This window comes from Cynocephalus volans, chromosome 10, assembly GCF_027409185.1.
Source record: "Cynocephalus volans isolate mCynVol1 chromosome 10, mCynVol1.pri, whole genome shotgun sequence".
In the NCBI taxonomy this organism is placed as follows: Eukaryota; Metazoa; Chordata; class Mammalia; order Dermoptera; family Cynocephalidae; genus Cynocephalus; species Cynocephalus volans.
In genome coordinates this window covers 51,588,379-51,657,534 of record NC_084469.1, presented here as the reverse complement: position 1 = coordinate 51,657,534, position 69,156 = coordinate 51,588,379, and the positions used below count along the sequence as shown (strand labels likewise).

General features: G+C 50.6%; 3 protein-coding genes across 8 annotated transcripts in view; 1 reads left to right on the top strand and 2 right to left on the bottom strand.

Moving 5' to 3' along the window:
* The window catches only part of PRKD2 (protein kinase D2), a 32,272-nt gene extending 703 nt beyond the window's left edge, over positions 1–31,569 (bottom strand). The window contains exons 1-18 of one of the 2 annotated variants that reach the window (XM_063110503.1): positions 31,479–31,569; positions 30,618–31,023; positions 28,425–28,563; positions 24,319–24,450; positions 20,566–20,720; positions 20,250–20,472; positions 18,171–18,248; positions 17,932–18,085; positions 14,954–15,071; positions 14,665–14,742; positions 13,118–13,376; positions 11,496–11,548; positions 11,304–11,376; positions 9,129–9,235; positions 8,184–8,345; positions 4,741–4,839; positions 511–778; positions 15–100 (exon numbers count right to left, since the gene is read on the bottom strand). In XM_063110503.1, coding sequence (XP_062966573.1) covers positions 15–100; positions 511–778; positions 4,741–4,839; positions 8,184–8,345; positions 9,129–9,235; positions 11,304–11,376; positions 11,496–11,548; positions 13,118–13,376; positions 14,665–14,742; positions 14,954–15,071; positions 17,932–18,085; positions 18,171–18,248; positions 20,250–20,472; positions 20,566–20,720; positions 24,319–24,450; positions 28,425–28,563; positions 30,618–30,857 — 2,424 coding nt within the window. In that variant the 5' untranslated portion in view covers positions 30,858–31,023; positions 31,479–31,569. Of the gene's footprint in view, positions 1–14; positions 101–510; positions 779–4,740; positions 4,840–8,183; positions 8,346–9,128; positions 9,236–11,303; positions 11,377–11,495; positions 11,549–13,117; positions 13,377–14,664; positions 14,743–14,953; positions 15,072–17,931; positions 18,086–18,170; positions 18,249–20,249; positions 20,473–20,565; positions 20,721–24,318; positions 24,451–28,424; positions 28,564–30,617; positions 31,024–31,422; positions 31,452–31,478 lie in introns of those variants that run through there. The other variant, XM_063110504.1, reaches the window with a different exon arrangement.
* A 2,428-nt stretch (positions 31,570–33,997) lies between these two features.
* Positions 33,998–61,089, bottom strand: STRN4 (striatin 4). Of its 3 annotated transcripts, XR_010024654.1 has the most exons (18): positions 60,790–61,089; positions 52,921–53,024; positions 52,367–52,440; positions 51,030–51,108; positions 48,684–48,881; positions 46,349–46,490; positions 43,025–43,184; positions 42,303–42,416; positions 41,849–41,964; positions 39,959–40,134; positions 39,809–39,856; positions 39,323–39,444; positions 37,969–38,139; positions 37,632–37,805; positions 37,057–37,155; positions 36,824–36,910; positions 35,071–35,295; positions 33,998–34,845 (listed from the first exon to the last, which is right to left on the bottom strand). XR_010024654.1 is itself a non-coding variant. In XM_063112093.1 (17 exons), the coding sequence occupies exons 1-17, from the start codon at positions 61,069–61,071 to the stop codon at positions 35,126–35,128; spliced, it is 2,316 nt and encodes a 771-aa protein (XP_062968163.1). In that variant the 5' UTR covers positions 61,072–61,089; the 3' UTR covers positions 33,998–35,125. The 3 variants fall into 3 exon arrangements, 2 of the variants coding, with proteins under 2 accessions (XP_062968163.1, XP_062968164.1); XM_063112093.1 differs by having other exon boundaries at positions 33,998–35,295; XM_063112094.1 differs by having other exon boundaries at positions 33,998–35,295; positions 37,665–37,805.
* Positions 60,697–68,757, top strand: FKRP (fukutin related protein). 3 transcript variants are annotated; one of them, XM_063112099.1, is made up of 3 exons: positions 60,697–60,742; positions 62,308–62,369; positions 67,137–68,757. In XM_063112099.1, the coding sequence occupies exon 3, from the start codon at positions 67,176–67,178 to the stop codon at positions 68,661–68,663; it is 1,488 nt and encodes a 495-aa protein (XP_062968169.1). In that variant the 5' UTR covers positions 60,697–60,742; positions 62,308–62,369; positions 67,137–67,175; the 3' UTR covers positions 68,664–68,757. The 3 variants fall into 3 exon arrangements, with proteins under 3 accessions (XP_062968169.1, XP_062968170.1, XP_062968168.1); XM_063112100.1 differs by lacking the exon at positions 60,697–60,742 and adding an exon at positions 61,317–61,498; XM_063112098.1 differs by lacking the exon at positions 60,697–60,742 and adding an exon at positions 61,317–61,618.
* The last annotated feature ends 399 nt before the right edge of the window (positions 68,758–69,156 follow it).

The following is a 69,156-nucleotide window of genomic DNA, read 5'->3' as shown; positions in this document are numbered from 1 at the left end:
GCCCCCTGCATCACCTGTAACCAGGGGTGGCTGAGAGACTTGTCCACACTGTAGCGCTTGCGCATCTTCACCTGCAGCAGGTTGTTGATGAGGTCGATGGCTGCACGGGAAGGAGGCAGTTCAAGCCCTGCGGGGTGAGGGGCGGCCCCTCCTCCAACAGGCCACCCCAGCCTCCCTGCCTGTCTTCTTCTGCCCTAGCCCAGGTGGCTCAGAAGCCTCCCCTGTGCCAAACTTATTTAACAAATTTAATGAGGAAATCCACCCATTTCCTCATTAAATGATAAATTTGCCGGCTCCTTTGCGGGCACACTAGCTCCTATGTCTCTTCACCAATTCTCTACCTCAGTTTTCCCATTCCTATGTCACCTTCACAATTTTTGTCACATGCAGGGGTACATATACCTGTACTATACTTCATTTATATTTTTCTTCAAGCTAATGCATTTAGCCAGGCTCCAGGCCTCTCAGGAACCTCACTGCCCAACCACGTGGTAAGTGAGTCCTATGTACCTCCTGCCGAGATGTGGCTCCAGGGGCTGGCCGGGTACATGAAGGCAGCGTTCTGGATTTGGTCGTTGATGTCCTCGTCCTCGTTGAATGGGAACGTGCCGCTGAGGCTGACATACATGATCACGCCTACTGACCACATGTCCAGCGAGCGGTTGTAGCCCTGGTTGAGCAGCACCTCGGGCGCCAGGTAGGCCGGCGTGCCCACCACCGAGCGGCGGAACGACTTCTCACCGATGATGCGCGCAAAGCCGAAGTCACACAGCTTCACCTGAGGAAGGCAAGGGCTGAAGGGCCTGAGCCGGTGGTGACGAAGCTGCACCTGCCCCGGTACCCCCTCCCCCCCAACCCTGGTATTCCAGAGAAAACCAAGTGCTGGTTTGAATCAAGGCTCTGACGCTGGGCAAGTGATTTCCCCTCTCTGTGCCTCAGCTTCCTCGTCTATCCAAGCAGGAGGAGCATAACAGTGCCTATCTCAAAGGGCTGTCATGAGGATTACATGAGTTAATCCATCCTAAAGCTCACAGGACAATGCCCCACATACAGTGAGCACTAAATAAATGCTACCTCGGGCCAACTTGTGGCTCACTTGGGAGAGCGTGGTGCTGACAACACCAAGTCAAGGGTTAAGATCCCCTTACTGGCCATCTTTAAAAAATAATAAAATAAAATAAATGCTACCGGTTGCTACACCTCTCCCAGCCGGAACAGGTCTCTTAACCTCCTTGTGCTTCTGTTTCCTATTTTGCACAATGGAGACCTTAACAGTCCCTAGGCTTTCCTAGGGATTAAATGCGACCAGGTGTAAAGTGCTGACCACAGTATCCAGCAGACAGTAACAGGGTCATGCCTACCCTTCCCTTGTTAATGGCAGCAGTCTAAGGTCATGGCCAGGCTTTGGAGCCAGCCAGACCTGGGTTCAAGGTCCTACTCTACTGCCTACCAGTCCGAACCTTGGTTGCCACCACCTCTGTTCACGTATTTTCTCTTCTCTGCTCTAAAACCCTTCCTTGGCTCACTGTTTCTCTTAGAATCAAGCCCCGAATCCTTGAAGCCTAACGCCTCTGTCACCTTCAAAACCAGCCACATCGAGATTCAGCCCAGCCCCTGAGCTGAATCTCAGTGTAACAACCACACCCACCTTTCCTAAGGTCCTTTGCCTTTTCTCCAGTCCTTACTGACCGTTTCCTTTCCTGAGATCCACCCTTTTCTACAGCTCTTTCGATGAAATATCACTTGGCAATAAGCAGAAATGAAGTACTAGGCTGGCCATTTAGCTCAGTTGGTTAGAGTGCTGCCTTATAACACCAAGGTACATGGGTTCGGATCCCATACCAGCCAGCCACCAAAAAATAACAAATAATGGAGTACCAATATGTGTTCCAACATGGAGGAACCTTGATAACATTATGTTAAGTGAAAGAAGCCAGACACAAAGGACCACATATTGTATTATTGTATGATTCCATTTATATAAAATGTCCAGAATAGGCAAATCTATAGAGACAGAAAGGAGACTGGGTGGGGAAGGCGGATGGCAATGGTGGGACTGGTGGATACTGGCTAAGGAGTACAAGGTTTCTTAAAGGAGTGACTAAAAATGTTCTCAAATTGACTGTGGTGATGAGTGCGCAACTCTGTGAAAATACTAAAAGCCACTGAACTGTATACCTTAAATGGAAGAATTGTATAATATGTGAATTATATCTCAATAAATCTGTTAAAAAACCAAAGTACAGCTCCTCCAAACACAGCCCCTTTGCACAAGCTGTTCCCTCTGTCTAGAATACTTGTTCTCCCCCAAAACGGCTACTCTTTCTTCAGAGAGGTTTTCCCTGACTCTCCAACTAGAGCATACATCTTCTGCTTATGTGAGCCCATAGAATTGTGTTACAGACTCATGACAGATATAATGGCATTTGTATGTCAAGTTGATCGTGTACTCTTCCTTTATGATCTGCACTGTCCAGTACGGTGGACACTGGCTACATGTGGCTGTGAGTGCTTGAAATGTGGCAAGGGATCCTGAGAAACTGATTTTTAATTTTAATTAATCTACATTTAAAAACTGATCCTCAATTCAGTTGCTGGAAAACTTTTAAATATGTTTGGAACAACTTGGGTACGTCAATCTATTTTTTCAACTGTTAATTTTACAAAGTCTAGATACAAATCAAGTATTTCTGCTAAAAATTTAGCATCTGAATAGCGATGTGCTATAAAAATCTGGTGTATAAAAAAATACACCAGATTTTAATGACTTAATATGAAAAGTAGAATATTTTATTTTTTCATTTTTTCTTTTTAAGCAACTACATCATATGATAATAGAATATTTCATTAATAATTTTTATGTCAAGTACATGTTGAGTAAAGTGTTAATGTTGGGATAAACTAAATTAATAAAATTAATTCACTTGTTTCTTTGTACTTTTCTTAATGCGGCATCCAGAAAATGTAAACTTATGTATTTGGCCTATATTATATTTCTAATGGATACCAGTGCTTTATTTATTTATTTATTTTTAATTGGGGGGGGGGGGCTGGCTGGGATGAGGATCCAAATCCATGACCTTGGGGTTTGATGGAGTTTGGATGTGTTGTCCCCTCCAAAACTCATATGGAAATTTGTTCCCAATGTGGCAGTGTTGGAAACTGATTGAGTCATGGGGGCAGATCCCTTATGAATGGATTAATGCTCTCCCTGGAGGAGGGGGGAGTAATGAGTGAGTTCTCGCTCTATTAGTTTCTGTAAGAGCTTGTTGTTCATAGGACCCTGGCACAGGTCCTCTCTCTCTCTCTCTCTCTCTCTCTCTTACTTCCTCTCGCCATGTGATCTGCTGGTACCCGCCGGCTCCCTGATAATTTTCGCCATGAGTAGAAGCAGCCTGAGGCCCGTGCCAGATGCAGCTGTCCCAGAATTGTAAGCCAAATAAACCTCTCTTCTTTATAAATTACCCAGTCTCAGGTAATTCTGTTATAGCAACACAAAATGGACTAAAACAGGGTTATAAGGACCACTGCTTTCAATCAGGTTTCTCTACTGGCCAGCCGCCAAAAAATAAATAAATAAATTGGGGGTTTCTCAAGCTTGGCACTATTGACATTTAGGGCCAGATGATTGTTGTGGGGGACCATCCTGTGCACTGAAGGATGTTTAGTAGCATCCCTTCATGCCAGTAGCAACCCCCTCCCAACCCCTGCCACAGTTGTGACAACCAAAAATGTTTCCAACATTGTCAAATGTCCCTTGGGAGGCAACCCCACCCCCACCCCAACCCCGCAGCTGAATACCATTGCTTGGCACATAAGAGGTATACAATAGGCATAATTTTTAGTTGACTAAAATGAGCCTCTGTCTTTTAAAATGAAATGAATAAAATGATATGCAAAACACAGATAATAAAGCAAAAACTTCACAGGCATGTGGAAGGGTTAAATGAGAATCTGTAACTAAAGGTTCTTAAACACAGTAGGCGCTCAATAATCCTAACTGTTATAAACATCACCCTGCCCAACTTCACTCCCCCCATAAGGGGGTTCTCACCTCCTAGCAAGAGGATTGTGCAAACTGTTTCCCTAACAGGCCACAGAGAAAATAAACTGTTATTCCTCAATATTTGTTCTCTGCTTCTCCCTTAGTAATAAAAACCCTGAATTGAACAGGCCACATGGCCACCCAAAAATAAGGACTACATTTCCCAGCCTCCCTTGCAACCAGCCCTCACCATGTGATCATGTTTTGGCCAATAGGATGTGAGAAGTGATACAGCCTCAGGGAAGGAAAGGATTGTGTCCATTCCTTCTACCTCTTTTTTTCCCTCCATTCCACTGGCTAGAAAGCAGACATGGTAGGGGGTTGTTGCGGATCATGAAGGAAGACCTGTCAACACCACAGAGACCAGAACAACAAGACAGCAGGAGGCTTGGTTCCCAACACTGTGGAACTGCTTTTTCAGCTCCAGAATGCTTATGCCAGACTCTGCATGAGTAAGAAAAAAACCCTATCTTTTTTTTTCTTCAGTACAGGGATCAAACCCTGCACCTTGGTGTTATCAGCACCATGCTCTAACCAACCGAGCTAATCAGCCAGCCCACAAGCCCCTATCTTATTGAAGCCATTGTTATCCTGGGTTTCTGTGTCTGCAGCTGAACCTATATCTTGATTAATACAATACCCTCCCACTACCAATGTTGGCTGACTTCCTCAAATCAGGAAGAGGCATAACAGACCTGAGGAAATGGGTCAGCTGATGCCAGCAACACATTTTCCGGTTTCAGGTCACAGTGGACAATGTTCTTGAAGTGGAGGTGTCTCAAAGCCACCAGGATCTGAAGGGAAGAAATGGGGCCGGTAAGAAAGGTAGAGAGGTACCTGCCTCAGATTCTACCTTCAGTAGCCAGCCCTCCAAACCCTCCATGCCTTTATCTGCACCTCCCCAGGGTTAGGGGAGGCATTGGAGCATCAAAGAATATCAGAACCCCAGAACCACTTACACCTGAGAGATAAGAGTGGGACACAGACTTCTAAAAAGGTTGGGCTAGAGTGGAGGGGCTAGGAAGATCCTGAGACCCTCTGGCCTATAGTAAACTCCTGAAGAACTATTAATAGAGCAGGGGCTTTCAAGAAGGTTCTGTTTGTGATTCCATTTTTTTAAAAGTATTTTTTCATCCTTAAAAAATCTGTAATAAAAAACAATACAAACCACAAACAATATAAATTTGACATGGGTTTTATACCAAATGTAATTCTCTTAAGAGATGGGGGAGATTCTGGAGCCAGTCTGCCCAGGTGGAAAACCAGGCTCCACACTTACTAACTTGTGGCCTTGGGCAAGTCACTTCACCTCTCAAGTTCTCAGTTTTCTCTGTAAAATGGGGGTAATAACGGTACCCACCTCACAGGTTGCTGTGAAGTTTAAATGGGTCAGTGCTTGTCAAGTGCTTAGGGTAGTGTCTGGCACAGAACAAACACTATATGTTAGCTATTATTATCATTATTATCGGTTATTATTTTTGTGATGGCTTATTGGTAAATATATTTATGTGTGAGTCTGAAATAGCTTTTCCTGCTGTATCTGTTCATTCAAGTATTCTATGTTGGCAAGGTGAGCTGATTTTTTTTTTTTTTAAATCAAAAAACTTACCATTTGTAAACATTCATCTATGGGAACCATGATTTTCCCTGATTCTGTGTAACCCAAACAAAATACCAAATACACTGGAAGCACAGAGTGATGTAAGCATGCAATTGTAATCTGTTTCTCAGAATTTGAATATTTGTGTTTATCCTCTCTGTTTTCACTGGATGACTTTCTAGTAAGGAAATACTATTTGAAAGCCACTGCTATAGTCCAACCTCCTCATTTTATAGACTGGGAGACAGAGATGGAAATATGTATGTGTATATGTCGTCTCCAGATATTCTGTTAGTTGACTTTTCTCCCAGTTAATGTGGTGAAGAAAGAAGGCAGATTGGAAGCTAGACAGATCCAGGTTCAAATCTTGGACAGACAGTTCCCCAGCTGTGTGACCTGGGCTGAGACTGGTAACTCTCTGAACCTTGGTTTCCTCATCTATAAAATGGGAGTTAGAATGATACCTACCTCAGAGGGTGGTGGTGAGCCCTAAATTAGTTCATGAGATAAAGGGCTTAGCACAGGACTTGGGGCTGGGGCAGGCAAGAACCCAGAAAGCAGAAATCTGCAGAGAGAGAGAGAGAGGAGAGAGCAGGCAAAAAGAGAGGAAAAGATGGAAGGTCAAAAGAGGAGCTGCCTCAGTTGCTGAAAGCAGCCAGTTGCCCCTCTCCACTTAAAATCTAGATGAGCCTATCTCAGTGTGTTTCTGTCCCCACCCCACAAGCCAGCCTAACCAACACAGGCACACTGCTTGGGAGCATGACAGTGCTGGGCCAGGGCAAAAGAGGTGCACCACAGAGAACTTTGCAACCAACAGAGAAGATGTCCCACAATTAGGTGAGGTACCAGCCAGATGGGAAGGCCTTTCTAGGAAGGATGTGAAACCCAGAAACCACAAAAGGGAACATTTAACATTGTAAAAATTAAAACTCTTCATGGCAAATAAGAGCCATAAACAAAATGAAGAGGCAAATAAATACTGGGATAAAAGAATTGGACAACGTTAAATGACAAGGGTCTAATGTCCCTCCTATACAAAGAGTTCTTATAATTCAAAAAGAAAAAGACAGAATAATCCAATTAGACGGGCAAAGGGTACATAAAATAAAGGCCAATAAACATGAAAATATGCTCCACTTCACCCATAATTTTTGAACTGCCAAATAAAGCCAAGCAAAGTATAATTTTTCTACCTATATGAAAGGTAATTATTTTTATCCAGTGTTGGTAAGGAGTGAGAAAATAGGCAACCTCACTCTGTTGGGAGCAAAGATTGAAAGGTATTTTAGAGAATAACTGTACCAAAAAAAAAAAGAATAACTGAACATCTTTTAAAAAATTTAAAGCACATTTCTCTGGACTTGAAATCTACTATTTGAAACGTGTTCTATAGAAATTCTCCCACCAGAGCCCAATGGTATTTGCAAATGGATGTTCACAGGATATTGTTGGTAATGGTGGAAAAGTGAAAACAACCTACATGTTCAGCGACTAAGGTATTTGGTGATACACATCATGTAATACAATTTAACCACTATTAGAGTGAAAAACTTTAAAGGCAGAACAACACACATATATATGACATGAGACCAAGTAAAATACACACACATAGAAAATCTGTTTGAATATAACACAAATTAGTTTGACAATACTAGTTAAAAGCTCAGATCCTAGGTTAAGATCCCACCAGCTGTGTGACCCTGGGCAAGTTACTTGATGTCTCTGAGCCTTGTTTCCTCAACTGTAAAAGGGAAGCGATAATAATACACCTATTACATAGGTTGCTATAAAGATTAAACGAATTAAAAGAGTAAGTGCTCAATAAATGTTAGTGACCACATTATTTACACCGTCATTATCAGCCTCTCCCATCCCAGCCCTGCCCACTCTGGGTGATCACTGTGGCTGTTTTGGTACTGCTGTGCCCAGCACTGCCCAGCACGGGACTGAACACAGAGCAGGGACTCAGGGAGTGTCTGTTGAATAATACAATAAATGAAAGAATCAATGAGAGAGAAAAAAGGCTTCTTTCCCCTTTCTTCTAGATTAGTAAAGTCAGGCACAGGGGGACTGACCCATCACTTATTTTTTTCTATAATAATAATAGCTGTTATTATTACTACTACTGTATTATTTTTCTAGTTAATTATTCTATTATTACTCTATTCTCTTGTTATTTATTACTTGTTACTTTTTAATAAGTATTGTCCTTTTTCTTTCTTTCTTTTTTTTTTTTTTTTTTTTGTCATTTTTGTGACCGGCCACACCGTGCTCAGCCAGTGAGCGCACCAGCGGCCATCCTTATATAGGATCCAAACCCGCGGCGGGAGCACTGCTGCGCTCCCAGCGCTGCACTCTCCCGAGTGCGCCATGGGGTCGGCCCATTGTCCTTTTTCTTTTACTGCTATTATTACTACTCTATGATTATGTTTCTATTATCTATTATGACTCACACCAGTATCTTCCTTAGCCTCCCCTTGGGAGAACAGGAGGAGCCAGGGAGGGTAGGGCAGCAGCGGGCAGCATGGGCTGGCGCACCTGAGTGATGAGGAACTTGGTGAGGCGTTCAGGCAGCCGGCCCTTCTCGCTGGAGAGGATCATTTCTAACATATCCCCGTGTAGCTTTTCCATCACCACAAACACTTTTTCAGGAGTCTCGAACATGCACTCCAGGTTCACAATCCCAGGATGCCGCAGACTCTGGGGGGTGGGAAGGGGTCAGGACCCAGGTTGCCCATGAACTCAGACTCCAGGGGTCAGCCATGGGAGCAGGAAGACGATAGACAAGGAGAGAAGGATATCCCTAGGGGGTGGCATTGGGAGAGGGAAGGGGGCTTCCCACAGACCAAGACAGAATGAGCCCCCCGGCCCTCCATCCCTCTCCAGTGTCCAGAAAAAGCTTTACATCATGAAATTCTAGAAAGGGCCCAGGGTTGCAGGAGGGAGGGAGGGAGAGGGAGCTTGAGGAAATAGAAGGGAGCTTCGTATATCTTTATCTTTTAAATCCACACCCTCCTCCCTCTTATCCCAATCCTGTCCTGGCCTAAACCCATCTGTCCTGCCCAGATGCCCACCCAGCCTCCTCCCTGGGCTCCAGGCTCCAGCCACATCCCTTTCCACTCCCTCTAGATGGCAGCCAAGGGATTTTTCTAAAGTACACACCTCATTCTGTCCCTTCCTTGCTCAAAATCCTCCTATGGCCCCCCACAGGGTAAAACCCCACCCTCCTCCCTGGCCTCACCTCCCACCATCTCCTTCCTGGAAGACCTCACGTTCCCTCTCTCCTCCAGGCCTTCCCACAGGCTGGCTCCTCTGCTCAGAACACCTTTGGCCCCCTTCAGTCTCAACATGCACGTTCCCTCCTCCAGGAAGCCTTCCCTGACCACCCCCAGACAGGGTCAGTTGCCTCCTGAAAGGCGCAAACAGGAAGAGAAGGCCCTTCTTGGATGGGGACAGAGCTGGACCACAGACCCTGGTGGTCACCTGCAGAATGGCCACTTCATTCCGGAGCTGGCTCTCCTGCTTGGTGGGGAAGCGCAGTTTGTCTATGACCTTCACTGCCACATCCCGGCCCGTCTTCCGGTGCTTTCCTAGGCAGGGAATAGTATAGGTGGAGGATGAGGGAGCAGGACCTTCCAGTTCCTCCAGGAAGAGCCCCACTCCTGCTGCCCACCGCACCCCCATGGATGCACAGTCAGGGTTGTTGGACAAAGGTGACTAAGGCCATCATGGTGGCTCTGAGGGGTCCACAAGATATGGCACCATCCAGGGCTGAGACAGTCACCTCAAGGAACAGGGGCAGCCGGTGCAACAAGATGAGCTCATGGTGCACGCTATGCGCCACGAGTCCCTGCGCCACATTTTCCTCATTGAGGAGCTACTGCTCTTTGCCAAGCCTTGCTGTGGACCCACAGGCACTGACACATTTACCTATAGGTGCTCCTTCAAGATGGCAGACTTTAGCATCACTGAGTGCTCCGGGGATAGCAATTGGCACTTTGAGATCTGGTTCCACCCCCACAAAGCCAGGGACACCTTTGTGCTGCAGGACTCCAGCTTGGCCACCAAGCAGGCCTGGACAGTTGACATCTCCTGCCTGCTCTGGAGGCAGGCAGTCCACAACAAGGAGATGCACATGGCTGAGACGGTGTCCACAGGTGTGGGGAATGCGGCCTTCTGGGAGATTGCCCCAGAGAAGACACCAACAACCACACCATCAACTGCGTCCTAACGTGCCAACAAGTTCACTCTTAGGCCTCCATTGCTGTGGCCCCGTTTGACTATGACAGCCTCTACCTGCGGGCCTCAAGCTCCCTTCCCAGAGACGCTGCCTCTTGCTCTCTTCTGCGGTCCTTCAAACTGCACCTGTACATATCCCCGGCTCTTCTGGACCTCCACCAGCCCCTGTATCCCCCACATTCCTGGAGGAAGCAGCGCTGGAGGCTGATGCAGAAGCAGGGCAGCCAGCCCTCTTTGACTCCTGAGAACTCAGAGGTCTCGTCCCAGTGACCAGTGGCCAGTGGCACCAGTGGCTCTGACAGCAGCTGTGTCAGGGCAGGCCCTGGGCAGGGGCCTTGAGGACTTGTCCTATGTCTGAGTCCAGGCTAGAAGGCGAGGAGTGGATCCAGCAGCCTGTAGCTCCAAGGAACATCATCTCTCTGGATCTGCTGTGACCAGGTGTGGCTTGCACTTGAGCCACCTCCAGCCCACATGTGCAGCCCTGTTGACTAGCTTTCTGATGTCTGTGGCCATTGGACAGACCGGCATGGGCCTTTCTAGGGAAGTCTGGCTGCAGAGCCTAAATGAGTTCCTGATCACAGGTTCCTAGCTCCATGTTCCCTTCTCCTGTCCCCTCTCCAGCTCCCACCCCGGTTGTGGGTTAGGGATAGGCTAGAGCAGAGGGTGGGTGTTTCCATGCTCTAGGCTGGTGTCCACAGGGCCCCACTTACTCTCACTCTCCACCATGTGGTTCCAGGCAGTGACTGGGCTGCCCCTGCCCCCAGGAGGGACACACGCAGGTTATCCAGCAGCTGCTTCCCAATCCCTGCCTTAAAGCTGAGCTCTCCAAACATAGGGGCCAGCCAACCCCTACTGGGCCCTTCCTCTTGCCTGCCTTGGCTCCCCAGGCCCAGTCCCTTCTTTCCCAGGCCAGTTTGGTTATTTTGACCTGATGCCTTTTGAATAGCTTTCAATTAGTCATCCAAAGTCATCTATCTCACTGGTTCTTAGGCTTTTGGCATCTCAGAGAAGGAATCTAGGCCTCTGACTCATGATTCACTCTTATTTGTTTATAATTTAAAAAAATAGACTAATAAGTAAAAAAACATAAGATATGGGGGGATCTGGGAGTAAAGGTGGAATGAAGGAAGGTAAAAGAGTTCTGAGGAAGGGAATCGATAACATAAAAAACTAGGTTTATAACCAATCAGAATTTAGAATCTAGTTCTGCGGCCGATCAGAGTGCAGAGTTTACCCTCCCTATTAAAAACAGGAAGAAAGTCTATTGGCTTTTCCCAATGAGAAAAGGAGAGTCTGCAACCACCTGCACTCAGGATCTAGCTTTCCAAGACAATCAAAACAGGAGGTAAGCATATGGCCAATCAGCAAGGAAGGTTTGGAGCCCAGAGGCCCCTCGGATTAGCTCTGAAGCATCCTTACCTCCATAGACCACACCAAACTGCCCTGAGCCCAGCACCTCATCAGGGAAGATCTGGTAGACAGTGGCGATGTCCTGCAGGATGGAGACAGGGAGGGTGAGGGATGCAAATGGAGATGGGAGGGTCAAGGAGACAGCAGAGCTGCGGAGGCTGTGTTGAGGAAGAGGGCATCAGGTGTGGGCGGGAGTCTCACCACATTCTCTTGAATCTGACTGTTAGACACAGAGATGCTCAGAGAAGCTTGTCCTGGGGAGAGGGGAGAGATAGAGGTGAGGGGACCCCAGGCTAAGGATTATCTTCACCCATACCTCCAAAAGCAGCCTCTGGAGACAGACCACCCAGGTTCAAATCCAGGTGATACAATATGCAACTTCAGGCTAGTGTCTTGTCCACTATGAACCTTAGTTTCCTCATCTGGAAAATGGGAATAATAAAAAGACCTCCCTCATAGGGCCACCAGGAGGAGTGAATGAGGGGCTCAAGAAGTGATGTCACAAAGGATTCTGTTGAGCATTTTACTCCACGATCTCAGTGCCAAGGGAGGAACACTGACCCCATTTTATAAAGAAGGAAACAGGCTTGGAGGGAAAGTCCAAGCTGACTCCAGCATCTTCCCCAAACTTGCCCTCCTACAAACATAACCAGAGCCGGACATTTCCAAAGAACTGATCCTTCTGCCATTTGAAAGTCTCTTTCTTCCTCTACCTCCCCACAGTCCAGTCTAGTCCTCCTGACCCGGGTCTTCAACCCCCAGCCTCTTTCCTGGCCTCCTTTCGCTAATCTTGCCCCTTCCTGTTCACTCTCCATAGGGAAGCCAGAGAGATCTTGCTGAAGTACAAACCTAACCCTGTCCTTCCCCTGCTCACGTCCTACCATGGCTCCCAGTGCCTTTGGGAGGAAGACCAAGCCACTTAAAAGGCCTAAAAGACATGGTCTAGCCCCTCATCCATCTCTGACTTCAACCCCTACCATGCTGCTGTGTATTCCCAACACACTGACTTCCTTGCTGGGCCTCAAATACAGCAAGCTCTGTCCTGCCTCCTGGCCATTGCACACGTGGTTCCCTCTGCCAGGAATGCTCTTTCCCTCATCCTAGACTTAGCTAAATCCTCCTCCTCCTTCAGTATCAGCTCAAATGTCACTCCTGGGGCCATGTCAGATTAGCCTAGCAAATGTTCCACATGACACGTGTTTGTATAGAATGATGATTAATGTCTGTAACCCACGCTAAATTATGAGCTCCAGAGGGTGCAACCTGGTACTCTCTGATCATCCTTTGCCTCTTCCTGAAGTGATCTCCATTTGCGTTCTCCTATCTCACCCTTCCTCAGTCTCTGGGTCTCAGCTCCGATGTTACCTCCCCCAGGAAACACTCCTTGACATCCAGATTGGGTCAGGCACCCACTCTGGGTTCACCCAGCTCACTGGCTCCCCTGTCCCAACTCTATCTACTCTGGATTGTCACTGTCTGGGGATGGATATTTTGCCGCATTGGACTGTGAGCCCCCTGAGGGCAGGTCCTGAGGTCTCTTGGTCACTGCTCCCAGCACTGCCCAGCACAGGCCAGGCACAGAGGAGGACTCAGTAAATGCATGAGGGGTCATCACCACCTGGGACAGCCTCACAGTGGGGAAATGACATGCCCAAGGCCACACAGCAGGTCAGAGGCTTACCAGATATTTGACACAGTTGAGCCTAGAAGCCACATTCTCAACTACACCACTGCCTACCTTCCTCCTGGCTCTTCCTTTCCCAAGGATCCTGCCCAAGCCCTTCCAGACCCACTCTCTCAGGGACTCAGAGTGAGGGACTTACTGTGGGGGGCATGGCCTGGTGCGCTGGGTGCATCCTGGAGGATGACGGGCATCAGAGCCTGGCGGATGGCCGTCTCCCAGCCCCGGGCAGCCTCAGCCCCCTGCCCACTCGGCCCACCTGGGGCCCCGCCAGGGGTCTCGCCCACGAAGTAGGTGGCATTGGCAGTGACAATCTCGAAGCAGTGTGGGTTGGTGCCTGGTGGCACGAGGCTGAAGTTCTGGGCGGACTCCACTGTGAGGATTTCTGACAGTGGAATTTCCTGGCAGGACAGAAGCAACTTAGGTGAGGATGCCAGGTAGACTCTGGGGCTCCCCTGCTTACTCAGAAGGGTATACGGGATCCGGTGTCAGTGGGGATGGGCCTGGTTTCCACAGAGTGGTCAGGAAAGACCTCCTGGCAGAAGCAATGCTGAAGCGAGACCACAGGCCAGTTGACAAAGAGTGGAGGAAACAGCACATACAAAGGCCCTGAGGAGAGGCTTGTTATGCTCAAAGGACGTGCTGTATCCCCGTCACATGGGACACAGCAGGTGTTTGATAAATGTTTGATGAATAAATGAAGGAAAAGAGGCCATGCAGATCATGGGATGTAAGGAGGAACCTGGGCTTTGTCTGAGGGCCCTAGGGAACCTTCAGTGGTTCCTGAGCAGAGGAAGGGCATCCTCTGGCTGTGTGTGGAGGGTAGATGGAGTAGGATGGATTAAGACAGTAGACCGGGGAAAGCTGAGGTGATCCAGGCGAGAGAGAAGGTGTGGGGACCATAGGGCGGGAAACACTGAAAGAGAAAGGAAAAAAGGGAAGGAGGCAGGGGAAGGAAAGAAAGACTGAGGTAGCCAACAAAATCAGGTGATGAGAGGGACATGTGGGGGTGGGGATGGCATTTTAGATAGGGTGGTCTGAGCAAGATGGGAGGGAAAATCCAAGGGAGACGCCCCAGGGCAGGTAGCAGAGAGGAGTTTGGTTTTATTCAAGGGAAAAGGGGAGCCATTGGGGGGTTCTGACGGTTTTCATAAAGACTCCTCTGACTGCTATGTGAAAAAATTACTGCGGTTGCAAGGACAGAAACAAGGACCCACTAGGGAGACTGCTACAACCATTTAGGCAGAGAACTGGCTGGAACACAGTGCTGGCATGGGAGGCGGTGATTTGTACCAATAAATTCGTCGATAAATTAAATATAAATAATGATGACAAGCTTATAATTAGTGGTAGGTTAATACATGCCAGGCCTTAAACTAATTGCCTTACGAGGATTATCTCTGAATTCGCGCAGCAGCCCCGAGGTAAGGACTATTACTTGAGGCAGTTTACCGGTGAGAGACATGAGGCCCACAGTGAAGGAACATGCTCTGGGCTCCCCAGCCGGACGGTGGGGCCGAATCAAACGGATGGCACTTGCTGCTGATGGGTGGGAAGCGGGGAGGCTGGGAGTGGGGAGACGGTGTGAATCGCAGAATTTGGGGAGTAACTGGAGGTAGGAAGAGGGGTAGGGAAGGATGTGGGCAAAGAGGGAAGTCTGGGGGAGCTGGGGGAGGTTGGCCGGCACACCTTGTAGTATCTGTTGGTCGTGTTGTTCTGGAAGAGCGTGATGCACTTGCAGTCCAAGCGCCAATAGTGTCGCTTCCTCTGATGGGAGAGAAGTTTGAGAGAGGGAGGTTGACCGCCAGCTTTTCCTGTCCCGTGGCGCCTCCTGGGGCTCCTGGTGCGTGAAGCACCGCGCTCTTCCCCCAGCCAAGCTCCTCCCCTACCCCCTAGACCCACCCCACTTGGCCCCACCCCCCACCTACTGCCCCTAACTCTGGCTCCGCCCCACCTGGCCCCGCCCCAGCCCACTCACCAGCGTGTCCTTATTGCTGTAATGAACCATCCAACCCTCGCGCAGCGTGGTGCTGGATTTCCGTGTCGTATGCCGCACCGACTGCACCACCCTCATTAGGGGGATGTACCCCAGGGAGCTGCGGAGGGTAAAGGAAGGGGTGAGGATTCGCATGCAGAATATGACCATACTGCATGAGGCTGCAGGGGCCATCTCTGGTCAGCCAGGGAGTTGGGGTGTTTTGGGGGGTTTCTGCCACTTTTTCCCCTTGTAGTTTCCAGATATTCCGTAAGTGAGGAAGGGTACTCGACAGGGCCATGTATGAAGCCAGTTCCGAAAGAGACTGCATAGCAAATTACCTAACCTCTTGGTGCCTCAGTTTCTCCACCCAAAGGAGTTTCTGTGAAGAGCGAAAACCGTTCTAAGGAGTTTAGCATAGTGCCTGGCACATTGTGTAAGTGCTAATTGATATTTAGCCCAGGGATTGTGGAGCCTGCTGTGTGACACTGGGCAAGTGATTCAATGCCTCTGTGCCTCGTCTGTGCAGATGATGTTATTACAGTGAAGACAGGGGCTCTATAGAGATTAAATGACTTGCCCAATTCCAGAACCGACAACCTCTTGATCTCTGTGCTAGGTATGAACCTGAGTGGCCTTGCCCACTTCAGTTTGTGTCTCTGAGACTCAGTGACCTAATGTATGAAATAGGCTGTCCCCCTCCCCAAGTTCCCCAAGGTCCAACTCTGACAGTCTATTATTGTGTTGCTAGACACTCCCAGGAAACACCTGGAGAAAGGGAATCTGAGGTTTCAGCCTGCTCGGGTTGGGTGGCACCGGTATGAACAGCTCTGCATACCCATCCTCTCTCTGACCTTGTCTCCCACCCTCTTCCCATCGCCCTCCCTGCTCCCAGCCACATAGGTCTCCTTGCTGCCCCTTGAACAGGCTTGGTCCCACCTCAGGGCCTTTGCATTTGCTGTTCTCTCTGCAGTTACCAATAGCTGATACCTGGGAGGCGTTCGTTTATTAGCTGTCTCCCCAAAGAGACTGCCAGCTGCATGAGGGCAGAGAGTTCTAACTGTTTTATTCACAGGTGTGTGCTTTGAGTCAGGACACAGCAGGTGCTCATTAAATATTTACTGGTGCACCTGTGGAGTGGCCACTGCTCCTCTCCACCGTGGTGAAGTCTCAGCTTCTCTCCCTTATTAATTGTTGGCTGACAATTAATTAATTGTTGGCTGTAAAGCCCTGAGCCTAAATCTTCTAATCTAGTAATGAGGATAATGATCCTCCTAGGAAGGGTTTAATTTGAGAACAAATGCTTTCATCAATAGGGACCACAGATTTTTTTTGTTTTTAAAAATCACATACCCATTATTAAAGTTTTTTCTTTTTTTGGCAGCTGGCTGGTATGGGGATCTGGAAATGGACCTGTATCACTATACTATGACATTTATTTATATAAGTATTAATAATACTGTATTGATAGTTTTAAAACATATGCCAAAAAAAGCGAAAATATTTAAAGGATGAGAAAACATTTAAATGAAGAGAAATGTGAATTCAAATATCTTCTTCCCATACCCCTGAATGGATCATGTCTCGCCCTCCCCACTTTGGAGGCTCAAGATTAAAATACTGGGATGAATTCTTTTTCATTTTCTGAGCTTAAAAGCCAGCAAGCACTTTACCTGCGTGATCTAACAGAATTCATACAATACCCTGCGATGTACGTGCCATCATTGTCCCTGGAGAAAACTGAGGCACAGAGAAAAGTAACTAGCAATTTATTTATTTATTTTTGTCTTTTTCGTGACTGGCACTCAGCCAGTGAGTGCACCAGCCATCCCTATGTGGGATCCGAACCCGTGGCCTTGGTGTTATCAGCACCGCACTCTCCCGAGTGAGCCACGGGCCGGCTCGTAACTAGCGATTTAGTTGGTGGAGCTGGGATCTAGACGGATGCTCTCAGCCTTCAGTGCCCTGTGCTTGACCCTGCCACCTTTCTGCTTCCTCAATAAATATTCACTCCACACCCATGTATAAAGCACCTGGTATGAGCCAGCCCTGTCCCTAGGCACCTGGAAAGCAGACAAATATCTTGCCTTCAAATATTGAGCTCACATTCTACTGGAGTTGAATAAATACACTCCATTTATAGTTTTAAAATGTGTAATGAAGTAAAAGTGATTATTATTTTTTAGAGCTTCCATGCCAGAAGAAAGTCATTGCCTGTCAAGTCTTTGGGGATATTTTCTGTTCCCCATTTTATAGATGGGGACTCCGAGGCATCGAAAGGGAAAGGAACTTGTTTAAAGCCACACAAGGCAATCAGAGGCCAAAATAGTTGAAAGAAATAGGTATATTCCCTTCTTTTTTAAGATTTTAGTGCTCTCTGATAAGAGATAACATCTATTGAACACTTACTGTATACCAGGCACTGTTTTACGTATTTAATTTGTATTAATTCATTTCATCTTCACAACAATCCTACAAGGTAGGTACTACTTTATGCCCATTTTACTGAGAAAACTGAGGCCCAGAGAGGTTAATTTCTTGACTAAGGCCACACAGCAGCCTGGTTCCACAGTCCATGTTCTTACTCTTTATACTGTCACTCTGCAATATAGACTGTTTCTGGAAGGATCCACAAGAAACTGATCCCAGTTGCTTCCTCCAGGAAGAGGAGCTGGGCGACTAGGAGACAAGAAACAGGGAGGGTTTCACTATACACCTTCTGAATGGGTATATTACCAAAAAGAATATATATCCAAAAAAGAAATACAATATAAGTCAAAACATGCTTCTATTGAAACTTTTTAAAAATGTATTTAAGGAAAAGTAAATAAAATAAAGTTTTGGTGTTTTAAAGGGTTTGCCTCAGGAACTGGGAAAATTTGCAAATATACTGTGATGTCAGCCCATTGAAGACATGGGGAAGTTGAGGCTTGCTGTGGGGAAGAGCCTTCCCCGGGGCCTCCTGCAGGTGCCATGGGTACCTCTGGGCCTTGCCTCCCTCGCCTTCCTCCTCCTCACTGGCGTGGAGCGCGTTCTCCGAGTGGGAACCAGGGATGACACCGGAGTCATCTGACTCATCCATGAGGGCGCTCTTGTCAGCCTCGCTGAAATCAGTGGCCTCCTCCATCGGCACATCTGCGGGACGGGGGCATCAGAGGGGCCTCCGCCCAGTCCTGTCCCCACCCCCTTCCTTCTCAGGGAACCCAGCCCAGCCTCTCACCTCCATTGATAAGCGCCTCTCCCAGACAGTCGTTAGGGACACGGGTGGCACAGCGTTTATGACAGTTAAATTTGCAGTCTGATAGGAAGAAAGGGAACAAGGGTATGGATGGGAGGCAGAAGAGAGGTTACCTGTAAGGGTTGAACTTTGACCCCTAACCCCCAAGGTCAACAGAGTCTGCTTCTACTGTCTGGGTCAGGACATGTGGCTGCACCTTCCTTGGTTGTTCCCCCTTTTGAGCCACAGTTTCCCCAACTATGGGGAGACTAGATTACGTGGGAGGGCTAGACTCAAAGCCCTATGACTCTAAGGTTCTAACACTGTAAGTTTTCACTAACCTGGACTCTTAAAAGTCTAGAGTGTAATAGGTTCTAACATTCTATGACTCTAGACTTTGAACTCTCTAGGGCAGGGTTTCTCACCTTTGGCATTATTAACATTTTGCATTATTAACAATTTCTTGTTGTAGGCGGCTGTTCTGTGCATTGTAGGATGTTTAGCACCATCCTTCACCCCTACCAACCAGACACCAGTAGCACTATCTCAGTGCTCAGTGTGACAAACAAAAATGTCTCCAACCATTGCCAAGCCAAATACCCCTTGGGAGCAAAATGCCCTTGGTTGGGAGTCATTGTTTTACAGTTCTATGATTTCAAAGTTTTCAAGTGATATACATCAAGATTCTAGAGTTTACTGAAAATTTTTTGAAGGTTCTATGATTCTAGATTTCTAAGGCTCCAGACGCTGATGTCCAAGTTTCTAGAATTTTACACATCTACGATTCTATAATTCTGTGATTCTAGACTTCTAAGACTGCTTAATGTCAGTGATTTTAAGTTTTTTATATCTAAACTCTAAAATTTGGCAGTTCTACAGTTCTATGATTCTAGACTTCTATGCCTCTAGAATCTGGTGATTCCAAGGTTCTAGGGTTCTACACTTTTTTTAGTATCTTTGTATTTCTTCTTTTTTTCTACACATCTAAGAATCTAGAATTTGATATCTTTATGATGCTTTAGCTCTAGACTTCTTAGGGTCTAAAAGCTGACTGTTCTAATGAATTCTAGAATTGAATGGTTCTAGGTTTTCATGGATTCAGACTTCTGGTATTCTAGAATTTTATTGTTCAAAATTCTAGAATCCCAGGGCCCTACCAAGCCTGAGGCATAGAGCCAGGGAAGCCAAACCCAGGCACAACCAGATAGCATGCCAGACTCTCAACTTCATTGACACAAGGAGAGGCAACAGCAGAGACCCCCCAAAAAAGGTCCTCTCTCTCCACGAAGCACACTCCAGAGTAGTAGAAGCATCTGACTTATGATAATAGGGGAGGACCTGATCACACCTGTCTCAGTACTGGACAGATCATCTAGGCAACTAACCAACAGAGAAAGAGTTAATCTATCAGATGGAGAGAACAAATCTATGGGTATTGGAGGAGAGAGGGGGAGGGGAGAGGGGGAGGTAGGGAAAGGGCAGAGGTTGGTTAAGGGGCATAAAGAATAAGTATGATTTGTAACAATGAATATGCTAATAAAAATTTTTAAAATCCTTTAAGTCCAGACTTCTAGGATTCTAGGATTCAATGGTTCCATGATTTTATATTTCTAGACTTCTAAGACTCAAATTTGATGCTTCTAGGCTTCTATTATTCTCAAATCCTATGGTTCTAAAATCCTAATGTTCTGAAAATCTGTAACTTCGTAGTTCTAAGATTTATGGTCTAAAGTTCAGTGGCTATTTTAGCTGAATTCTATGATTCTGAAATTCTTGAATCCCATGCTTCTATAGTTCTCTGATTCTAGAATTTTCAGGTTCCACAGTTTTAGAATTCCACAGTAAGTGTTTTATGAATCCAGATTTCTAAGGCTCTAGGATTTCAAGGTTTTAAAGACTGAGGTTCTAGGATTCCAGAATACCAAAGATTCCAGAACGCCAGGATTCACGGCACTCCCTTCTGAGGCCCTATGCTCTTAAGGATCAGAATTCTGAGATTCTTGGGTCCTGTCAGGAGCCCAGATCGGGACGATGGAGGCTGTTTCTGACCCTGTCTGTCCTCCCAGTTGGGACCCCGCTAACCTTTGCACTGCAGGCCCTGGCGGAAGAGGCCCTTGAGGAGTTTCTTGCAAGCCTGGCAAACGGTGGGCCGCGTGTAGCTGTGGATGAGGAAGGTGTGCGGCACTTTGACCTTGGATAGCAGCATCTTGTCCAGCTCAATGGGACGGCCGGTGTAGGATGAGGCAGAAGACGAGGAGGACGACGACGGAGGGCGGCGAGGCAGGAGTTCGGCGGTGCTACGGCTCTATCAGTCAGCCAGAGCAGAAGGGACATCAGTGCATCGTACCCACGCCTGGACCTCCCAACCACCAACCCGCCCGACTTCGCAGTCCCTCACCAGCTCATCAGCCGTGCAGGGCAGTGACTCGGAGGTGCCAAGGCGCACTGAATGGCCACTGGCCAGAGACGTGGATGACAGGCGCCGCTTGCGGGCCCCACTGCAGTTGTTGGGGATGCTGAAGGCACAGCGCTTGTGGTAGTTTAGCCCGCAGCCTATGGGGGGCGCCACAGGGTCAGAGACATAGCCTCTGCCCCTCCCAGGCCCTTCACCCTTTCTTGAAAAGCTGTGCCCTGTGCACCCAGCCCCCACCCTTCCCTGCCCCCTACACCCGCCAGCACAATCCCCTCCAAAAGGCACTAGTCCCCTCGAGTCAAACCTCAGGCCCCGTCCCTCCTCTTAGAACTCTGCCCCTAGTTCTGGCTTGTAGCCCCTCCTCCATCCCAGGTCTGCCCCCCAGACCCTGCAACACGCGCTGCATCCCACCCCTTCCCGCTCCAAGAAGGGACACATCAAGGTCACCTCCATAGCTCCGTCCCAGCACCACCCTTCTATGGTCAGCACCTCCCTTGAGTCCTCCCCCAGACTCCTGTCCACTGCGCTGGAGACACTGGTTCCCCAAAACCGCTCTCGCTTCTAGTTCTGTCCCTCCCTTTTCTGAGGCCCTCTGGGTACCCCTGCCCCAGCCCCAACTTTCCCAGAGAAACCTTCTCTCCCCAGTCACATGCCCCCTCCACCAAAAGTCACCATCATCCCCTCCAGCTCTGTTCACCCCCCAACCCTGTGCCCCTTTCTCCTTTTCTGTAGACTTGGAATACTGAAGATCCCTTAGGGATTAAAGTTGATGGAAAACTACAAAAACCCAGGTCAGGCAGAACTGCTATGGGCCCAGATCCTTTGGGAATAAAAGGCTGGGTCACCCCATCAGGCAGAGAACCATGAGCACGAAGTGCGTGCTGAGGGCAAAGGGAATAGGGATTGGATAGTGGAAGAAGATAACTACACCATGTGACCAGTGGCACAAATGAGGGCTGTAACAGTCATGAGTATTTCTTCCTTCTTTTGTTATGAATGTGTGTGTGCCAAGCATTTTTGTTTTCTTCCCTCTTTTATCCTCTAATCATCTAACATAAAATATTCTTTTTTTTTTTTTTTTTTTTAAAGATGACCAGTAAGGGGATCTTAACCCTTGACTTGGTGTTGTGAGCACCACGCTCACCCAGTGAGCGAACTGGCCATCCGTATATGGGATCCGAACCCGTGGCCTTGGTGTTATCAGCACCTCACTCTCCAGAGTGAGCCACGGGCCGGCCCAAAATATTCTAATAATAGTGAACTTTACATCATGGTATTTAAGTTACAGGATATCGAAGGAGAAAAGTGACATCACCTGAGGACTTGCAGCCTCATCTGGGGAAAGGATTAGCTAGCATGTTCTCCATTGTACTCAGGAGAGTTGCATCACACTAAGCAAAAGTATGACTTTGTTATTCTCTTTATTTTTTAAAATCCTTATCCATAGAGTAATTGGGCTCAGCTCATCGTTTCCTACTGGGCATTCTATATATTTGCTCCAATTTATCTCTGGCGATTCCAAATGATTTCAGGATCGCTCTCTACTCCAGAGTGAAGGATGTTCCTCCGGCCTTTGGGAGCATCTTTCAGAAAGCCTCATGAAATCTGCCTTCTGGTAGCCTGCCTGTTACAGGCTTTCCAGCTTCATCATTTTTCATGGTAGATACTATCTCGGATGCATGCTGTAAAGCTGCAGCGGCAAGCTTGGGGAATACTGTTGGCACTATAAGAAGAGCTTCAGGATGGCAAATGATCTGTGCATACAGGATCCATTTCCCAGTTTTGGCCTTTAACCACTCATACATTTCATGAAATCTTGGAATCCTATTTAGTACTCCCAGTATGAGTAACAAGATAGAGTCAAACTCCTGTCAATGGCAGTAAGTGTAGTCATTTTGGCCTCTCTTGGAACCATCATCTGTGATGCTGGGCCAATTAAGTAAATGCTGAGAACCCAGAATTTGTCACCCGAAGGTTGTACCATGATGAAGTTTACATATGCCCAGACATTGACAGTTGGATATGGTCTATGGATGATAGCACATTTGAATGCATTGAATCGGTTTCTGCAGGCCTGATATTATCCTTAGAGTCCTTAAATAATGCCACAAGTGTATTTAGGGCTGCGTGACACAAGCCTAGTTGATGCTGCAGGACTTTGGATTTCCATATAAGCGTAGCAGCCACGGAGCTGGGGATTCTGTCTTAAACATGATACCCAATGGAATATTTGAGAATATGCTTCCAATAGCAGGGCACACTAAACAAACAACGAAGATACAGGTCATCATCACAGAATGGATGTCCCTCATCTGCTGCGTGTCCTCATAGCCGATGCGGGTGTACGGCCTTCACCTGCGGGTGGAGCCTTGCTCTCAACTGACACTTGAGTTGATCAGAACTGACACTTTCCAGATGAAGAAATTCTCCCTGCGCATAGCAGCTTCAGCTTGTGCCTCAGAAGCATCAATGACAGCAACAGCAGAACTAGAGTCCTTGATGCTTGGGCTGAAACTTGAGACTTCTTGGCTAAAGGAACACTATTTTTTTAAGTCTGATTTAAGGAGATGTGTATGTACTGTTATGGAATGCACGATTGTGTCCCCCCAAAATTCATATGTTAAAGCTCTAATTCTCAATGTGATTATATTTGGAGGTGGGGCATTTATGGAGGTAATTAAGGTTAAAAGAGGCCAAAAGAGCAGGGCACCGATCCAATAGGACTGGTGTCCTTATAAAAGGAAGAGACACCAGAGATCACTGTCTCTCCATTTGCCATGTGAGCATACAGCCAGATGGTGGCCCTCTGCAAGCCAGATAGACTGGCCTCACCAGAAAACAAACCCAGCTGGAACATTAATCTGCGACTTCCAGCCTCCAGAGCTATGAGAAATAAATGTCTGTCTTTTAAGCCACCCAATCTGTGGTATTTTGTTATGGCAGCCCTAGCAAATTAAGACAGGCACCACATTGACACGGGGTAGACTCTGATAGTCAGCTTTATGTGTCAACTTGGGTAGGCTAGCGTCCAGTTATTCAAACACTAATCTAGGTGTTGATGCAAAGGTATTTTGTAGATGTGGGTGAAGTCCATAATAAGTTGACTGTACAGAGGAAGATTATCCTAGATAATCGGGGTGGGCCTGATTCAATCAGTTGAAAGGTTCAAGGGGCTAGCTGATTAGGTCAGTTGGTTAGAGGGGTGTTATAACACCAAGGTCAAGGGTTTGGATCCCTGTAATGGCCAGCCGCCAAAACGCAGAAGAAAGGTTCAAAGAACAGAACTGACACCTTCCAAAGGAAGAAATTCTCCTTGGGGATAGCAGCTTCAGCACGTGCTTCAGAGTTCCAGCCTGCCCTTCTTCACAGGCTGCCCCACAGATTTCGGAGTTGCCTAGCCAGCTTCTACAATCCTGTAAACCTATTACTCGCAACAAATCTCTTAACACCTGTTTCCTACTGGTTCTGTTTCTCTGCTTGATCCTTGACTGGTATAGACCCCGCCCTCTTCCCACAGCTACCTGTCTTCCCCCCCAAGGGTGCCCCTGGGCCCCCTACTTCTTCCCAGCTCCATTTCTTAGGCTCCGCCCCCAGATTTGATCCCCGCCCACGTCCCACCCGTCCTCCCCAAGCTCTGCCGCTGGGCCCTGACCTCGCCCTCCGAGACCCACCTCCTAGGCTCCGCCCCCAGTGCTGAGCCCCGCCCCAGACCCCGCCTCCAACCCCTTAGGTGCTCACCATCGCACTTGAGGCCCTGGCGCACTAAGCCGAAGAGCATCTCCCCGCAGTGGTCGCAGAAGGCAGGCGCTCGGTAAGAGTGCACGGTGAGGGCGTGAGGGCGGATCTGGAAGTCCTCGAAGGTGGCCGAGGCTGCAGGCAGCAGGGAGAGGCAGATGCTTGAGACAGGCGGGACAAAGCTGTTCCAGCCCCCGAGTTCCCAGGTTTCTCACAGTCCTCCCATCTGCCAGGTTTGAGATCTTTCCTTCCTTCATTAATTAACTCACCTGGATTACTCTGCCTGGATTCAAATCCCAGCTCTACTATTAGGCAAAACATCTATATGCCTACGCCAGAGGCTGAGGCAGAGGGGGAAACGGGGAGTTGTTTAATGGCTAGAGAGCTTCAGTTTTGCAAGATGAAAACAGTTCTGGGGATTGATTTCACAACAGTGTGAATGTACTTAACCCTACTGAACTATACACTTAAAAGTGGTTAAGAGGGTAAATTTTATGTTATAGAGGAGTATATTTTGCCGTAATTAAAAATTTAAAAATTAGGGCTAGCCGGTTAGCTCACTTGGGAGAGTGTGTGCTGGTAACATCAAGGTCACAGGTTCAGATTCCTGAACAGGCCAGCCACCAAAAATAAAAGTAAGAAAAAAAATTTTTTTTAATTAAAAATACCAACTAACCAAACACAAAAAAAGTATGGATGCCTGGGTCCCACTCTCATAGTTTCTGATCTAATTGTTCTGGGATAGGGCCTGAGCGTCAAGAGGGGATTCAAAAAACCCTATGTGCCTCAGTTTTATCATCTTTAAAAAGGAAAACTAGGGTTGGCCAGTTAGCTCAGTTTGCTAAGAACTTGATGCTGATAACACCAAGGCCCAGGGTTCGATCCCTGTACCCACCAATCACAAAAAAAAGGAAAACCAACAAATATATATTGCACACTGTTTTAGGTGCTAGGGACACCACATAGAACAAAACAGACAAAATCTCTGCCTGGCCTCTAGTAAGACAGACAGACAAAATAAAATGGATACAGTCAGCCCTCCATATCTGAGGGTTCTGCATCTGCAGATTCAACCAATCAAGGATTGAAAATATTTGAAAAAAATAAAAATAACAATACAGCAATAAAAAATAGCACAAATAAAAAAACTACAGTATAACAACTATTTACATAGCATTTACATTGCATTAGGTATTATAAGTAACCTATAGATGACTTAAAGTACACAGGAGGATGTGCGTATGTTATATGCAAATATTACACCATTTTATATAGGGATCTGAGTATCCGAGGATACCGGGGTCCTGGAACCAATCCCTGAGGATACTGAGGGATGACTGTATTCTTAACAATCACTCAATCTAGCAGTTATTCTGTGCCAGGCACTGCTCTAAGTACTTTAAAATACTAATTTAGCCCTCCTAAGAGCCCTGTGAGGTACGCCATGTTATTATCCCCATTTTCTAGATGAGATTGTAGCACAGATAGGTTAAGCAACTTGCCCAAGGTCACACAGGTAGCAAGTTCTGCGGATTCAAATCCAGGCCAGTGTGGCTCCAGAGTTCATCCTCTTGGCACTATACTTACTGCCTCTCTGAAGATTTTAGGTAATAAAATATACAGTAGGTTAGGAGAAAAAAAGCGAAGCAAGAAAAGAGGGAAGGTGCAAGAGGTACAAATTTAATTTTTTTTTTTTTATTGGTGGTTGGCCAGTATAGGGATCGAACCCTAGACCTTAGTGTTATCATGGAGGTACAATTTTTAATAGGTGGTTGGGAAATGTTCCTTGAGTATTTGACATTAATGCAAAAGCCTGAAAGAGGTAAGGGTATGAGCTGTGCAGGCATCTAGGAAAGAGTATGCCTAGCACCACAACAGTGTCTCCTTACAGGTTCTTTTTTAAAGGTCAATGAATAGACCTATGGAAACTCTTATGAATAGAGTATGTGTCAGTGTCTGACACATAGAAAGTGCTCAATAAGTGTTAGCTATTGTTTTAAAACAGTTTCATTTTGGACTAAGTCTCATTCATCTTTCTCCCTCAAATTTAAGTCTAATATTAAGGCATTTTTCTTAGTATTATGCAACAGAAAGATGAATCTGTTCTATGAGCTGAGCACTGTTTATGCATTCGGGATAAAGCTATGAACAAGAAAGACTTATACCCTGCTTTCAGGGAGCTGACATGTTTGTAGGGAGACAGACAAGAAATATAAACACATAAATAAACAAGGAAATTTCAGACTATGCTAAATGTTCTGAAGACAATAAATATGGAGGAGGGGGTATTCCAGGCAGCAAGAACAGTAAGCGCAAAGGCCCTGAGGTGGGAGGGAGCTTTGCTTGTTCAAGGGAAAGAAGGCAGGCCAGCATGGTCGGAACAGAGAAAGTAAGGACAGCATTAAGAGATGAATTTGGGGAACTGGCAGAGGCCAGATCATAGATGGCCTTGAGGCCATGCTGAGGAGTTTGCATTTTATGTCAAGTATACTGGGGAGCCATGGGAAGATTCTGAGAAGTGAAGTGTCATGATTTGATTTATATGTTTCTGCAGTAGTCTAGGCAGATGTGATAGGGCTTAGAGCAGCGGGGTGATAAGAAATAGATTCAGGATGGATGTTAAAGATAGGACCAGACCAGTAGGTTTGCTGATGGATCCAGTGAGCAAGTGAGAGAAAAAGAGGAGTCAAGGAAGCTCCAAGGTTTGGGGCCCAAGCACCTGGGTGAATGGTGATGTCCTTTACCGAGATGGAGACGACGGCAGGAAGACTAGGTTTAGAAGGGGGAAATTAAGAGTTCTATCTTGGACAGGCCATATCTGAGATGCCCGTTAGATGCCAAGTAAAACTAGGTGAGGGGGAGCTGGCGGGTTAACTCACTTGGTTAGAGCATGGTGCTGATAACACCAAGGTCAAGGGTTCATACCCCCATACTGGCGAGCCACCAAAAACAAAAACAAAAAACAAAATTGTTGGGGAGGCAGCTACATAAACAAAACTCAAGTTAGGGAAGAGACAAGGATAAAGACAAAAATTCAAGAGCGGCCAGCTTATAAGAAGGTATTTAAAGCCTGAATGAGGTCACCAAAGGCATAAATCCAAACTTCTAATCATCATTCATCCATTCAACAAATTTTACTGAGCATTGCAGTATGCAGGAGGGCCAGGGAGTACAGCTATGAATAAGACAGATACCCCACCCCTGTGAAGGACCAAGGGCTATAGACTAGTTTAAGGCATTGACAGCTTGCCCATCTATAAAATGGGAATGGCAAGTGGGTGGACTAGATTCTGGCTGCACATTAGAATCACCTGGGGAGCTTTTATTTTATTTTTGGCAACTGGCTGGTACAGGGATCCATTCAACCCTTGACCTTGGTGTAATCAACACCGAGCTCTGACCAACTGAGCTAACCAGCCAGCCCACCTGGGGAGCTTTTAAAAATGCTGATGCCCAGGTCTCAGGTCACCTTGCAGAGATTCTGATTTTATTTTGCTTTTCAGTGAGAGGAGGCATGAGCATCAGAACATTTTTCACTTTACATTAAAGTATAACATATGTCCAGAAAAGAACACGCATCAGAAGTGCAGAGCTCAGTGAATTTTCAAACTGTAGAACCCGTATCACTAGCATCCTGATGGATAAATGGAAGTTCAAACCAGTCTCCCAAAAGACCCCTCCTGTGCCCACCCAGTCTCCATCTTCCCCAAAGGCACCCACTCTCCTGACTTCTAACACCATAGAGTAATTATATCTGTCTTTGTTCTTCATAAATGGAATCATACAACATATAGTCTAGTGTCTAGCTTCTCCCTCCCAGCATTCTGTTGGGGAGAATCATCCATGTTGCTGTGGATCGCTCATGCTCAGTGCTGTATGAATTACAAAGTGTGAATGCACCACAATACATTTATACATTCAGGAGCTGTAGGTTGTAAAAGCTCCCCGGGTGATTCCAATTGGCAGTGCAGGACAAGAACCACTGGCCTGGAACCACTGGCTTACTTCGAAGAAGCACGTTTCTGAGCCTAATCCTCCACGCCACGCCCTCCTCCAGATGCCCCGCCCCCACTCGAGGCTCCGCCCCTAGGCCGACCACCGCCTCTCACCCGACAGCACCACCTCCACCAGGTCGCCCTCCTGGATGTCTCCAGCCGAGCGCACCAGCTGCAGGAGGTTGGCAGACGTCGGGTCATGTTTGAAGAGCAGGATCTTGTCGTAAAGGCCATAGAAGCCACACTCAGGGAACTGAAGGGAGGGAGAGGGGGATGGCGACGGAAAAGCTCAGAGCTGCCTTCAGCAGCAGACTGGAACCCTCTCGGGGCAGGGCCGGCTGTTTCCCCCGGAAACTCAGAGACCCGCAGCCCGTTGCTTCCTGCCTGCCCCCTTCCAACCCCAGCCCGAGCCGGGCAGGATGCCAGGGCCCCAGGTGTGCTGGGAGGGAACGCCGGCCTAAGTTTGGTGGCTCGACTGGCGAGCTGGGGTGGGAGGGAGAGTGATTCCGGGAGCGTGGACACCTCGAATTTTCTGGAGCTAGGAGGGGAAGGTCCTGAGTGAACATCCCCTCCCCTTACCCACCAGTCCTCCCCCGCCCCCACTTCCTTCCTGGATCTATTGTTGTCCGTGTTACCTGGCTTCAGGCCCAGCGTTGGGGCGGGTTGAGCTCAAAGGAGGGGATTTAGGACGCCAGAGAAATGGGGGCGGGTCGGGGGAGCTAGGGCTCAAGGGAGGGTGCCCCCACCCAATACTCAAAGGACCCAGGTGTCCGGATCCCCAGCTCGGAGCGGGGGGGTTGGGGGGAGAGGTGTCAGGAAATGAAACCTGTAGAACAGAAAGTAAAACTGCCCAGGTGGGGCCTCGGGAAGGGGCCCTACCACACCTGGATCAAGAGGGCAGAAAAATAAAACAGGGGTGAGGGGGCAGGGATTTGAGCATTGGATAAAGAATTTCACCCAGGGGACAATCTGACTCCCCACACCCCCCAGCCTGGCTTCTCATGAAGCAGGCTTCTCATGGAGCTGGGTTTGCTAGATTTGGAGGTTTGGTGGTAGGCAAAGCCCTATCTGTCCACAGAAGACCAGGACCACCTTGGCCCTGACTGCCTGGGAGTTCTTTATCTAAGCTTCAGTTTCTTTGTCTGTAAAATGGGGGAGTTGGCCCAGTTCCCGATGTTTCTCTGAAGCCCAAAGGATTCATTTCCAAGAGTCTGAGAGATTCTGGAATTTGGATATTTTTGGATTCCAATATGCTCACATTATAGAATTACATATTCTAGGTTCCAACATATATTATCATTATACATTTTAAGGTTTTGACAACCTAGATTAGCAGTAATCTAATATTTTAATGTTCTAGGAGTCTGACAAACTAGGATTCTAATATTTGAGTATCCTAGCACTAAAGGATTTCAAAACCCAGCATTCCAAAATTCTAACATTTTAACACTTTAGGATTACAATATTTTCAATGTTTAGTATTTCAGCCTAGGATTGTAATATTTGAACACTTTAACATCAGAGGAATGAATTACCTAGGATGCATATTCCAACAATTTATGGATCTAATATTGGAACATTTTTACAGTCTGGTACTCCGACAACATAGAATGCTAACATTTAGCATTCTAGGATTCAGGCATCGAGTTCCACCTGGTTCCCTCTTGCCAGGACTCCCAGACCCCCACCCTGGGGACCCTGGTATCTAAAGCTAAGGGTAGGCTGGGGACACTGTGATTAGGAGAGAGGACAGAGTTCGCAGAGCCTCTGAAGAGGCAGAAGAGGTGCCTGCCCTCTACATCAGTCTCAGGCCTGGGGGAGGGCAGGGATTGGCTCTGAGACCTCACTTGCCCCTGGCAGCTAGCACAGGCACCCACATGCACATGTCACCCGATCGCTGTGGCCAGCCCAGCTTCAATTTCTACTGTTTCCACCAAATAGGGGGCCCTGGATTGGGCCTGGAAGTTGAGGTGCCCTCACATCTGCTGCCCCGACCTGCCCCTTCCTCCTGACTCTACACCTGGCCGGCCCCTCCCTTCCTCCCTGCCGGCTGCAGAAAACAACAACATGCAGGGACATGCAATTTGGGGAGGCTTCTGGGGCACCCCACCCCTGCCCAGTCCTCCCTTCAAACAGGTGGTACAGTGAGGAGGCACTTGGGGGCTACTGCCCCTCCTCACTCCCCTCTGTTGCCCAAAGGTCGGCTCCCCTCCGTCTCCCCTGCTCCAGGCCCCAAGCCTCCTCTGCCAGCGTCCTCATCCTACCGACCTCGCCCCAAGCAGGATAGGGGGAGACGCACGCCCTCACCTTCTGGTCCACGATGGAACAAGCCAGCTGCTTCACATGGGCCAGCTCGGAAGCGGCGGGCAACAACACGAACTCTCGGGTCAGCCCGATCTGGATGTGGAAGGAGACCCCGGGGCCCGGGGCCTGGACCTGGGGCAACAGCGGTGGCGGCGACTGCAGCTCCAAGCCGCCGGGGGGAGGAGGAGACCCCGGCCCTGGAGAGCAGGGGAGCCCGGCGGAATAGGCGGGGGCGGCGGCCATGGGGACTGGCCCAAGACCGGCCGCCCGGCGCCCACCCGGGATCCGGCTGGGGAAGCCCGGGGAGCCCGGGTCCTAGGTCCGAGGGATCTCGTGAGCTGGTGGTAGGAGTGCGGGGATCCAAGAAGAGAAATCTGGCAGGTTGAGGAGACCCGAGGATGGCGGGATCCTGGGAAGTTAAAGAAAAGGACCAGTGGATCAGATGCCCGGAAGCAAGGGATCACAGAAGATCAGAAAGGAGAAAAGTCGTGGTTTGGGAATACAGCGACTGAGAGACTCCAAGAAATCAGAGAGGAAAATCTAGTCGGTCGGGGTCCAGAGGATCAGGAGAGCCCGCGATCCCAAGGCCCCTTGGAGAGAGAAGGGATTGAGAAGGGAGCAGGAGGGAATCCCAGAATCCAGTGGCTCTAAGAGGATCCCACTAAGAAGTGGGCCTGAGGGATTCAACAGACGTTAGGAGTGGAGGGCAGGAGTCTGAGCCGGGGATAGAGTGAATCCCAGGGATCCGACCGACCCAGGGATGGGCAAAGGGGTCCCGAGGGCCGAGGAGGAAAAGAGGAAATCTCACGGGTCGTGGAAGTTGGAGAAAAGTTCGGTCGGGGGCGGCGGGGAAGGGGGCGTTACCGGCGGCGGGGTGGGAGGGTGGGGACAAGGAAGGGTCGCCCCGCGCCAGTAGCTCTTTTCCCCCCTCCAAAGTTTAAGTCGGCGGCCGCGGCCCAGGAGGAAGTGTCCGGAGGGAGCGATGGCGCAGTCGGCCAATCGGCATGGGCCTCGGTGACGCCAGGGAGGGGCGGAGCCTATCATGGGCTAGGGGCGGAAGGAGAGGGCGGGCCCGGCGCCTCTGAGTTGGGGGCGGGACCTCCCTAGCCCGGGTCGGGGGGCGAGGATGGGGTGGGAGATGGGGGCAGGACTGATTCCTAGCCCCCACGCACCCAAGTCTGGAAAGCTAACTTTTCCCAGAGCTGGACGGGGAGGGGCAAGCTACCCATAGCCCCACCACAGGTCGCGGGGACCGGAGCTAGGAGGCGCTTGGCCCTTTAAGGAGAGGAGCCGTCTTGGCTGGCCTGCATCCGGTGCCCACCGCAGGGGAAGGGGAGAGAAATAGGATGTCGGGCTTCTCTTCCCAGAGTGGCCCCAGCCTCACCCCAGTCCAGGGGAAGGTGTGCTGCAGAGCATTCCCAGCCCATTACATATGGGGGGAAGACCTAGGCCTCCAGGTGAGCAGGAGGGCCTGGCCTCAGGTCTGTCTCCAGCGACCCTGGGCAAGGTACAGGGAGGTAAGAGTGCAGGTGGGGAGGGACTGTGGTTTCCTTGTTTCAGCAGCCACCTCTCCTTAGGACGACAGAATGCCAAAGACCTGGAGGTGCCTGAGAGGACAACATGCCCATACAACTTCATAGACAAACTGACAGTCTTCTGGGGACGTGTGTGCCTCTTTGAATGACTTTAGGTAGATGGCTTCCTCTCCATGAGCCTCAGTCTCTCCATCTGTTACATGGGACTGTAATAGGACTGACCCCAGATGGTCTTTGTGAGGACTGTTGGGGTGGTATACAGGTCGCCGGAACACAGCAAAAGTTCAGTAAATGGTGGCTGTCACAAATAATTTGCAGAGGGAAAAGGATGGATTCCTCAAGCACCCAGGCATTTACGGATGGGTATGTTCATTCAGGTAGTCAATGCAGTAACCAAGTATCTGTTGAGGGTCTGTGTGCCAGCCCCTCTTCAGGAGCAATTCAGACTTGGTTTCTCCTCCCCAGCCAGTAGTCAAGTACTAGTACTACCATTTAGTTTACATACAAGAAGCTGAAGCCTCAGAGAAGCAAAATGACTTGTCCAAGATCACCAGGTAAAGTTGCTTGAGTGAGGTTGCCCCACTATGCCCTTCCTGACTCACAGGTCAAGGCTTAAGTTGGAGCTCCAGGGGCATCCTAATAGAGATGGGCCACCTGCCTGGCCTGGATCCTCAACCAGCAGGGCTGGCTGGGGATGGGGGCCACAAATAAGAGCCCACTGTCCTGGTACAGGCTGTTGGGAGCAGCTGAGGTCTGTACAGTATCGATTCTGTCACCACATCCGGGGGCTGGGGCTGGGGAAGGAAGTCTGAGGCTGGAGTGAAAACCCAAACCACCACCTGGGGAAGCTGCATAGAGCCCAGAGGGATGAGGGGAGAGAGAGCGAGGCCACTTGGAGCCCATAGCCGGGGTCCTGTTAGTGTCACCTAACAGCCATCTGCTCACCTCCACCCTTTTCCCAGATGAGCAGATGCCCATCGCAGTGAATGCTAACACACCCCAAGCTATAATCCAGGAGGTGGGAATTAGCATCATGCCCATTTTACAGAGGACACCAAGGCCCAGAGGTGCTGGGACTGGCCGAGGGACACCTCGCTGGTAGGTGGTGGAGGCCTCGTAGCAAACAGAAGGAAATGGGACTGGATACAAATTCCAATGACCTGCTAGAGACTGTGAGCCAACCACTCCTCCACCTCATCCTCTGTAACACGTGGACGATAAAGGTCTCCAGTTTTTAAGGTTGTGGGGACCAGGGAAATAACATGTAAAGGGATGAGCCCAGGATCTGGCTCCAGGTAAGTGCACAGTAAACGTTGACCACTGAGAAGGGAAGGGAGGACCCATCAAGGCGCCAGCTATGAGGGCTCTGAGGGCTCGGGCACCTGCATCTCCTCCTTGGGACCCTCCCAGCATGGCAGAGCCTGCAGCCAGTCGTTGAGAGCTTGCAGGTGTCGGGCTTCCCCTTCCTGCTCTGCATGTGCCCAGGCATGGGGCAGGGAGGAAGAGGGGTTTAAATCCTCCAGGCACTAGACCTTTGGACTCACCACCACCCATAACACGTCCCCCCGTGGGCAGGGAGTCTTCAGCTGAACTGTCACATCACAGCATGTGCCCATGGGGAGAGAGCACTTAGGGACAGAAAGGAAGGGCACAAGGAGATTCGGTCTTATGCCATTTCCGCCCCTCCACCCATACTCCACCCAAACTCTGGGCCCCTTTCTGACCCCCCTTGCCCTACCACAAAACCCCAACTTATCATATCCCCTTTCTCCAAACTCCACCCAACCCAGGCAGAGTCTGTTACTCCTCCCCCAAAGTCCCCAGTCCCCTCAACAAATGGCACCCATCTTATTCCAAAGGGTTTATTGAGACAAGTTTTCACATACAAGATTGGGGCAGAGAGGATTGGGCTCATAAACAGGAACCTGGAAGGGGGACCAAGGGCTCAGGGTGGAACCCAAACAGAGTGAAATAAATAGAGGAAAAGAGTGGAGGGCCAGCAGACTGACAGACTATCACACAGTGATAACGTGGACAGGGATGGGGCTCCATTAAAATCCCATTTATTTATACAGATATACAGGGAGTTATGGGGGGCCCAGGGGACCCCACTCCACCCTCCACACCCAAGGGAGGGGGGAGAGAAGACCATCTCTCCCTATGGGTTACCCTGTGGGAGGCTAGGAGGGTTGCCCTTGGAGAAATATTGAGGGAGGATGGGGAGTCACCCTCCCTCAGGTAGTTCTTGGCTTAGGAGGCATTGGTTAGTGTCTGGAAAGCAGGGTACAGGGGACTGGAAAGAAAGGTGGGCCAGGCCCTGTGCTCCCAGTGAGGACGGCCTGGGGTCCAGCTGGCTCCAAGGCCCCTGGCAGACCCAGGGAAAGAAGCATTTGGGGATTCCTCCCAGCACGGCTCCCACCCAGGTCTGGGAGGATGGAGAGGAGGGGAAAACCTGGCACCTTCTGGCATCTTGGAAAAACTGACCCTCAGGGAAACCTGGCCCTGGCTGTGCTACCATCAAGAACACAGCTCTGAGACCAGAAATAGTTGACAAGGCATGGGAGAAAACCCTCAGAGTCCATCCTCAAGGGTGGATGTTTGGGGGAGGGGATACCTGGGGAAAGGGCCATTAGCACCACCAGGCTCCATGGCAGGTGGGAAGAGACTTGAGCCTCTGGAGTGAGGCTGGGAGTCACCTGTGGGAGACAGAAGGGAGGAGAAACTGGACCACAACCTCTAGGGCCCTCTCTAGGTCTCAAGTCCCTCTCCTGCATGCTCAAGGGCTACCCAGCGACTGGATAGTGGGACTTGGCACAACCTGGAACTGCCAAGCAAAAGGTGTGTATGAGGGCCCACGAGAGGTGAGGATGCAGGGGGTTTCTATCCTCCTAGCCAGAGCACAAATGGCCCCTGGCCCTCACCTCAGCCCCACCTGCCCAGCCCTACTCCCCAGCCAGCGTGTCGGCCAGGTGGGCATCATACGAAGACCTTGGCCAGGGCATCAGCGCCAGCACTGGCAATGAGGGCCTTGCTGGGGTGACAGGCTACAGCGTGGATGGCCTCTTCATGCTTCTTTCGGTGGGCTGTGATCTCCTGCACACACGTCTTGTTGTCCAGGCTCCAGAGACGCAAGGAGCAGTCATGGCCTGCACAGGGATGGGAGCAAAAGGGACTGTCACCAAGCTCCTCTCTCATACCCAGCTCTGGAACCCCTCACCTGGCTTCATCCAGATGCCCTGGGGTCAGGTGGGAGCTCAAACCCTTACCCCCCAATCCCTCTGCCCAGTCACCTCCTGATGTCCAATGGAGAACTTTTCTGTCCTATCCTGTCAACCGTCTATCTAGCCACCAAGTATTTATGGACTACCTAGTGTGTACCAGGCCCTGGGAGTGCAGTGAACAAAACAGGCCAACCTCCCTCCCCTATCCACACTGCAGTATGGGAGAGACAGTAAACAAGAAAACAGAAGAAAGCGACACCATGTGATCGGTGTGAGGACAGAATGGCCCAAGGAGGAAATGAGGGGAAGGACCCTCCAGACAGCAGGGCCAGCCAGGGCAGGAGCTCCTGCTGCTTTGAGGACTGACAGAGGCAGGTATGGCTGTAGGAGCAGGAGCGAAGAAGAGGAAGGAGGAGGTGAGAGAGCTGACTGGGCAGGGCTGCGGGGCCATGGTGAGGACCCCAGCTTTGCTCCGAGGGTGATGGCCTGATCTATGCCTTAGGAGGATCAGGCTGGCTGTGGTGGAGACCAGATGGAGGCCAGTGGCATGAAGGCTCAGCTCTCCACTGTCCTAACAACTCCCAGATTGAGCCTTTTCTGTGGGGACCCGAGCCCAGTGCTAATACTTCTCTGCACCATGCTTGATTCACGTACCAGTCACTCATCCATCCTCCTAGGAGACAGCTGCTACTGTCACAGGGCAGGTGGAGGATGAGGTCCAGGGCCAGACCACTCCCCCATGACCACTTCCTGATGACCACTCCTCAATGACCATATGGTGAGGAGGCAGAGCCCAGCTGTGACCCACTACAAGCCCATCCACACCCTGCACTACCATCACTTGCACCTCTGTGCCCTCATACGCACACACAAACACGCTCTTGCACTCATTCACTTGCCACCACTGACAAGGGTCTGATGGGGGCCTAATGCTGAGCAACAGAGAAGAGGGGAGCTCCAGGCCCTTCTCCACCCGCCCAAGTCCCTCCCTATCTCTTCCAGGCATAGCCCCACAGTTGCTGGGCCTCAGTGCCCTTACCCAGAGAAAGCAGCATGGGACCAAACGCTCAAAATCCCTGTGGGGATTCAGTTGGATAGAGCTGGACTTCAAGTCCTGCAACACACTAAACTGTGACCAAGGTACGAAACTTCTCTGAGCCTCAGGTCACACATGAAAGTACCAACTGAATAGAGTTATTGAGAAGATTAAACAAGAAGATTGAGCTAAGTGCCTCCTGTGGGCTCTGAGCACACAGTGCTATGCTGTTACCATTGTCACCGACCACCATTCTTCCTGCCACTGACAGGCTCCCCCATCTCCCAGCCTCAGGAAGGCCCTGGAGCACTCGCCCAGGGCCAGTGCCCAGGTCTTCTTTTCTTTTCCCCAACCCTGGTGGACCCAGCCTGCTGCACCCCTGCTGGGGAAGAAATAGCCAAGAGGGTCCCAACTTACTTCCTGACATCAGGAATACACCATTGGGGTCCACGGCTAGACAGGTGACAGCATCCAGGTGGGCAACCATGGAGTGAACAGATTTACCTGAAGGGAGAGAAAGTGAGTGGCAGGTTCCCTTCCCACTCTGTGTCTTGCCTGGGAAGGTGAAGGGCTGGAGGGGATGCTCAGAGAGTCTCCAGTGTGGACCAGAATCTCTGTTGTCTAAGTCTGCTCCAACCCCACCCCCTTACCTGTCCGATTGTCCAGGAAGCGGATGCCCCTGTCGTCATGGGCAGTGATGGTGAGGGGCTGGTTTGGATGACACACCACCTGGTTGATCTGGGTTGGGCCTATAAGGAAAAGAGGGGGAGAGGGAAGGATGTCGAGCAGAAAATCAGGGAGACAAGGACAGAGGCAAAAGAGGAGCACTGATGACCCCACCCCCTCGAGCCTCTGCCTAGATATCCAAGTGGGCTGGGCACACAGGCCACTCGCTTCCCTGGGCCATACTGCTGCTTCTGCAAAATGGGCATGTGGGTCCTGTGTTCGGGGTGAGGAAGCAGTGATAACATACATGAGAACGTTCCATCCACTCTACCAAGTGAACCCAATGGGGCGTCCATGACACACTGCCCACCCCCACCCCCCGAGAGCCTGGAGCTGTGTGCATGGGCAGGGGCTGGGCCCCTCCACTGGACCTTACTTCCTTCCTGTTCAAAGCCCCTGAAAGTGCAGGGAACTCATCTTGAGCTGACTGGCAACTGGGTCACAAAAGCCACACAAAGAACTGAGGCCTTGGAAGCATTCAGACCCCAGTCCCACTGACCTGGCTCAGCTGCAGGCTTGGGGGCCCCCTTACCACTGCCTCCCCGGGACTCCAGGGTGAGGAGGGCACTGCCAGCCTCCAGGTCAAACAGGACAGTGTCACCAGAGCGGAAGGAGGCCACGATGTGGGCAGGCTCGGTGCTGGTAAAGGCCACTGAGGTGGGAATCCCATGTTCTGAGGGCAGAGGGAGGAGAAGGCTGCCTAAGGGACCTGCACTGAGCACTGTCCTGGGGGAGGGAAACTGCAAGTCGGGAAGCCAGACCCTCATCGGGAGCCACCCCAATGGCCTTCGGCTTTATACCACTCCCAGGTGAGGTGCCAAGGTTCCCCCACTCACCACTGGCTGTGGGGAAGGTACAGAGGCAGGTCGGGCTGCTGCTGCTGGGGTCCCAGATGCGGACGGTGCCATCAGCAGAGCAGGAGACCAGGCGCTGGGAGGTGGAATTGAAGGCCAGGCCCCACACGGCATCCCCATGGCCCTCCAGGACATGGCTTAGCACGCTGGGGTCTAGAGCCATCGCAGGAGGAAAGAGGCTGTTTCAGGGTAGCCAGCCCCACCCAAGGCAGCCCAGGAGCTCCAGCCCAGCCAAGACCCAAGTGGCGGGGCTCAAGCCATCTGTCCATCCAGCATCACTCTCAGAACCCTGGTTCTCATGAGCTACCCACCACTGCAACCTGTGCCTGGCAGCTGCTCACACTCTCACCTATACCTCTTCTGGAAAGATTCTAGAGCACTGAAGCCACCCTAGGAGCTCCAGAGAGCAAGAATTTTCCCTCTGTTCCCTGATGTCTCCCCAGGGCCCAGAAATTGGGCACTCAATGCATAAAATTTAGGACTCAGTTAAGACAAGAAGGAACACTGGTGGTTCTGGTCCCTGCAGGTGGGCACCCAGCCTCTGTTCACTGAAGTTGGCCCCACCCTTGGCCTGTGCAGTCCTTTCTGCCTATGCCCAAGTGCACAAACCTTGCCCAGTCTCTCCAAAGCCCCGCCACTGCCTCCTTGGCCACTAGAGTCCACACAGGTGGTTCTAGCCTGAGCCCCGCTGACACCCAAAGTGTGCTCGCTCGCTTAGCTAGGACTGACCCTGGACCTTTTGCAGGGTGAGACTGTTCTCAGGAAAATGGTACATGTTCCTTGAGAGGAGATACAGACCTCTGAATTCTACCATGACAAAATGTAGCACAAGGGCACATGCATGATCAAAAAAGGCATCAGAGAGCAGAGGGATGGACAGTGAACAGAAGCGACAGTCTGGTCACTCTCCACTAAACTTTTAAAGGTGCCCCAAAGATAAAGCCCCAAATCCCTATAACCTGGCCCAGCTAACTCCACCTTCTCTACTTTCTCCTCAAGCTTTCCCTCCACTCAACCACGTAAGGACTCTGGCTGATCCCTGATCACAGAGCGCTGCCAGGGCCAGCCCCGCCTCTGTCTGCCAAGCAGCCAGTTCATGCTATTCTCAGAGTCAGCTCAACCACCATCTCCCACCCTCACTCCTGCCTCATCTCGCCTATCCCGCAGCCACAAGCTGAGTCATACTGCTCCGCAGCTAACCAGACTGGGAGCCCCTTCACGAACACTCCCGGTGCCTGCACTGTCGTACAAGGTAGACAATGTGTGAGTATGGAGGGAATGATGAGGCCCCAGGGGACAGGGGTAAGGAAGAAGAAGTGAGGGGAGCTGTCCTCACCGTAACCATCATAGGGGTCCATGTTGAGGTCCGGAATCTTCCAACTGTGGATGCAGGAATCTGCACCACCACTGTAACAGTATTCGCTGTTGTTACCCATGGCAACTGCCAACACAGGGCCTCTGAAGGATACAAAGGTGGATGAAGGGGGATAAGAAAGGACATTCAAAACTTTCCCCAGCTACAGGACACTGAAATTCTCTACTAGCATTTTCCAAGGATAGCCAAAAGGAAGTCAGCATCTGGTGCACCACCCACGCTGCCTGTCTCCTGCCTTCTCCCATCCCCCACCTTTGTTTCCTCCACTAAAGGGCTGCATGCACGTACAGAGGTTAGAGATATACAGGACAGGACAGGCACAGGGACTCAGAGGCCTCCTGCTGCCCTCTCTCCTGCCATTGGCCTCCTGGGGTGGCAGAAAGTTGGTCAGGGGTCTGACTACCTTTGGAGGTGAGGTTTCTAGCAGGCTCAAGGGCACCTCCGTACCTGTGAGCCCGGAAGGCGTGGATGGGTTCTACATCTAGCGCAGCATTCCTGTGGAGAGACAGAGGAGCCACATGTCACGGAGACCCCTGTCACTCCCTGTCCCCTGGGCCCAGATGCCCCTGCACCCTGCTCAGGGATTGTTGCCCTCACTTCTTGGCTGTAACCGCCTTCTGCAGGTTCCAAAGCTTGAGCGTGCCATCCTCAGAGGCAGTGAGCAAAGCCGACTGGCTGTGGTGGAAAGCCAAGGAGCGGATGCCGTCGTAGTGTGAGCGGAGGGTGAACTTGGGGTTCCATGTCTTCTTGAAAGCATCTTTGCTGTCAGACAGCTGGGGTGGAGGGGAGCTGCCTCAGTGACTTCTCGTCCATCCTGGCAGTCATGCAGACACTGACACCTAGGACTTCAGGACCCCTCCCTTCCCCCCACACCCACCCTCCAAAGAATGCCCTTGTAGACTGGGCTCCAGCCCGGGATGCTCTCCCCTTCCTCTCTGCAGTGCAGAGTCCTCTCACTCACTCCATAAGTTCCTGAAACGTGCTAGGTTCTGGGGAGGCAAAGATGAGCGTGAACCCTTCAAGTTTCGCATGTCAGAGAGGGATCAAGGGAGACAATCAGATCATCACACAAGTGCACAGGATTATGAACTACGAGCAATGCTATGAATTAAAAATACATGAGGAGGAGATACCAGGCAGCCTGATCACCTCTGTGGGGGTCAATAAGGCTTTCCGGAGGAAGTAACAAGTGGGCAGGACTTAACCAGATAAGGGGAGGGGGACTAGAGAAGGAAACTGCATGTGCAATAGCCTCAGGCAGGAGGCAGCAAGGCCTGAGAGCCAGTATAGCTTGGATGCAGAAAGCAAAGGGGAGAGTGGCAGGAGATAAGGCCTGAAAGGTCAGCAGGAACCAGAATGGTGAGCCACATTCAAGAATCTGCATTTCATCCTAAGAGCCTAAGAGAACTGGGGAGCCCTGAAGGGATTTAGAGCAGGGGAACGACATGAGGCTCAGATTAGGGGAAGGTAAGAGACGCTGCAGGGAGAAATTTTAAGCAGTCATTAAGTTTTAGAAAGACGATGATATTTAGACCGGACACTTGACTGTGGAGATGGAGACGAGTACACAAGTGGGGGAGGTTTGGGAGGAGAATCAACAGGCCTCTGTGGGCAAATCCCAGAGACACCACACACGTCCTGATGGAAGGTGGTGCTGCTCACCAAGTGGGGGACCTGAGGAGGGCCAGGTGTGGGGAAGGCAACAAGCAGACTGTCAGGCAGGCTTCTTCAGTGCCCTGCCCCAAGATGGAGTTCACATTTTCAAACCCCTTCATCTGGGTTCAATCCGCCCCAAGGTCCCTGCCTCAGCCATCACTTGTGCCACAGTTTTTCTGAGCTGAAGGAGCTGCTGCCCTGTGGTCACCACCACCCCCAACTCCCCGAGAGGGGGTGACATCTCAGGGTGAGCAGAGAAGCCCTACAGCACACTCCACTGCTCAAAACCTCCGCTGTCTCACTTCCTAGCATTCTACAGCGGTGCCCCAACTTTGCTGGGATCACCAACCGAGAGCCTGTTCTGCCACAGGGAAATGCACACACACACCCATTTCAAAGGTCCCTAGGTGGCCAGAGGCTTGTGCATGGATCTCAGGCTCAGAACACTGGCCACAAGTGGACCCTTCATTCCAGCCTGACTCTGCCATTCAACTAGATTAGCCTGATTTTTTTGTTTGTTTTTTTTTGGCTTGACGCCCTCTTACTGCATCCCAATGCACCAGGGGCAGGAGGAACCACAGAGGGGAGGAGCCTAGCACTGTGATTAAGACACAGACTCCAGAGTCTTCCAGGCTCTGCACCTCAGTGACTATGGTCACGTCCCTCCCCTTTATTAAGGGGTGAGCAAGAGAAGCCACCTCCTAGGACTACTGAATGAGCCCATACCGTCCTCACATGTAAGGGACCGGGCACAGACCCAGCACACAGTCAGGGCGTGGCAAGGGCTGACATCATGTGTGAGGCCCAATGTGGGCCACCCCGAGAACTTACATCACAGCTGAGGTCGTTGTCGTTGGTGACGGTGAGATCTGCCAAGTCCCCCAGGCTCACCTCCCCGCCCCCGATAGTGTCCATGATGAAAACGTCTGAGGAGAAGCCAAAGGAACCTGGTAGGGGGAGGGGAGGTAGAGGCAGAGAGGGCCAGGGAGAGAGAGAAAGACAGAGAAAGGAAGAGAGAGATCAGAAGCAAGAAAAGAGAGACAGGGAAAGGACAAGATCAAGAACCAGAGCTGGAAAGGAAGAGACAGAGACAGACAGACAGGGCAGGACAGACAAAAAGAGGGAGACAGAGACAGACAGACAAACTTTTGGGACAAGGGAGGCTGCAGAATGGAGGCTGAGCCTCGACCCTGAGGACAAAGAAGCCCTAGGCTTAGCTCTGCAGCCTCCCTCTGTTGTGGGCCCCGAGGGACTGGAGCCAGGGAAGGGGGTGGAAGGCTCTTACCTTCATGTGGCCGGGGCTGGGGTGTGCCAGGAGGTGGGCCAGTCACTTTGGGGGGCAGCCCATCCACATCCCGAAGGTCTGCCAGAATTCCCTGGAGTTTGACCCGACGGCCTTCTGCAGAGACGAGGCACGGGGTAGGAGTCGCCCACCAGTTTCAACCCAGCCTCATGCAGGATGCCTTCTCCACCACCCGAGGCCTTATTGAAACTGCTGGGGGCTGTGAAGCTCTGGCACCGGGTGGGGGATGGGCAGAGGAGAGAGGCTGACTGGGACCCTCCATGGGGCAGTGGGCAAGTCACAGCCCTTGCCTGGGCCTCGGTCCCCAGCTATCCATCCCATGTGATCTCCAAAGGCTCGCCTAGCTGTGAGCCACAGGACAGGGAGGAAGACACAGCCCTGCCCCACCTGCCTCTCCCCCACTGGGTCCTCATCCTGTTCCCTCCTTGGGGTTTGCCAGAAGCAGGAAGTCCTGCTTTAGGAAGAGCTGAACCTGCCAGCAGCTGTCCCCACCAGGCAAGGGGTGAGGAGTCTGAACACGTGGCTTGGGCCTCCTGCTCTCCCTGGCCACTCTTTTCTCAGGAAGTATATCCGTCCGGTGGAGAGACCTTGGGGCAGGAAGCAACTGCCTGCGGCTGTGAGTGGAAGGGGCAGGACCCAGGGTCTGCCCCACCATCCTAGGTGAGAAAGGCAAGTAGAGGCTGGCCAGAAAATCTTCAACTCACCCAACTCATGGGGGTTCCCATCTCCAGTACAACGCCGAGGGTCTGGAGACCCTTCCCCATCCTCTCCTGAGCCCAGGAAATCAAATTCATTGATGGCATCCTCTGAGTCGTCCTCCTCATCCTCATCTTCCATTTCAGGCACCAGGGCCTTGGATGGGAGCTGCAGCATAGAGAAAAACAGACAGGTCAGGGGGCTCTTGTCCAGAGACTAAGCCCACCCCAGTCTGCAGAAATAGGTAGGCCAGGGTTCTCGGCCTTTTGCCTGTCCCTGCTCAGACCTGGCATCCTGCCTCCACCACCAGCTGGCTGCCCTGGAGGGCCACATTCTGCTGTTGTGCTCCCCCTGCTAGGGGCCTTCAGCAGCTGCTTGTCACTGGGGCAGGATGGGCTGAGCCCCCTCAGCCTGGCTTTGAAGGCCGCCTTCCCAGCCCTCCTCTACCTCCAGCTGTAAGGCCCTCAGCCCCCCTCACACTCACACAGTCTCTCTTCCTGGCTTTTGCTGAGGCTATTCCTGTTCCCCCCCAAACCCACCCCACATGGTATCTCTCATGAAGAAAAGTCAGATAATACAACAATCGGGGGAACAGAAGATATACATTTGTGTTTATGTGTGAGAGGGTATGGAGATGCACAATTAAAGTGAGGAAGAACGGACCCCAGCATTTTAACCACTGTGTAATAGTAACAATAATAATAATAATAATAATTTAAAAACACTCATCAAACACCACACCAGCTGCTGTGTTTACCCAAGAACAAATAACACTCACTGAATGAGCACTGAATAAGCTTCACACATGGCTTCCCTTAACACCCTACAACCCTGTGAACAGCTACTGTGATTATATTATTATTCTATATTATAGATGAAGAAACTGAGGCCAAGCAGAGTGAAGCCGCTTGCCCCAGGTCACCAAGTCAAGCTATGCCCACGCCCTGGGCAACCTTGGCAGACTGTAAACTTCTCCAGCAAATGGCTGACCCCCTCCCACAGGGTCAGCCCCCCAAGCTGGATCTACAGGATGTGAACTTGGACGCAGTACCTGTCAGACATCTGTTAGGGGCCAGCCTCTGGCTTGCATGCGGGGACCCTGGGGATGGGACATGGAGAAGACCTGTGGTCAAGGTTTAAACAGCATACCCAGAGGCAACAACTGGGGTCGGGACTCTATAGAAGTGTGAAACCATCACAGGCGCTCTGAAGGGTGCATGGGAGAGGAGCCCTGTCCAATCCTGTTCTGCTGACACTGCTTAGGGCTGTGAGAGCTGCCCCACCACCAGGTACTACTAACACCAATAACTAACACCTACTGGGTACTTAGGGGGACCAGCCACTATGCAGCTCAGGGCTTTCTCATTTTAATTTTAATTTAAAATCAGCTCATTTTAATTAAATCCTCAATAACCCAGAGACAGGAACTATCAGCTACATTTTATGGGTTAGGAAACTGAAGCTAAGATAAAGAGAAGCACATGGCCAAAGTCACACTGCCAGGCCAGTGGCCAATCGGGGAGTCACAGGCAGGTCTTCTGGGTCATGGTCCAGTTTCATCACTAAGCCTCACTGAAGGTCTGCTGTGTGGAGACAGAGGGCCTGGGGAGGCAGAAACCCCCACACAAAGAGCCAGCTCTCAGGGTACATGGGACAAATGCAGTGAAAGATGCAAAGGCTTAGGGCCGGCCCGTGGCTCACTCGGGAGAGTGTGATGCTGATAACACCAAGGCCACAGGTTTGGATCCTGTATAGGAATGGCCGGTTAGCTCACTTGGGAGAGCGTGGTGCTGACAACACGAAGTCAAGGGTTAAGATCCCCTTACCGGTCATCTTTATATAGGAAAAAAAAAAAGATGCAAAGGCTTAAGGGAATATTAAAAAGTCAGTGATAATTTCTGATGGAAGGAGCAGAGAGGAGTGGGAACGATTTCCCAGAGGCAGCAACATATAAGGTAAGACTTGAAAGAAGAGTAAAATTCCCAAGAAGGGGCAGGAGGGATCAGGTATTCTGGACCAGCGGACCAATATTTGAGACATCCTGCTGTTCCTTTAACCTCCCCTGTAGCACTATGGCTCTGTGTGTTCCATTCCACTCAGTGTGTTCACCAAGGGCCTCACCTGGCTGGGACCCTGTGCCAAGCCACACTGGGGACAAGTGGAGATGGAGGGGAGGCCAAAGCTGACCTGGTTACTCACAAGGAGGGTTCAGAGTGGTCAGGGTCAGGAAGGGGGAGCCCAGGTGCTATAGGAGTCCAAAGGAGGCCCCCGACCCTGTGGAGGGAAGGGGAACAGAGGGCAAGTCAGGGAAGGCTTTCTGGAGGAGGGGCTGAATCTGAAGGAGGAAGGGACAGGGGTTCCAGACAGAGGGCCTGCCAGTGGGAAGGCTGGGATTCAGGGAAAACCTTCAGGCTGTCTCCCACAGGCCCCTCCTTTACAGGCACATGTCCCTGTCTCCAACATGGAACATCTTTTTGCACATGACTGTATACAAGGATGCCGCCGGCCACATCTGCTCCACACCGGGGACTGGACCTATGTGCCTCCATGTCCCTGCTGCCAGCATACACCTTGGCCCAAGAAGACCCAAACTGATGTTCACTGGATAGATGAGACCAAGACCATGCCACACCTAAGGATGGTATCTTGGGATGGCAGAAGCACAGTGGCTCTGTCTGTTAAGGACTGGCAGGAAAATGTGTAGGTTGTGCTGTAAGCCAGATCTCAAAGCCAAGCTGAGGAGCTCTGGATTCTACCCCACAGGCAATGTCCCTGGGCCTGGGTCCAGACGCCAACAGCAGACTGGACACCCACATCCTCTGGTGCCCCCAATACTCTCCCAGGCCAAACCCTGGGCCCAGCCACATGCATTCAATTTGCAAACATGTACTGAGAACCTGTGTTCTACACCCTTTTTAAGGTATGAGGACAGAGCAACGAAAAGACCCATAAAGTCCCTGCCTGGTGGACCTCACAAGCTACTGGAGGAGACAGAAAGCAATGGTCACACCAAAAACTTTTAACTATGACTATGGTCAGGCTAACCCAAGGAAACAAGAACTGTGAGCACTTGGCACAGTTGCTGAACTAGTCTGCAGAGTTCAGGGAAGGCCTCTCAGGAACATCTGAGCCAAAGAAGGGGAGGATGGAAAGAGATATAGGATTGCAGGTGGAGAACAGGGGGAGCACAGATGAAGGCCCTAACAGCAAAGACCCAGGAACCTCTGTAGTTTACTGAGGCAAGGGCCTGACTGCAAAAGACAACTGGACTCTGGGGAGGTAGGGGATGGGGCCACACCTGGACCAGGCCATAAGGAGCAGAGGGAGCTCACCTTCACACGCTGCTTCTTGTGCTGCACGCTATCGAGCTCGTCATCCTCATCACTGTCTTCATCTTCACAGTTCTGCAGGAAGGGGATCTGCTCCAGCACCGAGCCACCCAAGCGCTCTTTGCCATCTTTGCCTGCTGCATTCCTGCCCACGACAGGGGGGCAGAGGGGGCATTAGGCCTGCCAGGTGATAAAACCCAGATGGGAAGTCACACTGGCTTGGTGGCCAGAACCTGGATCCAGTTAAGCTCTTAAGCCCCAAGTCGCCTTGCCTCCAACTACATACAGGAGGACCCTGACCCCAGCCTTGGCCCAATGGAGGCTCCTTCCCACTCGAGCCGTCATTCAGAACAAGACTGGGCCCCTTCTCCTCACTGAGCTCCAAACTGATTCAGAGGACTTAACCCCAACCCTGACCACTTGTCTCTCACATGTGTTGAGTCACAAGGAAAGCCAAGCAAGGAAGTGCCACTGACTACAGCCCAGTCAGACCATAAGCACAGTCAGGCAGGACCAGCAGGAAAGAGGAACAGGCCACTCTACAAGTACCTGGACACCTCCAGCCAGCCGGGCCATGGACAAGCAGGGGCACTGGAGACCCGTGCTCCTGAGGAGCCTGTACTCTCCCAAGGACAGATGGCACTCCTACTTCTACCTCCTGCCTCCAGCTTGATGACAAGTTTTAGGAGAAGAGGTGTTTGCCAAACCTGACTCTGCAGCAGAAAGCAGGGTGGAACTCAAAGTTCAGATAAATGCAAACATCCTCTTTTGTGCCATCTGGCTGATGCTCCAGAGAGCTCTTGTCAACTGCCCAGGTATACAGTTACTACTCAGGAGGACGATCGTTGCAAATTTGCCCCCTCTCGCCTCCAGGCTGCCAAACCCAGCACTCACTTCTCTGTCCTCCTCTTGCACACCCTCCCAGAACACTCCCTGCGCTCCCTGCTGGGACACCATTCTCCTCACAGGGTTTCCTCCCACAACACTGGCTGTGCCAGCTCAGCATCCTTCTGCTCCTACCTCCAGCCCCTAACCTGGGGAGAGGCCCCAGGGCTCAGTCCCAGAATCTCTTCTTGGAGCCATCTACGCTTGCTCCCTCAGTGACTGCAGATGTCCTGTGACTTTCAGGAAACACCTATGTGCTGGTGAATAAAGCTAAGTTTAGGAGCCAAATGCCCCTGAGCTCCAGACTGGCAACTCAGCAGCTCCACATGAGGGGAACAGGCACCTCAAACTTAACATGACCTCAACAGACCCCCTAATGTCCTACTCCTAGTCTTCCCCATCTCAAGAGATGCTGCTCCCAGTTGCTTGGATCAAACCCTGGAGTCACCCATATTCCCTTCCCTCTCCTCTCACATCCAATCCTATAAATAGTGTCAACTCTACCCTGAAAACCTATTGAGACTCTGACCACTTCTTGCCCCTACTGCTAACGTCCATCGGCTTATACATGGACATCGTAGTAATCTCCTAACCAGTCTCCCTGCTTGCACCTGGCCCTCCTGCAGCCTCTCCTTCTCAAAGCAGACCTACTATGGCAGACTGTCATGCCCCTGCTCAAAACTACAGGCTTCCTACAACCCTGAGAGTAGAATCCAAACTCACGGTCACGGCCCTGTGTGATCCAACTCCTGAGATGTCAACCTCATCACAGACCACAACCCCCGTGCTCGCTCCTGCAGCCTCACTGGCCTTCTGCTGCTTCCTGCTCATGCCAGGTCTCTCCTACCTGGGAATTTCTGCATTCACTGTTCCCGCTGCCTACAACATTCTCCTTCCAGCTGATCATGTAGCTTAGCCTCCACTTCATGCAGTTCTCTGCCCAAATGGCACCTCCACAAAGAGGTCCTCCCTGCCCAGCCCATCCAAAGTAACACTATTTCATCATTACCGTTCACCACTCTTTCTCATTACCTTTCATGTTCTTCATAGCACTCAGCATCACCTAACATGACATTATTTATTCTCGTGAATAATAATTACTGATGAAAAATGAACGAATAAGAGCTCCCCAAGGGCAGCAATCACAAGTTTCGTTCCTTGCTGGGTCCTGCTTTCAGTAAGTGCTACATGTTGCTGAGGAGTGCAAAGGCCTGAGCCTCAGAGAGGGGTGGAGCTGGAGATAAGGCCCTGGGAGAATGTGGAAGGGGACCCAGGACAGAATCCGGGGTTCCCAGTAATGAAGGGACAGAGGGTTATGGAACAAACAAGCTCATAATATATTCCAAGAGGAAAGGAGCCACCAGAGCACAAGGATTTATTGATTTTCTGACAGTGGTCTTCATCAGGAGGGAGGAGGAACAGAGGGAGGCACCTGCCAGGCCCAAGAGCTCACCTCTTGATCTGCTCCTCAATCTGCTTCACCAGCAGCGACTCACCGCCACTGAGCCCCCCAGGGCCCACTGTGGCCCTGGGGCCCCCTTCACTAGTCTCCACGGCCCCATTGAGCTCCAGGGAGCGGCCCAGCAGGGAACGCACGCGCTTGGACCGCATGTCAAGGATGGTGTCCGTATAGCCCACCTCTTCCAAGTACCTGCAGGGGGGCAGAGCCAGTGTGGGTCAGATGTCCCCTGGGCTTCTTCATAAACTGCAGGGGCCAGTGCAAACTTGGCCTTATGAGGGGCCACTTGTGAGTGTCCAGCAAAATTTTACATATGCACATCCCTGATGCAGCAGTTTCACTTTTGAGACTATTTCTAATGGAAGCCCTAGAACACATGCACAGTGCTATCGCACAGGATGTTTCCAAGACATATGGGAGAGCCAAAGCACAGGGACCGATCCCAATGTCCAATGAAGGGAACTGTGTCAGCAAATTACTGATAGGAACGCTAGGCAGAAAATAAATATGGCAGAGTGCTAAGGAAAGATGGCCACGATAAATAACATCATGAAAATAGTAAGTTATCATTCCACACAATTCGGGATTTTTTGTTAAAAGAAAAAAAAAGAGAGAGAGAGTGTTAATGTGTGTATAAGTTTGTACCCCACACAGACATACAATTGTATTATGTCCCTCAAGAGGCCTAGAAATATATATATAAAACTTAACCTCTGGAGAATGGGATTAGGGATATAAGAGAAACTTTTACGACTTGCTCTACTTACTTCTACAAATAAGCATTTATTACTTCTGCAATTTGAAAAATGGAAGCCAGGATTGGCTTAAAAGTTAAAAAAAAAAAAAAAAAAAGAACAAAAATCAGTTAGGAGTATCTGTGGCTTCAAAAGATAGAAGGCAACAGTCCCTTGCTGGTCAGGAAGGGACTTGGCCAGGAAGCCTTTCCTGTTCATTCATCCCTTTAGAGCCTGGACCCTGCCTCTTGCACCTTAGGCTGCACGTGCCTTCATTCGCTTGTTCCACCTCTTTAATGCCTGTGTGTGTCTGAGGCTCCCATCTCCTCACCAAAGAGAGGCTGGGAAGCAGGGTGGTTAAGAAGTTCGGCTCTGGGGGCAGATTGCCAGAGATCCCATCTCAGACCTTCCCTGTGTTCACCATGTGACCTTATTTCAACAGATCACCTCTGCGCCTGTTTTACCTGTGAAAATGAGGGGAATGCTAGTAGTTGTATCACACAGGGACTTAATGCAAGGAATCAGCATGTGGAAAATGTTCAGCACAGTGCCAGGCACATAACAGGTACTTGGTAAGTGTGGCCTGTCATTGCCATCATCATCATCATTATTATTAAGTGTATTATTATTATCATAAGTGTGGCCTGGCATCACTATTATCATCATCATCATCATCCATCATCATCATCATCATTTTGGGGTTATTGTATTGTTTGTGCACATTTTTAGTAATTGCACTTCCAAATATTTATCTTGAGGAAATCAAGGATATGCACAAATACCTTCCTGATGTTTGTCACATTGTCTATAATACAAAAAAATTAAAAACCTCAACAAAGTACAGAAGAGGAGATTGGCTATACAGAGTTATGGTTATCCATATGACAATTACACAGTTCCTAAAATGATGCATCATACTAATTTATATGGAAAGATGTTCACAACCTTTAGCAAAAGCAGTGAATTACAAAACAATGAAACAGCGAAAGGGGAATCCCAGCTTTTATAAAATACATGCACACACACAAACAGCCATGGAAGAAACAGACAGTACATATGCCAAAATGCTCATGGAGGTATAAAATTCCTTGGGTGGTGGAATTATGAGTGATTTTTAGTTTTTCTTTGTGCGCCCCTATATTTTCCAAGTTTTCTAAGCTCCACAAATCTCTTCAGTAATAAAAAAAAGTAATTTAACGTTATCCTTTAAAAAAACGCCACAGGGTTGTCAGGCCAGTTAGCTCAGTTGGTTAGACTGTGGTGCTGATAATACAAAGATCCAGGGTTTGATCTCTGTACCAGCCAGCCGCAAAAAAAACAAAAACAACAACAAAAAAAAAACCAAGAAAAAAAGCCACAGAGGTATTCAGGGTCACATTCCAAGAGTGGGAGTCCCTACATCTACCTCTTGCAACTAGTCTTGCATCCCTCTCCCCAGGCGGGGCTCCACTCATGGGGTACCAGGTCACTCCAGCTGTGGCCAGCCAGGAGCCTGATATTTCAGTGTCCCCAGTGGGGACAGGAAGGACTGTGGAGTCTTTGGGCTTATCTCCTGAGCCAAAATTCTGTATGCCTCTGCCCCCCTCCCCCTCCCCTGCACACTCACTGTCGGAGAAGCTGCCGCCCCTCCTTCCACACCAGCGGGCTGTTCTCCAGAGTGACTGATTCCACAGGGCCATTGGAGACTGGTGGGTGGAGATAAAGAAGGAGGCTGTCTTAGTCAGAGCACTATCACTTACCTGTCACCTCCTCCATCTTCCTCACCCCTCAGGCCCAAACTGGTCATTGTCACAGGTCCTGGAGGGTCACTTCCTGAGTGTTTGAAATCTCCCTTCTCTTCTCAGTGATCCTTCCTCCTTGAAATGCTCCTTATGTCTAGTCTCTTGACTAGTGTTTCCCCAAACCATCCCCCAGATAAAATAAGAATTTTATCTTAAAACTCAGAGCTAGTTGCTATTTTCCCACACAGAAAGCTGGCATGGTTCTAAGACAATGGACAAACTGGGCTCAAGGTGGCTCTACCATTTCCCAGCTGTGTGGCCTTGAGCCTCAGTTTCCTCTTCTGAGAAATGAGGTGAATAATAACAGCATCTGCCTCTTGGGATTGATGTAAGGATTAAATTAGATAATTTGTTTAGTATTTTATTCATCGGGTATTTACTGGGTATCTACCTTGTACCTGGCTCAAGACCTGAGCTACATCAGTAAACAAGACCCCTGCGCTTTTGGAGCTTACATTCTAGTCAGAGGAGTCTGACAACAGATAATGATAGTCACCATTAGCCTAGCATGTAAGGCCTTTACACTTCACCTCGGCCAAGCTTCCACCATTACCCAGCCCACCTATCACGTCTGTCCACCACCCTACCCGATTTGTTCCAGTCACACTGCCTAACTCCTTGCCCCTAACGTCACACTCTTCCCTAACCTGGAATATCTTCCTTCCAGGGAACAGATTTCTCTTTCAAAGAGCTTAGACTATAAGAGACCAGAGGGCAGGGACCATATCTATCTTGCTCTCTGCTGCGTCCCTTATCTATGACACAATGCCAGCACCTCACAAATAAACAAAACTTTTTTTTGGATGAATGATTAGATGAATGATTAAATGACAACCCAGTTCAAACACTGCCTCTTCGGTAAAGTCTTCACCAGCTTTCCTACGCTTTCCACAGCACTCTATAAATAGCCTCAGCTCCCACTCCTCACAGAAGGATGCAATGAGCTGTCTGTGTGTCTCTATTTCACAGAGAGATGGCAGGCAGAATTGGCCCCAGGACCCAGCACAGCACCTGGCCTATGGAGAGGGGTACTAAGAATTAAATCCCACCCCTCCTCAGCCCCCAGCAAAGTAAGGATGAGATGCCCCATCTTCTCACTACTCTAGCACACTCAGCTTCAGTGGGAGGAATGTGCAAGTGGGGAGGATCAGAGGGTGGGTACCTTGTTCTGACAGATCTGGTTTCTTCTCCCCCTGGTTCAGGTCTGTCCCAAACTTCAGTTTATGATATTTGGCCCTAAAAGAGCAAAGGATTAATGAATAAGAGATGTGGGAGAGTAGACAAGGCTAAATCACCTCAGGAATCCCAAATCTTAGGGCCTCCCCCTAATCCACTCTCTTACCTCAGAAGCTGAATTGCCCCCCACCCCCCTTGCCTAGTGGAAGAGGTCCCATAGATCGCCTTCTGGTGCCACTCCTTGGAGTCAGGCAGACTGGGTTGCTATCCCAGCCCTAGGAGTCCTTGAAGAAGTCATTCACCCTCTTGAAGCCCCAGTTTCTTATCAGAAACAGGGCTAATAGTACCCATCAGGCTACTGAGAGGGATAAATGACATAACAAATACACAGCATTTGGCACACTGAGGACCACCATCATCGTGATTATTATTATGGCTGTCTATCCTGAATCATACCTGCTGTCTTGTTTCATCCCCCTCCTGACTCTCGTGTTTGAGACTGATTTCTCAGAAGGCAGGGGCAGGTGCAGGAGGGCTCACCTTTCCTGCTTCAGTGCATATTCTAACATCTTGATCCGCCGCACCAGGTCTGTCTTTAGATTCTCTTGCCCTTTCCTTTCTCCCTGGAGGAAGGCCACCTGGGCCTAGAGGGGAGAGGAAGAAGCGAAAGGAAGACAGCAGGGCTCAGGCTGATGGTGTGTCCCTCTCTCACTCACTCGGCTACAGCTCCAGCCCCTATCCCCACAATGATGTGGCAACCACTTCCTAAGGCGCAAAGACCCCGAGCCAGGGTTTAATGGAGAACCAAGAGGACATGCTAGATTTGTTTCCAGGGTTCCCTGCCATATCACCCACGATGAAAGAGCTGAAGAGTTCTTAACCCCTGAAATTAAAATGGGGCCAGCCTGGGCCTAACTCAGTCACTGCCTTTTGGACAGTAGTTGGGTCAGGAATAAAGGTGGAGAGGGGGGTAGGTAGGCATTAACAGCCCTGGACTCTCCCTTCCTCTGCCTAAGGCAGGTGCTGTCCCTTAGATTGCTGGTGGAGGTGGTGTCTTACTATTCCTGCCAGAGCATCTGTCTCCGGGAGGCGTAGGAAGCTACTTCTGGAGTTTAGGGACAAGAGTGGGTGGCTTGGCTCAGCTCCCGCTCCAATACAAAAGCTTTAACTACCCAACCTCCACCATGGGGACGAACCATCCCACTAACGTCTGCCCAGGGTGCGAGGGAGATGTGCCACAGACATGACCCAGGGCTCCTGCCAAGCACTTCACACCGTCTGTTGGCTTGGGCTGCCCCAATCTGCTCCAGTCTGTCAACAGGTCATTTGGAGACACTGGGCCAACAGCCTTCGAGGCAGGATCCTGGCCCCTGAACATGTTTCAGAAGGCCTTCTGCCAAAGCCCTGAGCGCAGGGCTCATCCCTGGCTTCTCCCCAAGTGTTCCGTTGTCCCAGCCCAGGACAGCCTAAGCTCCAGACCCTGCTTGGCCTCTTACTTACTGCATGATCATAGGTAGGTCATCAACCTTCTCTGACCCTCCATTTGCCCCTCTAAGAATGCCTTCCCCTCGGGTGTAAAGTTCTCAGTCCAAGGCTTAGCACAGAATAAGGGCTAATCAATGCCAGCTCCTACCCCTGTTATCATTTTTATTCCCCCTGTACATTCTTTCACAACTTGGAAATGGATCTCTCTGAAACCCAAGACCAATCAGGTAGGAATGCTTGTGGATTACAGTCATCCTGCCTGCACAAAGAGCTACATCTTCCCGGTGCCAAGCTCCGTGTACTTCATGTGCTACTGAACAGCTTCAATGGAGACCAGAAGCCTCCAGTCTGACCCCAGACCGTGCTCAGTCTCAAAGCCTTGCTCCAATACTGTCTGTTCTGAGCAGCCTCTCAGATGCCCACCCTTACTCCATTCTTCCTGTCATTGGGGCTAGGTGGGCCCTCACCTACCTGTCCCATGCACTTGGGGCAGGGCATAGCCCTGTGCCCACAGGCCTGCTATCACCTCTGTCCTGTCCTAGGAACCAGGTGTCACCTCAGGTTAGCAGAGAACTGAGCACATGCTAAGTAATACCTAGCACTGGCCAGGGGCCAGGAAATGGGCACACTCATACATGGTTGGTGGGGTCGTAAACTGACCCACCTTCCTGGAAGGCAATCTGGCAGTATCTACAAAAATGTAAAATGCAGGGCTGGCCAGTTAGCTCAGTTGGTTAGAGCTCAGTGTTGCAACACCAAGGTCAAGGGTTTGGATCCCTGTACCAGCCAGCCACCAAAAAAAATGTTAAATGCACATTCTTTTTGTCCTAACAGTTCCACTTCTAGGAATTTATTCTACAGGCACACTGCAATAGCAGGCTTCCTTTTGAATAAATAAAAAGGGATATACATGCATTAATGTATGACAAAAGATCATTCATTCATTTACTCCACAAATATTTATGAAGCTCTGACTATGTACTAGGTACTGTTGTAGATACTGAGAATACAGCATTGAAAAGACGGGGTTTATATTCTAGTTGCAGTGTAGGACAGTCAACAAATAAATATATGCCACCAGCTATGCTAAGGAAAAGACATCTCATCTACCCATTGACAGAATGGGACTTTTTTCCTCATAACACTTTTTTTATCAACACATATATACATAAATATCTAAGGCCAAATAGGGAGACTACTCACATGTGATCAACATCACTGAAGTGTGAGTTTCTGCCCTTTGAGTATCTTCTCAGTTCCCCAAATCTACTCTATGAATCACTTTAGAAATTGGGGGGAGAGGTGGAGAAGAAAATGTCGATCACTGAACACAAGCCCTGAGTCTCCTCCTCACTGACCCTTGCTCTTCTGGGCTTCCATTATTGATCCTTCTACTTCTCAGCAGCTTGTTGAGAACCTACATTCATCCAATGCCCACCACTATTTGGTGACCACCCACCATGTGTCAGGTACTGGGGAAATAACTGAGAGGCCATGTGGTTCCTACGCCCAGAGCACTCTCAGTCCAGTGCAGGAGACAGGCAAGAGCAATGACAATTCACATACAATGTGACTAGGGCCAGGAAGGGAGCAAAGGATGCTATGGGAAGAGGGACAAGGAAATGACAGTTCAGCTAAGACCTGAGGCTGAATAGAAGTTAGCAGGGGAGGAAAGGGTGCTGCTGACAGAGGACAGAGACAAGTTGTGCTTAAACTCTAAAAAGACTAGTATGGCTGCATCAGAATGTGTAAAAGTAGTGCCTCGGTGCCTGCCCTGGGACCTGGAGCATGGAGAAGGGGACTGGACCCCCCCCTCCCACCACCAGGCACCCCGTGCCAGTGCCCCAGGGTCCACACGGGTACCCGGGTTATGGAGCCAGGGGCCAGACCCCCCTCCCACAACTAGGCACCCCATGCCAGCACCTTGGGGCCTGCCCTGGCACCTGGGGCACGGAGAAGGAGACTGGTCCCCCCCCCCCACAACCAGGCACACTGTGCCAGCACCTCGGGACCCACTCAGGGACCTGGGGCATGGAACCAGGGATCAGACAATCTCCACAACCAGGCACACTGCCAGCAACACAGAGCAGGCCAAAAGCATCTCCTCTATGTGGGTGGCCCACCACAGCCACTATGATAACCATGGCCGCCGTGAAGGTGGCTAGATGCCACACAACCACCATGCAGATGGTCTGCCAGCCATTGGAGTAAGATGACACAAGGAGAGTCACCAGCAGAGATAAAGAAAAGAGGAGGATGTCTGTCTCCACAGAGCCCATTTCATAGTGACGGAAGAGACATCTGCTCTATGATAATATTGGGGGACCTGATCACGCCTCTCAGTGTTGGGACAGATCATTTAGGCAGCAAATCAACAAAGTAACCATTATTCCTTCAGAGGGAGAGAAGAAATCTAGGGTGATTAGAGGGGGGAGGGGGAGGGGGAGAGGAAGGGGGATGGGGCGGGATTGGACAAGAGGCATAAAGAATAATTGCAATTTGTAACAATATATATGCTCGTAATATTGATTTAATCAACATATCTCAATGTTGAACCCCCAAAATATATATAATCAATTTTGATTCAATAAAAATTTTAAATTAAAAAATAAAAAAAAATTTTTTAAAAAGAATGTGTAAAAGGGTTAATGTGAAAAGTTAGAGAAGTGCATAGGCCCAACAAAGGATCAAGGACCATGACAACAATTGTGAAAAGAAAAAGAAAACAAAACAAAGCACAAGGAAACCACGGAATAGTTTTAAGCAAAGGAGAGATATAACTGGATTTTCATGTTACAAACATGCAGAAGTGATTGGGCATGGGGGGCAGCAAAGCTAAAGGCAGAGACACCAGTCGTAGGAGGCAGCAAGTCACAGAAACCCCAGGAAGAAATGACAGCGGCTGGGACTAGGCGGGGTTGAGCAGATTTGAGGTAATCAAGAAACTGGATTGATGCGACACAGAAATCAACTGTCCATCTGTCCATCTGTCTGTTGTCTGTGGAAGAAGAAGGTGGAGTCAAGTGTCCCACCCAGCCCTCCACTTGCTCAGCCTTCCCTTTCATTGCCTTGCCTCCATACTAAGGCCTGATCTCCCTTTTAATTGTGATGTGAGGATCTTATCAGTCCACTCCGCTTTGTTGTCCCCTTCCCAGCTCCTCTGGCAGACAAGGAAGGAAAGAGAACCAGAAAGATGTAGTTGAAGTATCTCAGGGTGGTGGAATCCCATCAAAAAAGGGAAGTGTTGGTGGTCAGTCCCTCCTGCCGGATCTGCCAGGGCTATGCTGGGACAACAGGTAAGTCTGGGATCTGGAAGTACTCTGCTCACCAAATCCACCCACTGCCACTCCCTCGGGCCAGACTGGCAAAACACCTCCCCCCACCCCAAACCATTCTGAGACAGCGATGCCAGCTGCCGCCTCTCCTCCGGCTGTTCCCTCTCTCCAGCAGGGCAGCATCTAAAGGCTTCTGGAGGAGTCTTAGCATCTCAGTCCTCCCAGAAGCTGCCAACCTTTCTGTCCCAGTCCCCTGAGAGATGTTCTCCATTCAGTGTCATCTAGCCCTGCATCTCCTAAATGCCTCTTTACCAAACTCCAGCAGCTCCTGGCAGTGATGAGTTCCCAATGGATCCCTCAGAGCCCCCTAGGAGGCTGGAAGTGGGGAGGGGACACCTCCACCCTTTTCCACTGGCACCACACTCACCGCATCTTCTTGTGGCTGCTCCTACACGAATGTCCAGTTCAGATCCCTCCCAAAATGGTTCCTCCAGTCCTCCAAAAGCTTCCCTTCTCAGAAGTGCCACAGAACACGGGCAGAGCCACACACTCAAGAACTCAACTGTGCATGAACATTTACAGTTCTCTGCAGTATTCTATGCAAACTAGCCTCCTCTGCCAGCCTGGAAGCTTCTGAAGGGCAGAAACCACATTACCTACTTCTCAGAATCCCCTCATCTAGCAAATTTGTTATTATTATCAGACTGCATCTACTCCACCCCCCTGCTCCAAACTTTGGGTGCCTCCTGACAGGACTTCATGAGGTGCTGCCTTTTCTGCCATTCAATATACATGTACTGAGCACTGACTGTACAGCAGGGCCTATGCTACAGCAGCCATATTCAGCTCATCAGAGGAAAGTTATTCAGAGTTCATCAGAAATACCTGATACTGCCTGGGCCTTAAAGGATGTCACACGGGAAGTGACACCTTCTGTAAGTAGTAAGTGCTCCAGCAAAGGTGTGTAAAAAGAAGTACCACTGATAGGGGTGTAGAACTGGTGGGGCAACCTGGCAGAGCCAATCACCATTTTATAAACACATCTACTCTACTATTCCACCCACCTAGTCTGTGTTACACTCATACAGGAATATAAGAATATTCACTGCAGCCTTTTTTTTTTTTTGGCAGCTGGCAGGTATTTGCAGTACTTTGGATAGGCAAAAACTGGAAACAATCTAGAAGTCCACCAACAGGGGTCTAACTAAATAAATTATGGCACAAACATCCACTGGAATGCTATATAGTTAATGAAAATAATGAAAAAGAGTCTCTGTGCTGACACAAAAGGAACACCAAAACACATGATTATGTGAAAAAAGTCACAAAATGATACATATGTATGATCTCCTATATTACACACATACACAACTTGAACTATTTTTATAGCAATAACAGTTGGAGAGGAGAGTTGAAGAGAATAGAAAAGGGAAAAAAGGGGACTTTCCCTTTCACTCACACATACATTTCTGAGATGCTCCAATTTTTACTAATGTAACAGAACAAAAGAAAACAAAAGTACAAGGTAAATGATGATGCCAGAGCCTAGACAAGAAAGGGCCTAACTGGGTGCTCCCCACAAGTTCCTCTCAAATTCTGAGAAGGGTCACTAAGTGAGGGTATAAACAAACATCTTTTCTACCGGTGGTCTCAAAGATGAGAAGGTGGTGTGGTGGGCGCTGTAGGGTACACTAGCATGAAGTGCCAGACAACCAGGACTCAGTCCAAGCTCTACTATGACTGACTGAGTGACCATGGGCAGGGCACAGTGGTTCCCTGGACCAGTTTTCTCATCTGTACTGGGTGGCAGAGAGGTACAGAGCATGGGCTTGAAAGTCTACAGACCAGCCCTGCTACTCACCTGCTGTGATCCTAAATAAATCACTCTTTCTCTCAATCCTGTTTCCTCTTCTGATTTTTTTAAGGGGGGGGGGGAATAATATCATTTAATATCATTTATCCTCCCAGAATGTTGCAAGAATTAAATGATAGCACATACTAAGGTGTTTAACACAGTAACCAGCACATGACAGATGCTCAATAAATAGCGGTTGCTATCATTATTGCTGAGTGAGGTAACCACATTGGCTCTGCCCTACATAATGGGGTATTGAGATACCACACAACTAATATCCCCAGTGTGGTTGGGAGAATTGTAGGATACTCTATTTATCCTATAGACAAAATTCTAATCAATTGTTTATTTGGGTCCCCATTTCAATTAGATAGGAAACAGCAAATCAAAAGGGAAAAGATGGGCTGTTAGAAGCAAGTGCTGACAACTACTGCCTAATAATATCCCAGCCCAGGAACTCTCAGACTCCCGGTGGCCCATCTCTGGATCCCTTCAAGTCCTCACCCATCTCTGATCCCCAGGCTCCTCAGGGTACTCTCTGCAAATGGACCCACACTCCTCAAGGTCACAAAACTCAGCCCAGCTCCTCAGACTCTTCCATTCATCACCCAAGGCACATCTCTTTCCCAAGCTACTCCACAAACCAAGGGGTACTTTCCCAAAACCTGCCACATCTTCCTCCAGTGTCCCTCAGAGATGCCTCCTCACACTGCCTTCCTGCTCTACAAAATGCTCCCCACAATGCATCACCCCAGGTTACTCCCAGATGCCTATGTCCTCATCCCAGGTGCCCTCATCTCCACAACGGACATGACTGAGCCCCAACTCCAGTTCAGGGCTCTCCACCTGACATTCTACACACACCTCACAGCTCAGGGCCATCGCTCCCACTCTTCCACACTCCCAAACTGTCACTTCTACTCTCAAGCTATCCCACCCAGGGTACTAGGATACATTCTCCGCCCTGCCCAGGTTCCCCCTTCCCCTTCCCTGCACTCTGCAGCCTCACATGCCCGGGCTCCTAAAATTACTTCCTCAGAGACGAGGGCACACACCTTCATCCTGGGACCCCTCGAAACCCTCCTCCCACTCCCAGAGTCTTCACACATCCATCTTTCTGTTCCTCCCATACAAACACCCTGAAACACTCCCCATCGCAGGCTCCGAGGCTTCCTCTGCCTACTCCTCCCGGATCCCCACCCGGAATCCGCTCTTGCCCGCAGCAGGTCCCATGTCCCCCCCAGACGCCCCCTCTATCCCACTCGGAGCACTAATATCAGAATCCACCTCCAACCCGCACCTGGTCGGGGACAGGGACAAAGGATGGGAGTCTCTCGCCACCCTGCAAGCTTTTGCTTACTCCCATAGGAAACCACTCACGTATTTCCAGCATCTCTCCAACTCCTCCCAGCACCCTTTCAAGAGTCTCTTAGGCTCCCCTCCGGGCCCCGAGTCGCCTCTCTCAGGAGCCCCTCTGCCTGTGCGTTCACTCCCACTCCCACTTCCAGCCGGTTCTGGTCCCTCCGCCTATTCCTCTCGGCCGATTCCGGCCGATCCCTCCCGCCGCCGGGTCCTTCCACTCCCACCTCGAGCAGTCCCAGCCCCTCCCGTCCCCGGGTCCCCTCAGGACACCCCCGAGACGGCCCCTTACTCGCTCTCCGGGACCTTCGCGGTCCCCTCCCGCCCCCCTCCGGCCGTCCCGGCGGCCATTGTTCCAAGATGGCGGCGGCGGCAGCGGCGGCGGCGGGTGAGGCCGGGCCGGGTGCGGGTTCGGGGGTCCCGGGCGGTGCTCACCTGCAACTCAGCGCGCTCGGCCTCCCAGCGGGCCTTCTCGGCTTCAAAGCGCGCCCACTCGTGCTGGATAAAGTGCAGGATCCCAGGCAGGCTCAGGGGCTCCGGGCCCGCCGTTGGCCCGGGGCTGCCTCCGCCGCCGCCTCCCTTACCTGCTGAGCCGGGCCCGGGGACAGGGGTAGATACCGGGGCCGCTCCAGTCGGGCCGGGGCCCGCACCGGAGCCGAGCGGGCGACTGGAGGAGGCGGCGGCGGCGACCGCGGCGGCGGCTCGCTCCTCCATCATGGAGGCCCCGGGGCCGGCCCGCGCGCCCGCCGAGCCTCGCGCGCCTGCGCGGCCGCGCTAACCTCCGCGCGCACCCTCGGCGGGGGGCGGGGGCGGGGGCGGGGAGGGCGAGCATGAGGCCCGGCGCCAGCCTCGCCCACCCAGGTCGACCCTGAAGGCGCGCACGTGCGTGTAGGAGGACAGGGGTGGGGTGGGGTGGGGTGGGGGCGCGCGCGCCCCGAAAAGAGCAAAGGAGACCCAGGCTCTCGCGACGGTCGCCCTCGCAGGAGCGACACTTTGCGCTCCTTTTCTCTCGCTGCGTCCCGAAGAAAGAGCCTTACCCTTCCAGACCCAAATACCACTCTTCTCAACACTCTTTGAAAGAAGAAAGGGTGCCCGCCAGGGGTGGTTTCAGCAATGGCCCCATCCTCTCTGATTCCTGGACCAGGTCGGTTGTCGTGGTAACCCTTCCCCAGCCTGAAGCCCCCCGAGTCTGCCCTCCCCTCCACTTTTGTGGTTATGGAGCCCCAAACCTCTGCCATCTTTACATCAGGAGGAGGTTGCTAAGGTAACCTAAGTCCCTGATGGTCCTTCCGCCCCTACCATCATCAGTTACTATAGCAACCTCACCTAGCACTCAGGTAGAAAGGACCCCAGCCCCAAGGACACTGATCTCTAAGAGAAACACCTCTTCCCCATAGCATCCAGTTGGCATTACCGTGGTAACCATCTCCCCTTCCCATGGTGGGAGGTCCATGGACCAAACCAACAAGGTGTATTTATTTAGAGGAGGAGATGCTCTGCTGAGGGGCAGTTGCTATGGTTACAGGGAAGTGAGAAATAGGCAAGATCAAGTCCTGGTTACTATGGTAACAGGACAGCCCCCTATTAGTGACCCTAGGAACCAGGCCCACCTTGGTAGGGAATATTTTAGGATTATCTCGTGGGGGTGGAGTGTCTAGGGAAAGGGTTGTTATGGTTACAGTTTTTGTCACTTCTAGCCCTACCTTTTCGGGACACGTTCATGAGAGAGGGATGGTTACAGGTTGCTTTGACAGCTTACATCTCTTCCGCCCACCCCACTCCTGAGACCCCCCCCTCAGGTGGTGCCCGAGCTTATGGAACTTCAAAAGAAAGTATTCCCTGACCTTCTAGTTGTCACTTTTGTGGGTAGAGTGAAATTGTGCTCTGTTGGGCAGATTTGGAATTTCTGGTTTTGTTGTGCTGATTGGGGTTTTCTGGTTCTCCTTCCCTCAGCAGTGCACCTGAGCTGGGCTGGAACTGCCTCCCTAGAACTCCCTCAGCCTGCAACCTAGAAGGTAAGAAGTCCCTGAGCGTCACCAGCACTTACATGGAAACTACTCTTTCCTCATCCCCAAAGGCTTTCCCACCATATCTCAATTTTTTCTACCCATTCTACATAAATGGGGACTGAGACTCAGGCTGGGAGAACCCAGGCCTGAAGCGAATCTGTATCCACTTACATTCTTTTGTGGGGAATAGAGAAACAGATTAGGTCTCAGCTTAACTGTCCTCTCCTTCCCTGACCACCTTTTCTAAAGCAAGCCCCCTGTTTTCTTCTCTCATGCCCTCTGCTGGTTTCCTGCCCTTTCTATAAGTTGGTTTTTGTCTGTCTCATATCTGGAGGGCAGACCCAATGACTACCTTGTTCATCCAGTGTCCTTAAAACACAGGGTCTGGCACAGAGAGCACTCGATAAAGATAAATATCTGTTGACTTAATGAGTTGAATTCATCAATTAATGTGCCATACTGAACTTTGGAAGCACCTGTCAGGTTATGGGTAGGGAAGGCTCACCAGAGATGGATTGGGAGTTGGGTTGTCTGAGTGGACCCAAGAAAGACAGCAGAGTTTATTGTTTTAAAGCATGACTCTGAAGCCAGCATTATAGATCAAAACCTGGGTGTACCACATCCCAGCTGTGACCTTGAGCAAGTGACTTTGCCTCTCTGTGTCTCAGTTTCCTAATCTTAAATGTGATCATAACATGAGGATGAAATGAGTGAAAACGTATAAAGTGCTGGGCTGACTGGTTAGCTCAGTTGGTTAAAGCATGGTGTTATAACACCAAGGTCAAGAGATCAGATCCCTGTACCGGCCAGCCGCCAAAAGAAAAAAAATAAATAAATACATATAATGCACTTAGAACAGGGCCTGGCACATTGTGAGCTGCTAAAATTGTTGATATTATCATACTGATTCAGAAAAATGTAGAACATTCAGAACTTCAAAATCGTCATTTCAGCCATCTTGCCCCAATGAAGGGGTTTGTAGCTCTTACAGTTTGACGAAACCAAGATTGACCCTAGATGATTCCTTTCTCCTTCTCCATTGTCCTCATACCCTCACCAGCAGGTGGCACCTCCTTATCTGGCCATCAAACCTGTTGGTGTCTGAGGACCCAATGTCTGTCCTCTGCCCTCCTGGGCATCTCCTGGCCGAGTCAGCCAGACAGAGTGCGGCAAGAGCCAGGGCCTTGCGGATGAAGTCCTGGGTTCTGGTCCCTGCATTCTTCCCATGTCTGAGCCACATGTTCCCCATCTTAACAATTCAAGTCACTCGTTCATTCAATACATATTTATTGGGCTGGCCTGTGGCTCACTTGGGAGAGTGTGGTGCTGATAACACCAAGGCCACGGGTTCAGATCTCTATATAGGGATGGCCAGTTATCTCACTTCGGAGAGCGTGGTACTGACAACGCCAAGTCAAGGGTTAAGATCCCCTTACCGGTCATCTTTAAAAAAAAAAAAAAAAAACATTTATTGAGCACCTACTATGTGCCAGGCACTGAGCTGTGCTCTGGAGATACAGCAGAGAACAAAACAGACAAAATAGATTTCTGCCTTTGATGAGGTCTCCAACAGTAAACAAAATAAGTAAAATCCATGTGATAACTAGTAGGGGAGAAAAATAACGTAGGGACAGGAAATACGAAGTATGTGGGTGATATAGGGAGATGCATTTTTAAATAGGATGCCAAAGGAAGGTCTCACTGGAAAGTGACATTTGAGCAAAGACCTGAGGGCCATGGGGGCGGAGCCATGCAGATACCTGGGGGAAGAGCATCCAGACAGAGATAACAGGCATTTGTGCAGCTGGAATGTTCCAGGTGTGTTTGAAGAATGGGGTTTGGTGGCTAGGGTGGCTGGAGCTGACTGAGCAAGTAGGAAAGGATAGAACATCATGTAGGGCCTTGTGGACCATGGTGAGGATATTGGCTTTTCCTTTGAGTGAGATGTGACCCACAGAAAGGTTTAAGCAGAGGCAGGACAGGATCTAATTAGAGTTTTAACAGGATCCCTCTGGGCACTGAGTGGGGAACATACTGTAGGGGACAGGGCAGTAGCAGGAGGACAGTCTCTTACTCTGACTTTCCAGGATTTGAAGATTTTAAAACTAAGGGTGTCATCTGTGCTACTGTGTACCTCAACTGTAAGACTCTAAGTTTTTTTTTGTTTTTGTTTTTGTTTGTTTTTTTTTTAAGATGACCAGTAAGGGGATCTTAACCCTCAACTTGATGTTGTCAGCACCACACTCTCCCAAGTGAGCTAACCAGCCATCCCTATATAGGGATCCAAACCTGTGGCTTTGGTGTTATCAACACCACACTCTCCCAAGTGAGCCACGGGCTGGCCTTAAGACTCTAAGATTTTTAAGCGCCTGAAGATTCTGTGGTTCTAAAGCTTCCTGCCCTGCAATGATGTGAGTTCCATGAGGGCTAGGATGTTGTCTGTGTCTCTGTGTCCTTTGCTGTATCCCCTGGTGCCTAAAACAGTAGCTGGCATGTTGTAGAAGTTTAAGAAATAGATGTTGAAGGATTGAAGGAAAGAAGGATCAATCTGAGGTCCAGAAGGCAGTTGCAAGTTTCTAAAGATTAGAGTCACTCCTAAAGTGCAATTCAGATTCAGGCTCGATCATAGAAGGGCAAGTAGGACTGGAGTGGGAAAAGAGGAAAGGGGGATAGGAGAGCATTCTTGACTTGCAAGAGAGAGAGAGAGACAAGGAGGGAGGAAGACAAGGGCAGGGCCCAAGGCACATTGCAGTAGGGCAGAGTTTGGCTCCAGGGTCCTGTGTGGACTTTATAGACACATGGAAACCCTGATCCTGGCCATCATTTTTTCACTGAGTGCATTCTCAGTATCTGGCCATATGCTGGGGACACAGCAGTGACTGAGACAGCACTAGCTGTGCTCTCCCAGGTCTCATGGTCTAGTGGGGCGGACAGATCCATCTCTACACAGTGACAAACTGCATTGGAGCCTGGGGTGGGGGAAGCCTAGAGGAGGCTCCTGACCCAACTGGGATTCAAGGAGGGCTTCCTGGAGGCATCTGAGCTGAGGCCTCAAGCATAAGTAGGAATTCTCTAGAAGAGGTATGAGGAGAAGGGGTGTTCAAGAGACAGAAGGAACAGAATGCACAATCACTTAGAAATAAGACCTGTTTGAGAAAAAGCTCAGGGCAACTTTGAGAGTCTAAGGGAGGCATGATAAGAGACAAGGCGGGAATGGTGAGCAGGCAAGTAGAATGGTGTAAGGAACTTAGATTTTCTCCCCCCATACTGGGGGGCCATGGGAAATTCTGAGCAGGGGAGGGAAAGGTCAGATTTGTGCTTTAGGAAGACCCCTCTGGATAGCAAGAGGAGGAGACTTAGCCAGGAGACCAGGGGGAAGTGAGGTGGGAATCTGGGTGGACCTGGATTGAGGGGGGAGCTGTGGAAAAGGGTCAGAAGTATTTAGGAGGTAGGAAGATTCGGTGGGTCTCCAGTACGCCCTGTCTCTGGGAGAGGCAGAAACCCATAGAAGTCCTTCATGGGGAAACTTTTTTTGAGCACCTGCGTGTAACCCAGAAAGAACTACATCTCCTGTTTTGGAGACCAGCCAAATCTTCACAGTTGTGAAGGGACATCTGGGGCTTGCTTGGAAGTATGGCCAATGAATGGGGAAGGGTTGTGTCCTAATGTTGGCAGCCTTTTTTGATGCGACTCATTCCACTTTAATAAAAAATTTTTTAATTGTAATAAAATACACATAACATAAAATTACCATCTTAACCATTTTTTAAGTGCACAGTTCAGTAGTGTTAAGTACATTCACATTGCTGTGCAAGCAAACTCCAGAACTTTTTCATCTTGCAAAATTGAAACTCTATATCCATTAAACAATTCTCTCTTTTCCCTTCCCCCCCAGCCCCTGCCAACCACCATTCTGTTTTCTGTCTCTATGAGTTTGACCACTCCATTTAAAAATTAAGTCTTCTGACTTTTTTTTCTTTCTTTTTTTTTTTTTTTTGGTGGCTGGCGGTATGGTGATTTTTTTTTTTTTTTTTTTTAATTTAAACATTTCTGGCATTTTTTGAAAAAACAAAATGATCTACCTAACCATCAGGAAGGTGACCGGATGGCACAGGATTTGAGGAAGTGAAAAGGAGGCAGTAGGGGAGGAGCTTGAGAGTAATAATTGGGGGATGCAGCATCAGCTTACCCTGGAGCCAGGGCAGGGTGTTGGTGGAAATGGAGGGAGAATCACGAGTGTCTTCCTGGAGGAGGCAGTGATAGAGAGGAAAGTTCAAGTTGGATTTAGGAATGAGATTGGGGTGTTTATAACTGAACGCAGATCTGAATGAGAAGTTTACAGAGAATAAGCAAAAGGTGGGATTGAACAAGGAAGAAGGCAAGGTAATTCATTTGAAAAAAAACTGAGCACCTAGTGTGTACCTGGCTCTGTGCTAGATGGCACTGGGGACCCAGCAGTGACCGAGACAGGTTCAGGTCCAGCCCTCATGGATCTCACAGTCCAGTGGGGGGCACAGACCCTTCTGTGCACAGTGATGACTTAGAGTGGTCAGGCTGGGGTGGGGGAATCCAGGGGGCTGAAGGAGCCCAGAGGGGATGCATGACCCAATCTGGGAGGGGTCCTAGAGGAGGGGGAAGTCAGAGCTGAAACCAAATAGGGAAAAGAAGAATTGAGAAAGCTGGGGGAGAAGGGCAAGGCTGAGGGTTTGGGGGGCGAGGGGAGAAGCAGTTCTGACAACCAGCTCCAGCCTTCACTTTCATTCCCCTCCCCAGGATGTGCCAGAGGCCCAGCTAGGGCCTGACCTTGGCCCCATGCGTCTCACCCGCTGCCAGGCTGCCCTGGCAGCCGCCATAATTCTCAACCTCCTAGTTCTCTTCTATGTCTCGTGGCTGCAGCACCAGCCCAGAAACTCCCGGGCCCGGAGCCCCCGTCATACATCTGCCACCGGCCCCCGTGTCACTGTCCTGGTGCGGGAGTTCGAGGCCTTTGACAACGCGGTACCTGAGCTGGTAGACTCCTTCCTGCAACAGGACCCAGCCCAGCCCGTGGTGGTGGCGGCCGACACGCTCCCCTACCCGCCCCTGGCCCTCCCCCGCACTCCCAACGTTCGCCTGGCACTGCTCCAGCCCGCCCTGGACCGGCCCTCCACGGCCTCTCGCCCCGAGACCTACGTGGCCACCGAGTTCGTGGCCCTGGTGCCTGACGGGGTGCGGGCCGAGGCCCCTGGCCAGCTGGAGCGCATGGTGGAGGCGCTCCGGGCCGGAAGTGCACGCCTGGTGGCCGCCCCCGTCGCCACAGCCAACCCTGCCAGGTGCCTTGCCCTGAACGTTAGCCTGCGGGAGTGGACCGCCCGCTATGGCCCGGCACCAGCAGCGCCCCGCTGCGATGCCCTAGATGGGGACGCCGTGGTGCTCGTGCGCGCCCGCGACCTCTTCAACCTCTCGGCGCCCCTGGCCCGGCCGGTGAGCACCAGCCTCTTCCTGCAGACCGCCCTTCGCGGCTGGGCGGTACAGCTGCTGGACTGGCCCTTCGCTGCAGCGCGCCAGCCCCCGCTGGCCACGGCTCACGCGCGCTGGAAGGCGGAGCGTGAGGGGCGCGCACGGCGCGAGGCACTGCTCCGCACCCTGGGCATCCGCCTGGTGAGCTGGGAGGGCGGCCGGCTGGAGTGGTTTGGCTGCGGCAAGGAGACCCCGCGCTGCTTCGGCACGGTGGTGGGCGACACGCCAGCCTACCTCTATGAGGATCGCTGGACACCCCCATGCTGCCTGCGCGCGCTGCGCGAGACCGCGCTCTATGTGGTGGGCGTGCTGGAGGCCGCGGGCGTGCGCTACTGGCTGGAGGGCGGCTCGCTGCTGGGGGCAGCCCGCCACGGGGACATCATCCCGTGGGACTACGACGTGGACCTGGGCATCTACCTGGAGGACGTGGGCAACTGCGAGCAGCTGCGGGGGGCTGAAGCCGGCTCTGTGGTGGATGAGCGCGGCTTCGTGTGGGAGAAGGCCGTAGAGGGTGACTTCTTCCGCGTGCAGTACAGCGAGAGTAACCACCTGCACGTGGACCTGTGGCCCTTCTACCCCCGCAACGGGGTCATGACCAAGGACACGTGGCTGGACCACCGGCAGGATGTCGAGTTCCCAGAACACTTCCTGCAGCCTCTGGTGCCCCTGCCCTTTGCCGGCTTCGTGGCACAGGCACCCAACAACTATCGGCGCTTCCTGGAGCTCAAGTTCGGCCCTGGGGTCATCGAGAACCCCGAGTACCCCAATCCAGCACTCCTGAGTTTGACAGGAAGTGGCTGAAGCCATGACACCTGCGCCTGGGCTCGGGGGAACTTTCTGGCACAGGGAGCTGTCCTTTGCCTTTTGGGGTCTATCGATGTGGAGATTTGTTTGATTGGGGGGTGGGGAGCGTGTGGGAGAGGGGGGCCAAGGGAACCAACCAAGAAAGAGATTAGAGGAAGAGTACAGAGAAGCCCAGCTTTGGTAGGAGGACAGAACCAGGCCAAAGATCGCAAGCAACATCCAGAGATTCTCAAATGTTCCTGCCCATTGTGGTCGATGGATATATGTGGGTAGCTCCTCGGTCATCCTAGTCATTGAGGGAGCCGCTGGCATTTGGTGGAGGGGGCCAGGGATGCCCCGCCGCCCTGCAGAGTCCAGCAGCTGTACCGCCCAGCCACGAAGAAGTGCCCTGCTCAAGATTCCAAGAGCTCTGTGCTCTGGGGCTGGGAACGAGTTTTAGAAAGAGAGGGGAAGAAAATGGGTTCTGGGCCCAGGCTGGCAAGATTCAAAT

What these genes read in the sequence shown, in the direction of transcription:
- STRN4 (XM_063112093.1), bottom strand. Translation starts at nt 61,071, where the DNA reads ATGATGGAGGAGCGAGCCGCCGCCGCGGTCGCCGCCGCCGCCTCCTCC. An exon ending in TATGCACTGAAGCAGGAAAG is followed by an intron (nt 52,441 to 52,920) that starts GTGAGCCCTCCT and finishes TTGCTCTTTTAG; the next exon opens with GGCCAAATATCATAAACTGA. An exon ending in CACGCCTTCCGGGCTCACAG is followed by an intron (nt 39,445 to 39,808) that starts GTACGGAGGTGC and finishes TGTATCCTTCAG; the next exon opens with AGGCCCTGTGTTGGCAGTTG.
- FKRP (XM_063112099.1), top strand. Translation starts at nt 67,176, where the DNA reads ATGCGTCTCACCCGCTGCCAGGCTGCCCTGGCAGCCGCCATAATTCTC.